The following is a 60,948-nucleotide window of genomic DNA, read 5'->3' on the forward strand; positions in this document are numbered from 1 at the left end:
CTTGTCTTTGCACTAGGATGATGTCGGAGTAAATGTGCAGTCATATTGGTTGTGTTCCCACTAGTGCTGTCAGCGTTAATCTGAAATGACGTTAACGTCACAACACGGCAAATCTCCGTTAACGAGCTACCGCGGATCGCCTCATGAGTGGGGCTGGAAGACGTCAACACATTAACGAGCTAACTGCGCTAACACACTAGTTCCCACCAATTGAGCATTGCTGGCACATCCAACATACTGTTTTACTTTTGTCCATGACACGCTTACCTTCAGGGTCATAAGTCACATGAAAACCAAAATAGTTCCAAACGCCAGATCTGAATGAGGGTGGGGGAGGTTCAATTTGCCATGTTGCAACTAGCCTAGCTTCTGTCTCGCTAGCTTGCCCTGTGCTCAGTGAATCTGTGTTCGACTACTCCGCCTAGGCTGCACTGTCGAACGCAGATCCACTGAGCGCTCAACACAGACAGCATCGTCAGAAGGAAAGTTGATAAAATAAATTAAAAATGTTGTATTGTTCAATACATATGCGTACCGAACCGAAAGCACTGTATCGAACGGTTCGATATCGATACGAGTATCGTTGCACCCCTAATATATATATATATATATATATATACATATATATACACACACATACATATACACACACACAGCCCAAACAGCTGTGTCGGGCTGACTATATAGGAAAGTCAGCCCGACACAGCTGTTCACCTATCTCTGGTGCTTAAAGATATTCAGATGCAGACTCTTTCATTTGAATCCAATGTAAGCCTATATATGGTAAAAAATAAATTTTAAAAAAGTGGCTATAGCATTGCTATCAATAATTAAGATTTTCACTTTCAGAACAGTGTATCTTCACATTAAAAACAACAGATTGTAAACTATGTCTTGAGTTATAAAATTTTGGGGGATTAAGAAATTTAAGTTTCAATTCCTCCGTGATGTATTTCATAGGCATCGCTCTGGGTTAATTTAGTATTATTTTCCTGAGTGGGTGTCCATTATGAGGCCAATGACTGGTGGATTGGCACCAATCATCCATGTGGCAATCTATTCATTCGTTGCCATAGAAACGGCCTGGGTGAATAGGGGATAAGAGGGAGAGCATGGAGAGATTGCTGACACCTGCTCTCCTTCATTTCCTATCATTGCGTTCACATATACTGTATAATCCCTCACAAACATTTGTGTATTATATAACGACACACATGCACACACAGTCAGGAAGTATATTGAAAGCCTTATCAATAGCACTTTATACTTCAAAGCAACATGAAACAGCAGATTTTTCTCAGATTCTGCAAATCTTGTTCCTATTAATTCTTTGCAGTTTATCAACCAATAAAATCCCATCTTCTCTGTGCATTGCAGAGTCATTTGTTCAGGTACGTTTTAACAAGATAAGATAAAATATCTCATCAAATGTGAGAGATAACATGTTACAGGTAATTAATAGACTGATTGTTTTTTAGATTTGTTTTTTGCATCTTTATACAATGTTTGTATTAACATCAAATCTACATTTCTTTAAAATATAATGAATTACATTTACCATTTATTAGAGCTAAGAACATGCACTGAATGTTATAATCCATGCCTTTAACTTGGGTGCCTTGGTGGTTTTGTCACCTCTGCTCCCTCTAATTCCATATTTCCCTTTTTGTTGTTTCTATTCTAACACAAGTTGACATCCACTATTTATTTTAAATAGAAGTTAAAACCTAAAATAATTTGGTCAAAGTTCAAGAAACATTACGTTGGTGAATACATGATAATTAACAGTGCACACAATTTGATTATAACCAGGTTTCTTCTGTATTGGTTATATTCATAAATGCTACTATCACTGGTGAAGGCCTTTCCAGGCTTTGCTAAACCTGCTTTAGAGACAGAATGTCACCTCTGGTGTGAAAGGAGCTTAAACTTGTGCTGGAGGTTTACATGTACTAGCTGAACATACCTTTACCCAAAACATATGCTCTGGAAAAAAATTCTCCTGGAAGGGCGCTAGGCTTTTTTCTATATCTTTGGAGTTGAATGGGTTAGAAGTAGATTTGCTGACAGTAGGTTAAGGGTTCTCTAAAGTTAAGAAGAGGGTGGTTTTCCCATGTCTTCTGGTCAGGAAATAGCTCTGACATATGTTTCCACAAACTGTGAAACATCAGTACAAATAGCCTAACCTCCTCACCGAGCTTTCCTGGGGAACTGAAAGGGTGTGATGGGGAGGAATGACCTAATGTGATTTTTTTTTTCTGGACATTTGTTCTTATTACAGTTTGTCCATTAAAAAAAAGCACACCATGTTTGAGCATGTTTAAGGCTGTGGGTAGATGACTGATTTTATTGATGTATCATTATATCTGTGGATAAAATATCTTGAAAAGAGGAGTAAAGAGCACTGATCATTTTGTGGTGATGCATTGGGCCAACTTAGTGTATGTTACTGACAAGCTGTGACTTGTTCACAGACGCAACATTACCTGGAGGCTGGGAGTATTCAGGTGTTGAACTGAGATTCAAGAAGTGGGTGTAATAATTTCTTTCCATTGTACTAATCTTGAATACATAACTTTGCTCTATAGAAATCTAGCATCAGTAAACTGTACAACAATACTGCAGTTTAAGCTGGACTTAATGTTAACTTGCACTTACTTCGCTCTGTTCACATACTCCTCTGCAACCTTTACACACCAGTAAATTGTTTTTTTAAGAAATTCCACAACATCAAATAACTATTTAACTTCAGCAACACATGGGGCACAAATTCTCTGTCTGATTAAAAAAACATCTAACAAGAATTATAACATCACATGTAAATTTTAAGTTTAAAGTTTGTCATTCACTGATATTCTCTAATTTTTCTCTAATGTCCTCTTTCTTACATTTTTCTCCATCTATGAGAGTAAAATGATTACAAATATAATAATAATATTTCTTTGGTTTGTGTGTTTGGTCATATCTTAGGACCTGGACGTTACTGAAAGACAGCATTTCCATATAGAAGAAGTAGAAATTAGTCTCCGCTGACTGTGCCAGGACTTGCTGTTAGTTATAGTGACATAGTATTCATTAAATGATTTCCTGTGCTATTACTGTAGTAGAGGTAACTGAAGAGGTAGAACTGAGAGTCAATAAGTAGAGTAGAGGAGTAGTGCAGTGCAGTCTCCTGGGACACGATCATGCTACTGTTTAGCTCCATGTCCAGCACACTGCTTGAAAAGCAATCTCATTATTCTAGACAGTAGATCTAAGCATATTCTTAGCTGGAGTAACTACGATGAAGTGAAGAACAACAGCCACACAGCTGAACCCTAAGGTAGTGATTGAGATTGTTATTTGACCAATACATGAATATATTCAGCAGGCAGCAACGTGTGCATAACATCAAAACAACAACAAAAATGTTTAAACTCAACATGACCTTAACATGCATGTAAGCCTTTTACCATGTTTAATGAAGCAAAGTCTAAGAAAACGCAGGCCTCCGTGGAGGAGTAAGTGAGTGTACAAGGTGTGTGATCGGATCATTAAATAGCCAATTATGCTGAACTAACCTCGAGCAGACATCTCAGCGGTAAACTGTCCTCCAGTACAAGGCCCGTTTGCGCAGACCGCAGGGCAAGGACGTCCAGGTCAGCACGCTGGTCAGCGGCCATAGCGTCAAAGTCTATGCCAACATAAACGGGAGAAACAAGCGCGCGGGACAGACAGTCAACCACGCAGCTGGACTTACCAGCCACGTGCTGAATGTTTGTTGTAAACTCGGAAATGGCTGCCAACTGGCGCTGCTGGCACGCACTCCATGGGTCAGAGACCTTGGACATCGCAAACGTCAAAGGTTTATGATCGACGTATGCGGTAAAGCTACGACCCTCGAGAAAAAACCGAAAATGCCACGTTGCGAGGTGCAGGGCCAGCAACTCCCTGTCAAAACACTATATTTGCGCTCACTGTCCCCGAGCTTGTGACTGAAAAAGGCAAGCGGTTGCCAGATACCGGAGACCCGCTGTTCTAACACTGCGCCCACCGCCACGTCCGACGTGTCGGTGGTCAATGCAATCTCCGCCGACGGAGACGGGTGGGCCAGTAGGGCGGAGTTAGCCAGTGCGGCCTTGGCCCCAGAACTCCTGCAGCGCTTTAACCGATGTGGGACGTGGAAAAGCCGAAACGGCCTGGACCTTGTCTGGCAACGGAACCACACCATTAGCGGAAATGCGGTGGCCCAAGAAATCCAGAGCTGGCAACCCAAACTTGCACTTGGAAGGGTTGACGATCAGTGCTGCCAAGCACTGAAAAACCTGACGCAGATGAAAATCCACACACAGCCGCCACCGACTGTCTGATTTGGGCACCATGTGTAGCGGCGCTCCATAACTGCAAACTCTTCCCGAGCGTTTTTCTCTGTATCTATGAAGCGCCTAGAGGCGATCTTTGTTGTGATTTGGCGCTATATAAATACAATTGAATTGAATTGAGCGACGGAGAGTTTCGCGGGGTCGAGGCAGCCCGAGCGTGCGAACACCGGGGGACCGTCCGTCGGGATATAATGCTCAACCCCGTGCTTCGTTGCCGTGTTTGAGAAAGTAGGAACAGTCAGTCAAGGGAAATGCTGAAAAACATTCCCTGAAGTCACTAAATTAGCCCAATTCAGGGGCTCGATGGCCCGAGTGAAACAGGGTATCGAAGAAAAGGACAGGGCATCGATTGAGCGTCTGTTAGCGACATCGACCAGCAGTCCTTGGACACAAAGAAAATTGGCGCCCAAAATAGGCACAGAGCTAGCAGCAACAACAAAGTTCCACTGGAAATCCTGACCATGAAAACAAACAGTCACCAACCTTTCCCCAAATGTCACAATGGCAGAGCCATTATCTGCAATAAGCTGCCCGCTGCTAAACTGTCGGTGCAGGTCGGGGGAAGGAGGCTCTTCTGGGAGCTGGAGTCGACCAGGAAACATCTCCTGTCTAGTCTTCTATGAAGAGCAGTTTTTCTTCGTCGGCAGTGGTCGCGGCCGCTACTCCACGCTGGTGGGGCCCGTGTTCCGGCGCGCTCCGATGCCAAAACGCTGATGGTAGAAACAGAGGTCCTGTCCGCTGTGCCACTGTGCCGCGATCTTTGCCGTCATCGAAGGATGGGATACTTCGGGGCAGGTCGGCGGGAAGTGGAAGGTGCCGCCGGCGAGGCTAGAACTAGGTCGTGATCGTGGAAAGTGCGGGTAGCCAAGAGAATACGATCCGCTTCCTCAGCCAGGGAGCGATAATCCTTCGCACCCAGAAGCGGAGAGTTGGCGAGACCGGGTCTCACGGCCGCCGGCAGCTGTTGGAGGAAGATGTGGGCGAAGACGAATCCCCCGTTGTCCGGTCCAAGGAAGGATAGCATGTGTTCCATCAGTTCGAGAGCTGTACCGCTACCTAGGCCTGAGAGGGAAAGGAGCTTTTTGGCTCGCTCTGCGTCGGAGAGGGAATAGCGCCGAATAGGCAGCTCCTTAAGGGCGGCATATTTCCCTTGGGCGGGTGGGTCCCGGAGGAGAGTCAACGCACGACGGGTGGCTAGCGGGTCGAGAGAGGCCACCACATAGTGATATTTTGTGTCGTCAGCCGAGATGCGGCGAAGGGCGAACTGATCCTCCACGTGTATGAACCACGACGGGTGAAGCCAAAAGTCCGGCAGCTCCAGCACCACAGCAAACACAGCTGCAGCAGGAGGCAGAGGGCTGGCGTCCGGTGATGCATCCAGAGCAGAGCCGGTGCCACCATCGGACTGCAGCATGTTCAAGTCAGGGGTCACCAATGTGGAGGTAAACACAGACGACACGAGAGCTCTCGATTAACACTCCTCGTTTATTACTCATCACCACACAACTGAATACTTTTCCCTCCAAAACACAGCAATAACACTTCCTGAGAACTGGGTGTGAGTGGAGCCCTCCAGTGGTCCACCACACTATTATATTTACCAACAAATGTATACATATATTTATGTTTATGAGTATATATTCACTGCATTAACATTATATCTAAGGGGACAAGGGTGACACACGTATTTGGTATCACACATTTCCAAGTTCCCTTATGGTTATACTAACAAATGTGAAATATTTATTGTAAGAGTTTGGTTTCCATTTACATTCCGTAGTAAAGGGAAAAAATTATTTAATCTAGTTTTTTCCAATTAATAAAATGAAATAACTACGTTAGAAAAGTGAATGATGAAACTGAGGCTATCGCTGGGATGTTAGGTAGGTTTTAATCTTATCTGATGCCTGATGGCTATTGTATGTGGTGATAAAAATCACACACAGATAAAAGATAATTGGCATGACACTTGTTTCTTTGAACTTCATCTTTCTGCCCTATTTTATAATTCAGTGTTTAAGATATCGATACATTAAACAATTTTATGCCCTGCCAAACTGGGGCAGTCACTACACATTCTTATGCAGCATGCTATTGATTTTACAGAGAAATTTAAATGACAAACTAATGCATTTTTTAAAAAGTCAAAGAATCTTCATGATGGATGAGCTTTCATAAGCTTAGCACTAATGTTTAATGAATACTATGATCAGTTTCACTAACTGTTAGGCTTCAAATTACCAAATGTAAGAGCTTAAAACAAATAAAGATGCAATAATACCCATATCATCTAGAATTGGGGAAAAAAAACAAGGCTCTTCTAGGATGACAGTTTGCATTAAGACTCATCGTAGCCTACAGCAAACAGATGTATGCCTCTTTCTTACCATCAGTTCTAAGAGACAATCACACGACCTCCCTCAGTGCCTGTGCAATCTGCTTCCTTTTGCCATAGTATCTTTTGACTGTCTTCAAGAAAAGGCAGGCATTTCTTCATATCAAAACTTCTAACTAGAAATGTAGTTTGAGGAGCAGATGTGTTATGACATCGCTCTCAGGATGGTTGTCTGTTTGGCTAGCTTGTGATGTAGAGTGACAGTGACAAGTGAAAAGGTTCCAACGGGTGTTTTTGTGGATGAGCCACCCGTTGAAGCAGAACACAAAGGGGGACCGATCTAACCTTGCCTGAAGAATCTACAGGCTTTTGAATGGGTGCAGTTACATAAAGTCTAATATATTGTGACATATTATAACACAACTCCTTGAATTAACAGAAAGTTGAAACAAAGAAAGTTAAGAAAAATAACAACCATGATTTGAAGAAGTCCAAAAAGTCGAAATAACAGGAAGAACCAGAAGATAAACCTGGGAAGCCTGAGGGAGGAAACAACATGAGACAACTTCACCAGGACAAAAGATGAAACTATGCACATACACAGAGGGATAGGGGATTAGGCACACGAGAGGACTAAGACAGATGCATGTAAACAACACAGGTGATGACCATTAGACAGCCAACCAATGCAAAATCCAAAACAAAACATACTATCAAAATAAAACAGGAAATGAACAAACTACTCATAATAAGGCAAGAAGACCTTGAAAAATGCATCAGCTATTTCAGCTGATTGTACTATGAAGTGAGTTATCCATTCATGGCATATCCCTAGTATCAGCAAATAAGCTAAGCTGTTGCATGAAGGTGATTATCAACTATGTAAGGTGGCACAGGGTTTTCCAGTCAAGCTACAAGCACGTTAATGTGAAAGGGGTGGTGGTTGCAGCATCTGACCAATCACAAACATGGATAAATCTACTGCCAGCAGAGAAAGTGATCTTACACAAAAATATAAAACAAAAATTAAAAACATACAGAGAGGTCAGACAACACAGCTACTGCAACAGGAGAGGAGATCACAAAAATAAAATTCATTGTTATTTATTAGAATAACAGAGGGATTAAAAAGAAATTCAACCAGCACAAAAATATGAAAAACAAGAAACATGGTAACATTGAAACTCAAACACAGAAGTCGAAACTAATGCTTAAAATTAATAAAACGATAATGAAATCAAAGAATTTAAAAAACAGCAGAAAAACTAAACGGAAATTAACACTGAAAGATAAACAAGAATCCAACAACTCTAGAGTCCAAGAGTCACTTTCAAAAATGAATGGCCAGAATCAAAGCAAAGACTCAAAGTCAAAGACTGAGATATATTTATTCAGACTTTGTATTTAAAGGTCAAACTTTTTAAATGATTGCACTGATGGAACTCGTGGTCTCCTTTATTACGTGTCCGATGCCTTTTAAAAGCCCCAGTCCTTCAAACTATATTAACCCGGCTTGTGACTCAAGGTCACCATCCAAAACAGCAGTCTTGAGCCTAAACATCACTGAGATGATAACTGTTTGACATTGTGCAGTAAAGACAATTACAAGGCTGTCCTTGGCTGGCTCATTTTCCACTCCATCTGCAACTTTTCTGCAAACAAATTAGTAGAACTATAAATGCATCTAGTCACATACATATGAGGTAAAACTCCAAATGCTGATGAAATCAATGAAGAGAATGCAGCTGCAGCACACAATTGAAGCTGGCCCACTGGGGCTGGCTAACTAATTCCCCCAGCTTTCATACCCAGTGCTGATTGCTGAGTGGAATCAGTTGCGATCTAGCTCCACAGGAGAAAAGCTGTGGCACCTGCAGGGGAGAGCAACAGCATAAGCTCATTCTACACAGATGAGAGGGCAGTTAATACCTAGAGAAAATGCTGATGGGCTAATACCTGTTGCATGAAAATGAGATTGTATTGCACATGTTTGAACATAAATACAACACGTTTCTTACTGCTCAAGTGAGAAAATAGATATGATTGAGGATAACAGTCACCATCCATCATTTTCTTCTGTAGTGGAGGTTTTTTGCTCAGCGGTGTGTTCTCAAAAGTATTTCTCGCCCCTACAATTTTTCTGATTTATCTAACAGTGAAAATGTGAATCTTTGGGGAAACCACTGACTGTATCCAAAGAGAGGTATCTTATACTCAGTTAGTGACCCGCAGGTTTTATAGACAGATAATTTAAGATAGTCAGAAGAAATTGAAATAAAGGGAGGGTATTTACAGACTAGAATTTAAAAGAAAAAAAGAATGACAGGTAAATGTAGTAGCTTAAAATGAATCAGAGATAAAAGAAGCAGTATAGAGAAATAGGTTTGCAGTAAAACTGAACAGTGTAGAAATAGAAAAAACGACAACTTACAAAGCAGATTTTAAATCGATGCAGGAAGAACGATAAACAAAGGAAAACAGAGAACACAAGGAAGGGCTGGAAGGGGGCAAGCCATTTTAAAATAATCAACAGCTAGGCACTGCTGCTGGCTTAACTATTGTATGTCTACATCACTGAAAGTTTAGCGTGAACAGTGCTGACAGTTCTGGCTGCCAGGCTCCGACTGACGTACTTTACTCATAGTGTAGGGTGGGGGCAGAGGGAATAAAGAATGAGACAGGGAAACGAGAAAGGGAGAAGAGACTAAAGAAGGTAAAATAATGGAACAAAAAATAATAGAGGAGGTGGGAAAAAATGAAGGGAGAGTAAAGATGAAAGCAAAAGGGCGAGAAAAGCTATAGTATTGTACACGTAAAATAAGAGAATGACAGCATAGAGACCTTAAATGAATGAAATGTTTACATGAAGCTGAATCAGTGGTTTCTGGACAATCACACTGCTTGTAGTAATGATCAGAGGACGACGGCTGGTCCAGATGACGCTGTAGACAGGGATGGAAAAGTTTTTGTTGTCATACATTAAACCAGGTGTTGAATTTACCCATCAGGGATGTCACCTGAGGATAAATACTGTCTGTTAGGACTATCTAATCAACTCTATATTAGCTTAATTATCTACAGCCTGATTTCCATTTCTCTGCAATGCCCTAAAAGTATCTCATTGCATGCGACTCGAATGAGATGCTTCCATTCGCAAGCACGATTGTCCCCAAATCTGCAACAGACTAATTAACTTTTGGAGGAGTGTGAGTAAATGTACATCGGCTATACAAGTTACAATGTGAAAGTTGAGCAGCAGAGTGTAAGTTTGCAAAGCTAAAGGTACAGTTCCAACAGACTTCAATATGCTATGCTATGTTCCCTGTTAAAAGAGCCTTTAACCAAGTTTACAATCCCAAACATGAACAGGTTAATGTTCATTTATTAGCCTTTTTAAAATGAGCTTTCACTTTTTAGGGACATCATTTGTTGCTGAATTGTCTGCCACTGCCACCTGCTGTATCATGCCAACAGGCTCTACAGTCCATCACAGAACATGCACATCACAACATCTATTTACTGTTTATCAAGCAATGTTCACGTTACATTCTTTAGCATTAAATTCTGTTTTCTCATTGACTGTCCACTGAAAACACATGAGGCTTTTTTTTTTTAGCATGTAATTGTGTGAATGGTATGAAAAAAGCTGTGTGCAGATGAGAGCACCTGCAAGAAAGTGTCCCCATTTTCCTGACACTCAACCATATAAATAGCCAAGATGGCACAGATGCTGTGTGGGACAAAGCTTGCTTCAAGCCCACTACTCTTGCCATTCTTACCTCTGCCAAGAAGGGCGTGTTTTTGTGGCTGTTTGTTTGGATCTTTGTCTGTCAGCGGGGAAATCAAATGAAAGTGACAAAGGGAGAAAATTTTGGAATATAAATGGGCTTCTTTTAGAGAAGCTATACTTCTCTAAAAGAACAATAGGCAAACAGAAAAAAGTCAATATTTCAAACTTAAAAGCCACAAAATTCAGAATCAGAATGCATTTTATTAGCCAAATAATTAAATGGTGTTTATCTTTCCACTTTTTTAAAGCTTTTTTACTTACAGTACATTTGTTTTCCAAATTGCTTTGATGAAATTAAACATTCATTAATACGCATCACTAAAAAGCAAACCTGGTGCAGGGTCACTGTTAGCCTCCATGAAGCTATTCCTTTGCTTGGCTGCATCCGGTTTAGCACCCATTGTGCTACAGTCATTTCATACTGTCTTCAGTTTGAAGTTCAGTTTTTTTCAATACTTTGTTTATGTTGACTGAAAGTAAATTGTTGCTCAAAATTGTTAATAATTTCTCGTCTCTTTAACCATAAATGGATTTTATTCTAATTAGAAAATGTAAATCAATGAAAATCAATTTCCATGCGTCAGTAAGTTGCCTGATGTGCATTGTGACTGGAAATGAATATTGATGAAGAGACATAGTTTGCTAATGGATATTGAAAAAAATCTTACTCTCCACCACGGGTGAGCAGTCGGGTTCAGAATTCTACCCCCCACACAAACACCTTTTTTTAAGCACTGTTCATACTAGACATACAGGCCTAAAAGATCCCACATATCCTGCCTTTTGCTGTGATGTGGGATAATATTTTTCAGCTCAACATCAAGCTTAGAGGTCCAAATGACAAATTTTAATATTTTGTATTTACTAAAATTGAGAAAAAACCTAATATGTGACTGTATGCCTATTGTTACAATAAAGTTGGTTTTCCCTGAACATACAGTAGCACAGCGATGTCGTCAGCAGTATCCATATTTTTGTCAAATAAAAGTAAAAGTAAAGTAAACTTAAAATAACCTCGAAGGGTAAGTCAGTCAGTCCAGAACTACGCTAATAATTTTACAGCATCCTTAAATTGTCACACAACAGTATATCTGTGTACCATGCTGTTATATTTAATTGACGTTATATCAGTCTCTGGGAACATGTATCCTATAAAAACAACAGGAGCACAAGCAAGACAGGGACAAATGAATGAATGCGCAAGAAACATTCATCAACTCACAACAGCACAAAAGAATAAAAAAAGGCGACTTGCTGACAGTGCAAACAAAAATTAAACATAATGACTATTCTTTCAGCAAGCTAATGAAAAGATACGCTCACACCACATCCACAAGTCTTTAGCTTCTCACCATATTGCACTCTCAGCAGAGGAGAGGCACTTCATACATACAGGAAAAACAGATAAAATCGCTTCAGGCACTGAGTTAGGACCAAATTAGCCTCCTCTCCAACTATGTTATTTCCGTGCAGCCACTCATGTAATAGTAAACCAAGTAATCCACTCGTTATCGCAAAGCACATCATTATATGTTAATAGCCTATCCCTGTTGACACCCCATTAGGCATAGGAAATTTGGTTAATGTGCTATACTGCTGTTTGTAGATTCATAGAAGTCTTTACCGTCTCTGGGGATGCACGTAAAATCCAGTGAGAGCTACAGAAGTGAGGTATACATCTAACTCTTTTTTTTTCTTTGTTTTGTTTGTATCATTTATGCTAAAACTATATCGTGGATGCAATGTTAAAATAAGTGGTAACATTCATTATTCCGATTTGATGATGATGGATGAGTTCTGATATGACAATACTCCACTAATGGAGCACAACTGCACTATGTAATTCACCTTCTCTCTCGCACACACAAACACACGCACAAAGTGAATGAGAAAAAAGAGAAAAACACAGAATTCTGGAAAAAGGAAAGGAAAGTGGATGATGAAGTCAATGGAGAGAGAGAAGAAGAAAATGAGAAAAGACAAGTGGGAGAGAGGCAGCAAAAGAAAGGGAAATTTATAAAGTATAAAATTAACCTCAACAGATTTAGAGGAGAAGGTGCTCCTTTAGCTTTGAAGCTCCCATCCATGTCTTCTTCATCCGACCTGGCAGACAGACATTTCAGACACACTTCAGCTCACTCTGCCAACACCGGAGGCACCTTTGGCTCGCTTCTTTCTGAGTTGCATAACTGAAGTTAAGCTGATTTTCACATAGGTGGAAAAATAATTCCGAATTGAAATTTGACTCCAGTAAAAAGTTTGATGAGAAAACTGAGATGGTTTTAAACGGCATTTCGATTTAGCGTGCCTTCCTTTGACGTGCGCCCTGTCTTTTTGATGCAGCCAGTCACCAAAATTAACTTTTTTGCTGGTAGATAAAAAATCAGGTGAATTTCCCAACAGTTGACTGCTCTTTAGAGTGATAAATACAGCAATGCTCTAGTGTAGTTTTCCTGTACTCTCTATAGTAATGGATGATGAATATAAATGTATGCTGCTCCATCTTCAGGCTATTGGATCTCTTACTCTCTCACGCAAACTCTATTTTGCTCTCCTTCTTCTGATAATATTTGGAGTCTGTGCACTGGAAGGATTCTTTTTTAATGTTGCCTCATGTTAAACCCATATAGGGGAAGCTTAATACACGTTTTTCATATGTGAATATATATGTGGAGTCTCTGATTGATTTTTTTTTATATAATTGGCATGAAAGTTCATTCACTACGTCTGTTTTCATTCGAATTCAGAAATCGTTCTTCGAACAAGTATTTCAGCCAAACGTATCAGAGAAATTAAAAATGGTCTATACTGTAGAAGAGCACATTAACATATTATAACATATCAGACAATATTTTTCCCCAAACCCTAAAATTAGACCAGTTTCTTATCAGATTACCAAATGCTTCAGGGACCTCTTCTCCTTGATATTAATTTTATTTCACAGTTCATTCAGACAGAGGGACAGAGGGATATGAATAGAGGGCGAGAAAAGAGAGCGAAATAGGATGACAGAGAGAAAGAGAGAGTGAAAGAAAGATATATTGAGGGGGAGAAAAGGTAGAGGAAAATAGGAGAGATGGATAATAGAAGAGAGACTGCTGGGGTAGAAGTCAGAAGCACAGGGCAGAAAACAGTTTATTCACTAGTATACAGTAGGCCCTTATGAATCTGAGCAAAGCAGAGACACTTTTTATGTTTGAGTTTGCATCATCCATCCAGCCGATCAACACATACCCTTGGTGAACACCTTTAAAGAGATTTAGTAAAATTTGGCACAAAATATAAGAATGACCTTCCTGTGTGATGGTGATCAAAAGTCACCCTGACCTCACGTTCATCTCATTTCCGTGATCGCACTTGCATCTCTTAAATGGCTGGAGGGAATTTCATTACATTTGGAGCAAATATTTAGTTCAGTTCATTTCAATTCAAATTTATTCATATAGTTTCAAATCACAACAGTCACCTCAAGGCAATTTATATTGCAGGGTAAACCCCCTGTGCTATAAGATGGAAAACCCCAACAATTAGGTGACAGTGGGAAGAAAAGACTCCTTTTTAACAACCTTTTGCAGAAACAGGCTCATGAAGGTGCAGCCATGTGTCCAGACTGGTTGGGCAATGAGGGGAAAGAGCAATTTAAAAATAGAGGAAAGCACAGGAAGACAGGGCAAAACACAAACTATGAGAGGATGAAGACAAGTGTTGTATATGCCCATGGGGAGTGGGAGAAAAATGTTCAGTTCATCATTGGAAGAGCTTCAGCAGCCTGAACCAAGTGTGGTATGACTAAGAGATGCTTCAAGGTCACCTGATCGAGCCCTAACTGTAAACTTATCAAAATGAAAAGTTGTAAGTCTAATTACAGAAGGTGCCTGCCACATGAATCCTAACTGCAACTTAAGATTAATAATGATTTACTCCTTTGCAATTTGCCCATTAACCATCAAGGTTACTAGAATCTAAGCACATTATTGGCAATAACTTAGGAAATTAAATATGTCTCACACATGTATTATAGGAAAACATGAAATGTGGGAATTATGGTTACTCAACCCATCTTGACTGGGTTGAGTAAGGCCTATAGTCATTAGGTTAGTCATTATTAAGAATTCTGATTTTGGAGGTTTTCTGTGGGTATTAACACTTACATACAAATCAAAAATGGACATTCAAAATAAACATTAAGCACCATTTTATGTGAGAACATGGTCAAAACACTTAGTGGTACTATATCACATTTTATGGTTTATTGTGTTTTTCCTGTAACATTTTGTCTATCCTCCCTGTGATGTTCCCTCTCTCTCTGTGGTATGAACTTAATACTCAACGTCTCATTAAAATCTATCTATAGCAACAGATAAGAGTCAGAATAAGAATTGGCCATAAGAGTTCCAACAGAAGCCTTAACAATCTAATTTTATGGCTTCTGGTACAGCAGGGACTAGAGGTCACAACCATGATAGGGAGTCTCATTTTAGTATAGCCAGCAGTGTTTTTGGACAGACATCTTTATGACATATCTCTCGCTCCATCTTTCTCATCATCTGTCTAGCTCTCTAGTTCTCTTCTTCTTCTTCTCCTTCTCCTTCTTCTCCTCCTCCTCCTCCTCCTTAACCATCATCATCACCTGGCCAAATACAGAGTCAATCCTTTTGATGATAGCTGTGTCCTCTACAAAGGCCCCAGAGCTTAAATGATTCTAAGAGACAAGAAATGACAAACCCAACACGTTTTCTTTGTGTGTGCGTGTATATGTGTGTGTGTGTTGCTACCAGCATCAGTGTGACTTAATTAAAGTTTATTAAACAGAACAACAAAAAGTGTTTAGGGCACTGGACATGTGCTGGTGAATATCCTGTTCAGTACTCAGCATATTCAAACAATTAAGGTGCGATTGGAGTGCAGACTTTTAGATGTAATTAGATGTGTTTTACAAAAGCTTTGTGCTAAATTCCTTTATTATTTGTGACATATGAAGCAGACATAATATCTGAAATAGATATAAAGTGCAGAATTTATGAGTCACAGCTTTTTCATTAGGTTGATAAATCTAAATAAACAGCTCAGCAACAACTAAAGGCCTGCAAGTCCACAGAAGACAAGGTGCAAACCACTGGTTATACTCAAGCACACGAACAAGAAGGTCAAAAAGCATCTAAAAGATATCTGGAAAAAAATATTTGGACAGATGAAACCAAGATTAACTTGTACCAGAGTTATAGTAAGAGAAAAGTGTGAAAAAGGAGAGCAAAAGCTCTTGGTCTCAAGCATACCATGCACTGCCGCGGTTAAACAAATATAGTGCAGATGCAAATAATGAAACTGCGCATTTGCTGTCTGTTGGTGTTTAATATAACAAGCTGTGGATGTGTTTTTCTATTATAGCTGTCAAGGTGCAGTTAGATAAAACACAAAATAAGCTTGAGAGGTGGCTATTAGTCAGTGGCTCATACAATTTCAAAAAGATAAGAATTCACCTCGGGGCTGAGCTTTACACTGCCCTAATCCTGCTGATGCTGGCTTCCATAGATCTAAGCTTCTGGTTATCTGACCACAAGGTTCAAAATAGGAACTTTCTGGTTCTCAGGTGAAGAAACTGGTCAAGTTGCACTACTTCTTTGCATATGCTGCACCTGGGAAGAAAATCACAACTTCACTGTCATGAAGATGATGTACAAATTAATTTTATGGTGCTGTAATAATAATATTATTATGATAAATGACGGATATAGATAACTGATTGTGCTGATATTGTTTTTACATGTGATTTACTGCTTGCTTGGTATGTTTAAACATTTCACTTGGTGGTATAGACTAACATAACCAAGTAGAAACCATTAAAATTTGGGGGTGAAGACTTTATGCATTACACTTGAGCTTCTTTGTGTTCCTCGTGGGGATTGGAGGGAGGAGCATCACAATAAAAAAGCAATTCAGGAGTAAGGAGTTGACTGAAGAGGATTCACCATATTTAAAATGTTATTGAGAAATGTTACAGTTGTAAAGAAAGGTATGCATGTAGGCATATATAAAGTTATTATTTTATCTCAATGCAATTCAGAATAGCAAAGTAAATAAATTCAAACAGTCTCTCAGTGTGCCCGATATTACTGATATTATTCAAATATTATTCAGGACTAAATCACAAGCTTGATGTTTTTCAACCATCTAAGAGGTTTCAGAGCTCTTAAGAAGATAAGAGACAGAAGATAAGAGGCCATTGGCTGGATCGTACTTCTATCAGGCTCGTGATTTAAATGTTATATGCCTGCCTTAAATTCAGTCCACGTCCTTCATCTGCAAACTTGTCTTTTAAAATGTATATTATTGTGATATGTTGCAGCTGTAAATCTTTTTAGACTCATTAAAGAGCAATGTTTGTGCAGAATGCAGTTCAGCTTTATTAGACTGCATTTTCTGAAAATGGCTTTTGCAACATTCATTTGTTCAGATAGGTAGGAAACAATAAACATAAAAATAATAAAACAAATATGCAGCAGTCAACACAAACATCATAAAAGACCCAACTATATCTTTATCTGTTTTTTATTAGTATAAATGCATGATCTGTGTAATAATTGTTGTTTAAATATTAACTAATGATGTAATAATAATTATGTGCTATGCTTAATTTCTAATTGGTACCATATGCACCTTGATGTAAAAATAACAAATGGTCATAGAATACAAAACTTCTGATTTTAATCCGTTTCCTGTTAAGACATTATTGCATACAGAGAATCAGTGCAGGGAAAGCCTAGGACTCGCTCACCTTAGCTTATAATAGAAGTTAGTCAGAATAGTGAATGTGGTGCATGGATTGTGTAGATATGCATGTTGTGTGCACCAAGTAAAACATATACATTTGATACACATACAGGTGTGACACTGTGAATGTATAAGTGCAATTGTGTTTACGGTACATCAACACAGATGTACCTTTTTTATTTTTGGGAACGTAATAGCTTTCTTTTGTCACCATTGATCACATCTGACACCCACATAGATGCCATTTAAACACTGACAGGTGGTAAAACAAGCAAGACAGAATTGATTGTTTTGATCTGTGACAAAAAAGTCTCATGAGGGAAATGAAGGAGAAGCAGAACTAGACAGTTCTCTACAGTGGTGTAAGAATTATATACATTCTTTACTTAAAACAGTTATTAGTATCAAAGTATGTCACACAGTGAATCATTACTAGAATGATTGTAACATATGAATGTATATATACAGTCCTGATCAAATGTTTAAGACCACTTGAAAAATCATATTTTGCATGTTTGGATCTTAACAAGGTTCCAAGTAGATCTTCAACATGCAACAAGAAGAAATCGGAGTGAGACAAAACATTTTTTGAGCATGCAATTGATCAAAAGTTTAGGACCACATGCCTTTAAAAGGCCAAATATGTGCAAAAATGTGGATTCATTGACATTTTCTGTCAGGTAGTCACACTGTCGTGACGTTCTGATGGCAAAGGCAAAAAAAGTTCCCTTTTTGAACGTGGTCAGGTTGTTGAACTACATAAGCAGGGTCTCTCGTACTGAGGAGAGATGCTGTAAGGCAGCCATTTGGAATTTCTTAAATGATCTCCAGGGTTGTTGAAAAAAAAAAGTCAAGTGGAAGACCCCAAAAAATTTCACCAGCACTGCACCAGAGGATCCAATTGGCTGTCCATCCAGACATTGGACCACCCTCAAGCCAAATTAAGGCCGTTACTGGTGCCGACTGCTGCCCCATAACCATCAGATGGCATCTGAGACTGAATGGCTTCAAAAACAAAACAAAATTTTATTCTCGGATGAGAAAAAAACGTAACCTTGATGGTCCTGATGGTTTCCAACGTTACTGGCATGACATGTTTTTTCAGCTATAAAACACCTGTTTCAGTTTAAGCGCTGTTTTCAATAAATTGGATTTTTCTAAAAATGTTTTGTCTCACTCCCATTTCTTCATCATATATATTACAGTTATTTAATAATTTCCCTGTGAATGTGATGTTACATTCTTGTTACATCATTTGCATATTGTTTCATGTGTTATATATATTGCTAGTTATATTTTTTCATCCATTATGTGTATGCTACTTAAATGCTACAGATACATCTACATTTTATTATTTGCATAATGCTTAATAATGGAATCTAAAAAGACAACGTAATACATGGACATCATTAAATACATCTGCATGGATTATCAAAATGCTGAAATGTCAGCCTATATTTGGAAATTGACAACACCAGCATTAAAAGGCCCGCTTCTTTAAAATGAATACAATAAAGGTTATTGAAAGGCAATTTCACTTAATTTTGGGCACGTAATTTAACCACTGACTAAGTAACAAATGCCAATTAAAGTATTATTAATTTTGGTTCATGATTACTCAGAAACTACTCTCGGACATGTGGCCATTTACTCTGTTTCACTCACTTTCCTTAGGAAGTCATCATTATCTAATATTTCAATATAACGCAGAGCTGCTGCCCCCACCTAACTAGTGAGACAACCAGACAACCACATTATACTTGAAGTGAAATTGGAAACCATGTCAAAGGATGGACGTTCGTGGCTCAAGAGTTGGGAGTTCGCCTTGTAATCAGAAGGTTGCCGGTTCGAGCCCTGGCTTGGACAGTCTCGGTCGTTGTGTCCTTGGGCAAGACACTTCACCCGTTGCCTACTGGTGATGGTCAGAGGGCCCGGTGGCGCCAGTGTCCGGCAGCCTCGCCTCTGTCAGTGCGCCCCAGGGTGGCTGTGGCTACAATGTACCTTGCCATCACGAGTGTGTGAATGTGTGTGTGAATGGGTGGATGACTGGTTGTGTAAGGCGCTTTGGGGTCCTTAGGGACTAGTAAAGCGCTATATAAATACAGGCCATTTACCATTTTGAAGTGAAATTGGAAACAATGTCAAAGGATGGTTCCTGAATGATGAGTTACCATCACATTGTACACGTATGTGTAACCTGTGTACTGGGGAATATGCATGTGTGGATTATATGTTTGGTGTGTGAAATGGTGTAGCTGTGTACAAACAGCACTTATTTAACATTGTTTTCTCTGTGTGTATGTGTGGATTTTACCAATGACACCTGCACTGCAAAAAAATAATTTTCCAAGGTCAGAGACAAATAAACAGAAATTACACAGCTGCCAAAAGCTATTACTGCATAAACCAGTGCTTACCCAATGGGCATACACCACTCATTGAGTCTACTAAGCAGACACAAATGATTTAGTTCATATTCACATGTGCATTTGCACTTATGCCACATAATACTGCTTTTATATGGTATTTTTTAGTGGCTTACAAAGTAAAACATGAAAAACAAAAACAACACATAGCAAGGAGATCCCCCTCACATGAAACTAATTTGTAGATGGACTATGAAAAGCTTTCAGTGGCAAATAAAATTTAATTTACTGTATGTAGATGTCAAGCAGGCGTGAAAAAACAACACTTTGCCCCAAGCTTTAGACCAGTCTCTGATCCTTCCTTTTATTCACACATCACAGAGTTTGACCTTTTACAGCAGCCACTTGCTCATTTCACGGTTGTTCATCCTTGTTAGCTGCACACAGGTAGGATTACAGCTCAGCTTTTGTAAAAGTCATTCATATCAGAGTGTAAAATAATGATTGTGACAAAACAGCTGATTAGAGATTATTGCCGGGTGTTTTCCACATTTTAGCTAATAGCGTGAAAATCTATCTAAAATAAATGAATAATAGCAAAAAATGGGGTACTGCCAATCCTTGTTAATGGATCACCCCCTTGGATAATAAACACTATTGCATCAAAGATGATAATGCTGAGAATTTTAGGCTACACTCTGTTTGCTGCTTACTGAAGAGGAAAGGGATGGTGGGACCGAGAAAGAAAGATGCTTGGAGCATCTTCAGACATCTTCTCCTTTGACCCATGACAACTCAAAGAAGGTGCCAAGGCAGATCTCATTGACATCCTTACCCATGTAATTTATTTCTCCACGTCTCTCTCTTTCTCAGTCCCCTCATCCTCTTAACTACACAGTACACACTTAACTCCTGACACAAATAATGGTATACAGAATAAATGTTGGCATATGGGTCAAACTCCCCATCCGGTGCAATAGCCTTTCCCTGACTCTGAGTAGAAATTAATAGATCACCCAGAGAAGGAATAAATGCACTACAGTAGAAATCAATGCACAATTTAACTTAAATTCATTTCATTATTTCAGAGCACTTCAAAGTTCACATGTAGGTTTAGTGTATTTCTGTGTATTTGAACATGTAGTAGTGTTTATGGTTTTCTGGCACAGAAATGGACATAGTTCTAATTCTTTAGTGACCTGGTCCAAATGTATAGTGATATATTGACTGACTGACTATTTGAATGATTTGATCATCACCCATGAAATCGATGGCATCGACTGTCTAGCAAGTGCTGGAAACCTGACACACAATGAGATAAAACAAACAAATACATATAAAGAAATGCTTTCTTTGATTTATTAACAACTTATTATCGGGCATTCGTGGCTTAAGAGTTTGCAGTTCGTCTTGTAATCGGAAGGTTGCCGGTTCGAGCCCAGCTCGGTCGTTGTGTCCTTGGGCAAGACACTTCACCTACCGCCTACTGGTGATGGCCAGAGGGGCCGATGGCGCGATATGGCAGCCTCGCCTCTGTCAGTCTGCCCCAGGGCAGCTGTGGCTACAACTGTAGCTGCCTCCACCAGTGTGTGAATATGAGAGTGAATGAATAGTGGAATTGTAAAGCGCTTTGAGGGTCTCGAAAAGCACTATATAAATGCAATCCATTATTCTTTTCAGTATGTCGTTTGTTTTAATACAGAATAAAAGACATAAGTCAGTGTTTATTAGCTTATTTACAGAATACATTCTTCAGAAATGGTCAGCTCCTTTGCTTTGTGTGTGAAACCCACAACAATGGAAACAGATATTGTCATCAGTTGGTATATGGAGCAGTGTATGGCTCTTTAATACAGAGGAAGATGAACAATGTAACCTTTTCTGACCTCAGAGTTTTCTGTCCAGCCTCTCTATCCTCACCCCTCACCAAGTACAGAAACCATATTTACCGTGTCACATTTTTTCATTACGCAGTAGATTACTCTCTTTCGTGATCTCGTCCCATCTCTATTTCCCTACGTGATCCATCTCTCCATCTCTCGCTTTTTGACTTTTTCAGCATGTTCATCCCTCTGCTGGTTACCCACTTTCCATCTAGCACACTCAGGCTCGCTTGCTTTATGTGTATGGGAAACCCCAAGAAGTCATGATTCTAACTCTCAGGTGCATGCAGAAAATGTCTCACATGCATACACACATTTAAAATACAGATGTGTTGTTGAGCTACAAAGTATTTTATCTGCTTTTTTGGGAGAGAGAAGGTGCAAGAATGAAATATGCCTGTTATTACATGATGCCATATAAGGCATGGTGAGGATATAAAGCGCAACATTGGCTATAATGGCAAAGAGATGCACACATGCATGTATTTCTGAGAAGACAATATATTGCGCATGTTTAGAAGCACGCACACAAAGTCAATCATAACATGTAGTCGGCTGCAGAAGCATTAGCACAAAAACACACATTTTCACTTTCATTTTCATGGGGCACAACCTTCTTCAGTCATGGTATTTTGGAATTTGCTGCCCCCTGCTGAAAGTAAAGGAAGGACTCCAGCCTCATGTCACAACAGGATGGACTCAAGAGCGAACAAAAACAGATTAAATTTAGTGTAAAATGTAAGGTGACTGCATGACCTGTGGGTGACCTAAGGTTGCAAAAAGTAAAGGGGGTGTTTTATAAACTGTCATATGTCTTAGGCTATTCTTTAATGATGTTTTCTAGGAAAAAAAATCTCTTCCTTCCAGGTGGCTGAGCTATCAACCACTGCACGTGGGCTTTAATTACTGACTTATGGTATCTGGTTTTGGGCTCTTTTTGGCCTTTTGCCTGCCCTATTATTACTTTTTATCCATTATTTGCCTGTCCGTATGCTTCTGCCTCTCTCCATTTTTCCCTGCCTTTGTCATCATCCACATCACAGTCATTTGGATGCTTCTGCGTCTTGCCTCGAGGTGCTTATCAGCAGAGAAAGATATTTACATCAAAGCCACGAACAAAATGCAGAGAAACACTGAAAACATTAATTCAGAATGTTGTCAGACTTGGTGGAAATGGCACCGTATGATAGACTTATGTGACATTCAGTAGTTTCAATACTGCAAATAAGCATGACATATTTTAGTAAATGTACATAAAAGGATCATTGTTTCCCAACAGACAATGATCAGGTCTTATAAATAATATGACTACTAGGAGAGCAATGAATGAAAGGATAATTGGTTACTTGTGTGTGTGTTTACACAAAATGCTCTTGCCCACTTATTTTCCCATCCTGCTCACTATCAAAAGATCTGGATAAAAATGTAGGTTGCTGTGATCTTTGTGCACGGCTGACTTTTGGCCTCCGTGTGTTGTGTTTCTATCTCGGCTTTGTCCTGAAGCACTGCCCCAGAAAACTGTGTGAGTCAACTAATCTGCTATTCCTTCACCACGAGAATGAAGAACGCTGCTTTACTCTCCTTTCTCCTACTGACTCTACCATGCACTGGCTTATGCTTCCTCATTTCTCATCGTCCTATTTCTATAAATATTTCTATAAATATGTATCTCAGTTTTGTTTAATGGGATGCATTTGCTTGTCGCTCATGTCCTTTACCTTTGCATGTTTTTTTATAATGTACTCACAGCCACATTGCTCTTAATGATTACTGTTACAGACTAAGTAGCTATGGCCATCAGTGTATGGCTCTTTATAACCAATTATATGTTAAATCTGTGGCTATTATTTTTTAACAGTGAATGAACTTGTGGATGTTATTGTCCATTGTCAAAGGCAGACACATAGACACGCCTGGCAAACTTAGTAAAGTTACAGCTGTGAATTTTAAAGAAAACATATTGATTTACTAACTATTCTGAACTATTGCAAATGCAATAGTAACATATAACTTATAAAAAAAAGACAAAATGTCCATCCTGTACATGGTATGGCTCATATTTATGTCTACTGTTATATAGATCTTTAAAAATTATCTTCCTATAAACACATATATACACTTTAAATACACTTAAATAGCTTAATGACTTCTAAATAAATACTAAATATTATTTTGCACAGTGTTAAAAATCCAACTTTACAGGGTAAACCAGCCATAATCCCACAGTTTCTAAAAGCAAATAAAGTAGAAAAGAAAAGGCACTTTTTTATTTAAAGTAAATATTTTCCTAAATCACAGTAGATGTTATGAATCTAGATCCATTAAATAGTTTATAGGCTTCATTTTCATCAAGATTGAACCAGCCATCTAGGAGAAATTCAGGAACAAACATTTAGACGTACATGTGCTACAGTCATTATGACCTTGCAGTCATTGACCTGACCATGCACTGCTCTCAGTACTATGGTATTCGAGTCTATTGTGAGACCGTCTGTCTAACAGCTAAAGTTTAGCCCCAGTTGTGTCATGCAGCCGGAGAATAATCCCAGCATCTGCAATTGCATTATACAATGAATAACAGAATTGCAAAGCCGTTACACATTCAGATGCAAATGAAAAAGCAGCACACGCTCATTTACACAGTAAATATTAAAAAGTACTATATTAAACACGCTAAACATATAAGCTTTATGCAAGGTATAGTGATGAGGTACTTTTTGTTAACAAGAAGCAGTCATGCTGTGGAGTAGTATGATGGTGCAAGTATTGAATTCACAATTGTTTTCCACAAATGTGTGTGTTTTGATAACACACTGGAATTATGGCTGGTGTGATCTCATCAGTAGTCGGTCTCTGCTGGGTTCATCCGCAGTACTCATTTTTCCTCTCTTCAAACACTGGTCAGAAAACGATTCACTTTGAGCCACGTTCTGAGTTTTTTCTTGTTAAAAGGGAAGGAATTAACGATTATATGATTAGATCTCAGTAAGACGAAGCTATACTGGGGATTTTATGAAACGACACATAGAAGTAATCACAGTACCAAGTGGAGCAAAGCTACTGGAGAGTGAGGGGCACGCAGTGATCCTGTCACTTTTTTGGATTTAGGAAAATGTCATCTTATCAGATCCTATCATTTCATTTATAAACTATTCATCACAGACAGAGGCAGTGAAATCCATTTGAATGACTTTAAGAAAATGTCAGAAGGAAGTTCTTTGTTCAGTGAGATGATATTACATAAAGACCAAACTCTGTGTTTCGCTTTCCGTCATAATATTTATTCTTAAAAATGAGTAAGCAGACAGTTTGTGTGTCCTGTGAATACCAAAATGTTTGTAGAACAGTACAGAACAGTAAAACATCTTTCATTATATTTCTCTAACAAGACCTTTTGAACATTTCAAAAGTCAAAACAAAGGACACATTCTTTAATATTACATCAATTCTTTCATCTCAGGAAATAGACAATTTTTTTAGAAATAGATGTAAAAATATACAATTAAAGTGATCAGTGTTAAACAGCAGGCTATCTTTTCTGATGCACATAACTATTAATTTGCACAATATCAGTGAGGAGGTGGACATTTTAGAACGCAACCACACCGGAGGGACCAATCACATCTTTAAAAGGACTTCACAGCTTAGACAGGAGGAGCTTCAGTCGCTACACACTTCCCCAATTTCCCTCGTAACGTACTCTGTCTCACACTTCCTCAGCTCATCAAATTCTTATTTCTTCCCCTGCTTTCTTTGCCTCCTCCTGAAACAACTATAAGAGAATTTTTCATTCCCTCAGATGCTCTCCTCTGATTGCATTTTCATCAGGAAACAAGGACACAGGAAAGAAAAAAGGGAAGTGAAAGAGTTGGACAAAGTAAGGAAGGGTAGAAAGATTACTTGTAGTCATTTGAGTGCTGACAGGATGAGCTTGTACTGGACAGAAATTGGTCTGAATAATGAGACCAGCTCATTGACCCCGAACGCATTTGCATCGATGACAGGGGTCAGATTGTGCTTTCACACCTGCAGTGGCTCAGACAGCGAAATTAAAAAGCTGTATATTGCTTAATGAGGTTTGTGTCAGAAGAAGTGTTTCCAAAAAATACAGCGATAGGAAGAGCATTGCCAAAGCATGAAAGTGTGATGACATAAAAAGCATCACAGTTTCAAGAACGTCATGCGATGAAGAGCTAAAGAAGTTTAAAAAAAAATGGGAAAGAAGTGGACAAGCAGAAAAAGAGTCAGAAGAGGTGAAAGCAACAAAACACAAGAAAACTGACAAGAGGGAAGAATAAAAAGAATCAGAATAGAAGACAGATGCGGTTTGAAATGCTCATCTGATGGGCCTCTACAGGCAGAGCGGGAAATAAAAATGCAGGGTTGGAAGCACATCTATCTGTCATTCTGTGTTAGGCTCAGTATAATTACTGTGAAATGACAGATATCCGTGACTTATAGGAGGGCGGCTAGAGGAGAGAGAGAGAGGTGTGTTTTTAGACTCAGCCTGCGAGTCACATAAACACACATCTATTTGTGGCCTGGTGCAGATCTGTAGCTCACGCTAGAAAATGAAACTGTAACCAATGGTGATTTTAATGTTTAAACCCAGGCATATTTTATATTGGCTTATTGTTTTTGAATCTAATCAGGGATATTTAGTTTTATCACAGAAATCTGCAAAACCCCAAATGACTTGATATGTGCTAACATGATAATCAATAACCTAATAATTCCTTCACATTATTCCAATAATAGTCTTTTTTTGCAACAACAATAAATTCAAGTAAATAAGAACAGCTCGACGATCAGAAATGGTGTGCAGGCCTCAAAGTCACAGCTGTCACCGATAACATGTGAGATTTCTGTGGCAAAACTCTTGATGTGTAGTTTTACAAGGAAGGGTAACTGATGCCCCCCTACAGCCTCAGTACATAGAAATCACTGAAATATTCTTTCTTAACAAGCAAAACTACTTAATATGGTCCCCAAACTGCTACATCTTAAAAAGTCACATTTGGGTACCTAGTACCTAATAGGGTGTCACAGCACTTTGCCAATAAATGTACAGTGAAAGCCTTGTACAACACAACACACTGGTATTGTTCTAAAGGCACAGACACTAGCGTGATCATTATTGACAAGGTACCAGGACAGGTTGTATCCATATAATGTCATTAAACTGATTTTAAAATATTATTGGTTAAGAAAAAAGCTGCTTTCATCACAATGTTAATTAAGAACATCAAACGTGTTATTTAAAGTTTGTGCAAAACAGACTACATAATGACACGATAGCTTTTCCTTTTTTCTTACATTTTTTTTTTACAAAACAAAATAACACTCTGAGTCATTTGTTTCATTTCCTGTTTTGAGTAGTGGCTGATAATGCTGTTTTTGTTTCATGGACATTTTATATAGACAACAGGCAGCTTGGTTGGTCAGTCAAGCGGTCAGTTAAAAATGTGTTTCCTTCTCTGAGATGGTGGATATTTTCCCATCGGCCTTAAGTTTTGCATCGTTGGCAGCGTAAGGACTTGTGGCAGCAAGTTTCCCTCTCATTTTCAGGTCTGGGCTGGGGGTGGTTAGCTTCTTTATTCTCTGCACAGAGCCAAAGACACAAAGAGGAAAGATAAGAGAATATATTTCAATCTCTGGAAGGTGACACAGTAACACAGCATCAGCACCACTTGGCCCTTAATGCAATACTGAATACTGTATGTTTAAAACTGTGCATGTACTGCATTTAAAATCATTTTATATATTCAAATGAGTGTAATATTTGTAAGCTATTTGTAAGAGATTTGGGGAGACGATCCTTCAGTTTGGTGAGGTTTCACTATTCTAATAGGAAACAACCTAACTGTCTTATGTTTGTCTCTCTTTATTTTGCCTCCATGAGACCTCAAGTAAAGAATCAGGACTTGTTGAAGAAGCATAAACCTTCGAACAGGATCATCGTACATGCTCTAACCTGTGTATAGCTTTCTTATCTTTGATACACATATTTGTATGATTTCTATAATAATTATATATAGAAATCAGTATTATTATTATTATTATTATTATCAGTAAGTATTATATATACTGTATCTTATGACTTTCATATCTCTCTGCTGCAAGATTAGCTCCATATGAGGCTGGTAAATTTGATTTCGGTATTTCCATTTGCATGTGTACCATATGCATGTTTTACCTCAGAGAAGGTGCCAGGAGTCTTCCAAATCATCCAGATAATACCCAGAGGGATGCAGACCATTGAGGACATGGCCATGAACCAGCCAATACCATAGCCCCAGTCAGGGTAGACGTAAACATTGTTGTACTTCAGTGGTTTGTATTTAATCAAGAAAAACAAGAAAATTCCCTGTGGCAAAAATAAAATTCAGTTTGCAAATGTTTCAATTTAGAATATGACATAAAGAAACGGCTTTAATAAATAAATTAAAGTTGCAGTACTGAAATCTTTGTGGATTGCTGTGCAAATGTATTATTCAAAGTTATGAGTTTAAGAATATGAAAAACTTCAATATTGTGATCAACATTTCCGGGTGACACAGCACGGCAGCTACACAATACGAACTCATTATTTGCACACATGATAAAAATATATGATGATCCATGTTGATTCAGTATAAAACTCCAGATCCATCCATATGCATCTTCAGAATTTTGTTTTTAATTTTTTTTAATTTATAATTTTTTTAACATGATATGTTGTTTGTGCTACTACAGCTCTTGAAATTATGCCATTGCACTCACAGCACAGATGCCCGGGGTCAGGATCATCCAGCACCATTTGATGAAGAAGACAGGTTTGTACCCAATCATGTCTTCAATATTAAGGTAGAATCTGTCACTACCTGGAAAAAAAAGTATGATTCAGTGACAGTTTCTGTGTGTTTCATAAAAATAATGATGTGGTTAATCTTTAAAGACAGTTTATGACTCTCTTAACAAGGTGGACGAAATCTAGTCTGAAACTTTCTATCAAGAAAGCTGAGATCAATTTGTTTTACTTCATATCTGATTTATTGTGCTTATAATAGATCTGTCTTTGTAAGCTGTTGTCAATTTGTCAGTTTAAATTAGACTTACAGTAACATAATTGTATTGACATCTAAACGCAGGGGGGGAAACATGTATATTGCTTATGTATATTTTATCAAATATACATGTATGCATAATATTTGAGTCAAGTAGACAGAAAACAACCTTATGTTTTATTTAAAAAAGCACAGAAAGCCACTGCTTTAGGGTTACTTTTATTATTATGCATCAGTAAAACGATTGGTGCAAAATTAAGAGAATGCTGCATGTGTTTGAGACCAATCTCCAGCAGAGGGCAGAGAAGAAATATTATTGCAGAGTGTTAAAAACATGATGGTTTTTGCAGTGCTGCAATCTGTGGCAGTTGCCCAGCTGACAAAAGACAAATGACTGTAATCTCAAGCGACAAGAGGGGGAAGTGAAGTGAAAAAGTGAAAACACTGTTTTGATATTTTAAGGTGTATAGGTCAAAACTCTTATCTTACCATACACCCAGCCGATGCATATGGACTCAAATATGGCTACGAAGAGCAGACACATCCCGCTGGCAGCATACGCATCAAACAGCTGGAAGACGTACATCCCTCCCTGACAAGACAAGACAAGTGTCAGTTTCCTGTCAAAGCCCCTACATGTCAGAGTCAGTTGAACAAAATCAAGTATAAAGTTAATGATGAGTGCATGATTATGGTTAATGGCAAGACCTCAGTAGCAAACAAAATAAACTTGCAAACATCCCACACTGGTATTTTCATAAGGATTTGTCCCAAAATTAAATAATTCTACACAACAATAAATATTTTATATTTTAATCTTGCCCTAAAAAATACTCCAGTTTGTAGTAGGAATATTTGGGGAATATTTTAAAAGAGCCACTGACGGACACCAGCTATAATGCTTTTTTCAAATCTGGTTTGAGTCTGACTGAAGGATGCATTTACAGTATATTTGGTGCATTGTAGTGTAGTGTGTCAGGGATGACTGCATGGAGCCTCCCGTTCATGCTCTGATGGCCAAACTTGCACTGAGTCAATTGTTTGTGAATTTGTGCTAAAAAAGCTTTAAAGATGACCACTGGGCTTCATTGGTCACCACAGTTGTGTTCAGGTTAATTTCAGTTTCCAAAATGTGTTTGTTGGTTTCAATTTAGCCGTAACTGCTTAAACATGTTTAATTGCTGTTAAGATCATATTCGTTTCATTCTTTTGTTCTTTTTGTTTTAGGTTGGGGTTTTTTTTTACATTACAATGTATTGGAGTATTTGTCAGGGGTAAGATATAATAAGAGCAGAAAAGGTAATACACCACCGACCTTTATGTAACACTAAAAATAAAACACTAAAACTAAAGATTTAATATTTCCTGCCTGGTTTTATGTTATTTCTTTTAGTAAACAAAATCTTTTATATTATATTTGCCACTGATACGTTAAGTTTTTGGCCAATAAAAATAAGGACATAAATTTGATAGTTATGTTTTTAAACAATGACACATTTTTTGTAATTATGCCTCTGTAGACTAGCACAGTGGATGTAAATTAAATGATTTAGATGTGATTGGGGTCTAGACTTTCACCTTGAACATTTTATATGTATCAACAATTCTTCACTACATCCATTTATCTTTTTCTTTTCATCCTGCCTTACAGCTCTTCTTAGTTTGTATTTCTCTCACATCTTCACATTTCATCTCGAAAGGTAGTCTTGCATTTTACCTTCCCCTCCACTCAAGACAAGTTATCAGCTCTTCCACTAAAAGCGTCATAAATAAAATTTCACATGAATCTTACAGAAGGTTACATCACAGCTTTTCTGTGCTAGTAAAGCTAAGCTAAGAATTGTCTCAAAATATCTTAGTATTGCACCACACTCCCAGAAGAGCATTTAAACTGTGTTTAATCCTACTCTGAGACATTTTATTCAACATACTGTTTTGTCAGCTTTTGAATAAAGCTTCTTGAGTTCCATTATAGGTGGAAGTTGATTAAAAAGTGATAAAACGTATCACTTAGTGGTAATAGGAAGGAATAGGCAGTAAAAACAGAGGTCAATCAACGGAAAGCTCAAAGACAAAAGACTGAGAGAGAAAGTGCTATACTTCCATATTTTATCAAGTTTCATCCCCTGTGCCATCTCCATTATGGAGCACTAAAGAATGGTACTGTGCATTCATAGTGGAGATGGATGGAGTTCAGTGCAGACAGAAATGTGAAATGCTTTTAGTGGCTGAAAGAGGTTTTTGAAACAAATCTTCAGGTCTAAAAAGTACAGAAGGGCTGAAATGTAAGAACCTATCACAGGACACAACCTTCATTTTTCCATACCTTCATAGTAGACATGAAAACATAACAGCCATAATTATTTAAATACATTTAATTGAAAGGGAAGGTGACGTGTAAATTTTAACATGTTGGGATTCATTATAAAACCTTGCATAACCATTACAAACATTCAACGCTGTCTTCACTTCTGTATCATAAAAACTATCCGCAGAATTACCATGTATAATTATCAGCATTATTTCAACATTTATTAATACATAGAGCACGAAACTTGCTTAATGCAAAGGAGTCTGACCATTCAAAGCAGTGGTAGGAAACCTTGCATCTATGTGCACATGTTGCACTTGCACATGTTTCCCACATTCACTGAAATGGCAGAAGAGGTGGAGAAAACCTCTTCCATGTGCTCTTGAATGGGTCAGAGATCCAAACTCCTTATAGAAAGGCCCCAGCCAGGATTTGAAGCAGTGCTAACCACTCCATCGCTCTGCCACCATATCACTGTATCTGTATCAGATCTCATGTCTATGTCAAGGCATCATCTCTCAAAGCATCCTCTGACCTCTGTATGACCTATTTTCCTAATGTGTACCATATATAATCAGTCCTTGAGCTGTTTTTCTATTACACTCTTTGGTGGTTCCCTCCATGATCCTTCAAACAATAGCAGTAATCCATCTCTGCACAATCTGCACAAATGTGGTGGGAACACAGACAGCTCTCACGACTGAATTAAGGTCTCCCTTGAGCTCTAACATGGCCGTCCCATGAAAAACACATAGACACAGCATGTACATTTTCCCAGTCTCAAGAGCCCCTCAGCATTTTCTTTGACTTGACTGGTGGCTCTGAAATTGATCTCAATAGATACAGGTCAAATGTGACCCGTAACAGCAGTAGATTACTGCTGTCAAATGTCCATATGTATAGGTTTGTAATGGTTATCTAATGGTGTGTAAGGGTTATCAATAAAAGAGATCAGGGCACAATTAAAAACAATTAAAATAACAGGAAAAAGGTTTCTATTATCTACAGTGTATCTGATTGGATTTCATGTAAGGGATGGATGGATGGATGGATGGATGGATGGGCAGGTGGGGGTAAATATTATACAGGCATTTAACATATGGGACATTTAACTGACAAGCTATAGCTATCTTACCTCCATACACATGATGAGTCCTATGAAAAACGAAACTATAGACATGCCTAGGATCAGTAGTTCTCTGCGATAGCCTCTCCGGAAGGTCTCTGGGTACATGTCCACCACAGCTGTCACCAAGCTCTCCACACATACAAACTTAGATACAAAAAATAAAACTGAAATTTACAGGATAGACACTTTGATGAAAAAAAGACCATAAGGTCATTATATCATCATTATCATCATTATATCAACATCAACATAAACTGTAAAATCTTTGAGCAGGATGTGCCTCTCAGTATATGCATCTGTGGTGGTAAACCAGAAATGTTTATACCTGGAAGTAACACTGGAACCAAAAAGTTGCACAGAGGGGGGAAAAATTGCCAGATCTCGTTTTTGCTCAAAATTAAGATTAAGATTTTGAGCAAAAACGAGAAGAAGTTTCATTGACATATTGTGCAAGTGCTAACATTTTACCTTCGTTTATTCAACTTTAGAAATACATGTTTCCTGCCAGAAACCTTCTGTGACCCAAATGTAACCAAACACTTTAAAACAAAAATTTAAACAACAATATAAAACTGAAATCAATAGAGCATGTAATCCATGTCATGCATATATGATTTCTTCACAAACATTAAAAATTTGTAGAGGCACATAGATCTCTAATTGTATGTGGCAAGGATACAAATTGTGACTGTTGAATTGAACGCGTTCCCTCATTTTCTCGATTTTCACTATGTCTAATGTGTACAAGCAGCTTGTACTCATTAGATACAGTGTTGCATGACCACATATTGGCATTCTCACAGGATTAGCAGGGTTGTTCACCCTCTTACTATACAGCAGTACTCACCTGACTGTCCAGGCCAAGGAAGATTAGCATCATAAAGAACAGACAAGCCCAGAGTGGAGACAGAGGCATCATAGTAACAGCTTTGGGATATGCAATGAATGCAAGACCAGGACCTGAATGAAAATATAAGAATACAGATTCTCAATTACAGGACTGCTGGCAGTGTATCTGTGTATCTGATAGAAGTATAAAATTATAACAGCAAAACAAAGACTGCTTGGTCTACAAAGAATAAATTAAACTTCACTTTTTAGGATTCTGCAAAATTATATTGTTCCCAAAAATCCTCAAAAATGAGACGTAATCATAGCATGCATTATGTGAACTGGGCTGATTCTTGTTGTTATTGTTGTTACAAATCAGACACTGCTTTGATTTTAGTCTTGTATCTAGCTGAAGCAGAGCAGCCATTGTAGAAAGGTGATCCTGCTTGTAGCGGTTATTTAAAGCTTTGGTCTTTTTCTTATCCTCAGCCAGTATTTTTTGTCATTGGGAAAATATTATAGAGGTCACAGAAATTACTCAGCAAACCACATATAAGTTTGGAACTGGCCAAGTCTTGTTTGGGTTCAAGGAAGTGACTTAAACTCAGCCGTCAGAAGCCTTCTGCAGAGAACATTTCAGGACGCCAGACAGTCTAGTCAAAATTAAAGTGAATTTAGGACAAGCATCCGACTTTCCTTAAGTATCCTCAAGAGGTCTCCTGCAGATGGCACTTCACAAGTTCATAGAGACTTCCTTTCCAATCAGATGAGGAGAACCCAACAGTGCCAAACGTTGCCAAAATTTAAAGACAACAGAACTGAGAATCTAAATGCTTTAGCAAATGAAATTTTTGAATATGCATAAATAAATGAAATTTAAAATGTGTTTCATATTTTCTCCCAATGGATTATTTGAAGTGCTTTGTGTAAAATGTCACATTATCTATTTTAAATTCAATCTACAACACAAAGTTTGCAGGTGACTAATCTTGGGATTATCTGATCCACTGTGAGGCTAACTGCTTGAACAGAAGAGCTGGCATGCTATTGCTTTATTTAGCACCCACATTTGGTGACTGTCCCAGAGAAATACATTATCTGAAGCATTAAGCTCTGTCCTTACTGTGCTCTAACAAACATTTTAAATTTCTCGCTCTGTCTCTTTCACTAAATCTTTCATACTGACTTGAATAAATCATAATGCGGTGGTCTAAGAGCCTAGGTAAAGAGTGTGCAGTTATATAACTGCGAGTGTTTATTCATTTTAGCACAATATGATGGATGAGAGCACAAATGCTGAGGTTTTGTTTTTGTTTTTCTAATCTGCAGTAGCTGCTTTAGATCGAGCACATGATTTCATTACGGTTTTGAAAGTTGGTACTTTTCAGAAACATGTCATTATATTGTGTGTTGTTCTCTCACCAGATTCTGCAACAGCTTCGATGGGAACATTTTGTTCGTAGGCCATAAATCCCAGCACAGAGAAGATGGCAAAACCTGCCACAAAGCTGGTGCCGCTGTTCAGACAACACAGCATGATGCAATCCCTGAGTACCAAGACAGAAAGAGAGTTAGAGATCACACTTATTGGAAGAGTTGTTATTGCAGCTAACACTAGAAGCAGCACAGACAGAACAGAAACATGTTGCGTAATAAAGACATACTAAGATGATACATTATTTACGAATGCATAAATTCTTAACATTTGCCGTTTACCCATGGGGCTTTCTTCTTATATATTAACCATTTTGGAAAATCAAGATGGAGGTACATTTCAGTGCTGTTTGTGTGTGTTTTTCCTGCCAGCATCTCCAATATGAAATCAAGAGACTTGCTAGAAAAGTGTAGAATAGCTAAAGACTGCATGAAACTCCCAATATTTGGGATGACCACCTTTACTCTTCAACACAGATACCTCTGTTAGTCAAGCCTTCTTGTAATTTATTTAAGTAGTCTTCAGGAAACAGTTCTTCAGGCTTCTTGAAGGACATTTGGTGTTGGCTGCCTTGAGTAATGTTGAGGTCTGGGCTCAGCGGAGGCCAATCCATGACTGGTGATATAATTCTATCTATGTATGCTTTTCCTGTGTTGTATTTTCCAGATGGTATTGCATAATTTATTAAAATCTGAGCTAGTTTGCTGCATTCATGCCATCAGTTCTGTGTCAGGTCTCTGCTGGATTATCTCCTATTTCTGACGGGCATGACTGAAAAAGCAGCCAATGTCAAAAGAAAACAACTACCAGACCCTCAGAAAGACTGCAAAATGATGGCTCAAAACCATTTAAAAAAATTACAAAAATGTCTGGCTCCATTTAAACAAAATATAAAGAAATGAGGGGTGGGATTTATCTGCCACACTGACCTGTTGGCTTCAGCTGTACTAGGAACTATCTTAAAGGAAATTAAGCACTCTGGCATTTCTGAGTGTCTTTGAACAGAGTTTGGTCATGTAATAGAGCTGCCACTGATTTTCAGACCAGTTTGTACGGATCACAGTTAAGACAAAGTGATGTAACTTAACACGTGTGCAGTTGGAAGTTTGAAGATGGCTGTGTCTGGAAAGTAAACAGTACCAAAGGCCAAAGGGATATTGTCCACTTTATCCCTGTGTCTCACATCCTTCTTAATTTGTAATGTGTTTATAATCCTACTGCATGATAGTGGCTAATTGTTTTCTACTGTTAGTTTTATTTATAGACAGACATCCATCAACTGGAATTTACATTCTTACCTGTAGCAGTTATTGTTGTAGGCATTATAACTTCCCAGCGCAGTAAGACAGCCCAAACAGATGGCATAGGAGAAGAAGATTTGTGTTCCTGCATCCACCCATACCTAAGTACCAACATATACAGTATGTGTAGAAACAAACAAGATCAAAGAACAAAACAACATGAAGTGTTTGTTTGACAAAAATTATCCAAGTCAATAAACTCTGCTTTTCTAAGGACGCTCATTTGCCACTAAATATCCACAAACCAAACATCATCATCATCATCATCCTTTGTGATCCTTTCCATTCTTTGTGATTTGTAAAACTTAATTAAAAAAAACAAATTAAATTGAATTGTGTATGCTTTCCCATTTAAATGAGATCACCATGATATACCTAGGGGTCATTTATCTCCTCTAATGAAACTTTGCATCTCTTTTGTTGCCCTTCATCCACCTTTTTTTAATCCTTTGTAATGAAATTATGGCTCAGCTCAAATGGAGTCTTTCCCTTCAGACAGACAGGGAAGCAGCATGAATTATGAATTAAAATCCTAAAAGTAGCTCTAAACTTTTTTTCAGAGGCTCATTATTTAAATTAAGTTCACTACTTTATACAGTTTGGAGGGATTTGAGGTAGGGAGGGTAATAGACGCTTAAATTAAGCAATGAATATTATTTAATCTCTCTAATTGAAACAGATCTTGACAGAATTAAAAACCTAAAAAAGACAAAGTGGCTAAAAAAATCCACCAGACCACTCATTTGGCATTAGAGCCAGATAACTACCGGTAAGTACCAGTTATATGGTGGTGGGGTGGTTAGTCAGTCACTTTGGTTCAAGTAGGCAACATGTCAGCAACTATCTAACACAAAACAATCGGGACAATTTTGCAGACGTCCCAAAAGAGTGAACTCAATTAACCTTTGTGATCTGCTTAGATTTCCTCCAGCACCTGAAGCAATAACCAGCCTAAAAAATCTCATAGAGGACAATGGATTCAGTAGCTTGTGCATGTTGTGGATTTTAATGAAATGCCTAGATGATTAATTTCCTAATAATGTGCTGTGGCACAATGCTGTGCAATGGGGCAATCATGTGTCTTTTTGTCTGTATCTGTACATGTTGTGCGAGAAATTGGCTAATGACATATGGACAAAAGGGTCCTTGGAAGAAACATAACTTAATAGCTCAAACAATTATTGGATCTGAACCAGAGGACGCAAGGCCATTTGTTCAGCTGTGGTATGTCCTAGTGAAGAGGTCAGACTCTTAAAAAACACAAGCTGTCATGCTACATCTGGATGCAACAAATGGGCTGTCAACAATGGTTGCCAATATGTTTAAAAGAGTTCTTTGTGTACTTTGAGGGACTTGTCTGAAGACACAGAGTTCATATATATATTCTGTATATATATATGAATGCAAATGAACTTTTAAATTTTGGCTTGCCCTTTAATGTGCCTCGGGCAAAAGTTCTTATTTATCAAATATCAGCATGATAGGATGAAAATAGGGTGAAAACATCATTGACAGTTTAGTTTTTTTGTGCACAAGCTGAAATGATCACTTAGTTCAAAGTTGACAGCTACTCTTACTTGATTCTGGATGAACCCACTCTTAATTAAACTTCCATGTTGTCCAACGCTGTTGTTTTTATAAGCACTAATACAAAGGCTCATTTATGTTACCTGGCAAGCTTAGTAGAAACTGAGAGCTTGATCATTTACCATCATCACCTCAGAAAGTCTAGGAAATTTGCATACAGTACCCAAAGTATGTTTCTTGCAAAGTAGCCAGTATTTCTCTTAACTATAGTTTTAGTTTCCCAAACTTACTGTAATGATAAAGGTAAAACAACAATCTTTTTCTGTCACCGACGTTTTTTGTCATTTAGGTAGGAGGGAGTTTTGGTCTTTAATCAAGTAAAAATCTGAATAAATTCCAATGTGGAGAGCTTACTCTATTATTGACTTTGTATTCTGTGACAAAAGAAAGTTTCCCTACTCTCAGTTATTTTAATAAGTTTAAGTCTTTCCATATTTGGGCTGAAAGGCAACTTTCTTGAGGCAATTTTAATGCAAAACAATAAAGTTTGACAATGTTAGTATATATCTGATGGGAAATTCATCCAAAATAGTATTTGGTCATTGACTAAAGGGGATATTTACATATGTACAATTCATCAGTGAGAAAGCTTTAATATGTGCATTATGAAACTAGTTTGTAGTGGAACACAGGACCCCAGAAACCCAAGGATAGCATGGGGTGCTAGCGAATTCAAACTTAATGCAGCATGGCTCTTTGAAAACTCTCTCACATCACCATTCAGCCACTAATCTCATTTCCCCACTGAGAAACAATTAACAAACGCAAGGTCTTCGCTCCCTCCTGGGAGTAACCACGGTAACTTCTGTGACCTCACAAACACAGGACTGTTCCTGTGGAAGAACAGGCCTTTCTCTCCTAATGTTCATTAATGTTCCCTTTAGTTCAACCTCGGCTGATGGCCGCACAGTGCAGGAAAACCTTGAAAGCCCAGGCTCAGAGAGAATCACTTGTTGATGTTGTGCCTAATTTGGCCGGCTCGTGTTTGGTTATGTTGAGACTGTGGCTCCAGGAAACTTGTCTACTGTGTGAAAGCTGGATGACATTGGCTGTTAGATAGTGCTCTTGTAATGTAAATGTACCACTCTTGGTGTGCTTTACATCTCCCTCTGCTTATGAATGATCTATAGATTTGAACTGAGGCATTAAGACATGAAATTGTGCCCCTCTACATCTGAGCCAGGCATTATTAAATGGAATTTTGTACCAGAGTATTATCACAATCTATCACAACTGCATAAAGAATACAGACCTTTAACAATTAGTTATTAGTAGTTATTAGTTATCACTTATTTCAGTCCTTTATTTTACCAACATGCATATTGCTGCTGTTGTGCAATAACCTTTTTTACCTTTAAATATAAACTAATTTGAACTATTAAATGATTAAAAAATGTTTCTCCAAAGCTAATATATAGTAAAAAAAAAAAATAATAATAATTAAAACAAAACAAAATCCTGTGGACTTTGGAGTGCAAACAAAGTACACCCTGATAACTTCCACAGGAATTAAGAGTATGTGTAGCAGCCAGATGCTCCTAGTCAATTCCATTTGATTAACTGATCATCAGGAAGTGTAACCACCATTATAAAAGCAAAAATGTGGTCAGTCCTATTAACACAAAGCCACAATTTTCCCAGGAGTGGACACCCTGAGATCAAACCGTGCTCAGAGAAACTGTAAAATCTAAATCTGAGACTCTGGAGGAATTAGTGTGGTAATTGTGTAAGGTCATGACAGTGCAATTACAAAAAATAGGTATTAAAATAGGTATGACTTATTTGGAAGGTTCGCCAGGAGAAAGCGTTTTCTCTTTAAAAAGATCATGGCAACACAGCTTAGGTCATCAGTCATTAGGTCGACTATGAATTCATGTATTCCTCTCTATACCAAAGTATTCTACAGTCAAATATAAGGTCAACTGTTCAACAGCAACAGGAAAATGATCCTAAGCATTCCAGCAAAATCTACCTTAGAGTAGCTTTGAAAGTAAAGAATCAAGGTAGCTCAGCCAAAGCCCAGACTTCAGCTTGACTGCAATGCTGTGGTTGGACCTTAAGCGAGAACCTGTACAAATGGCCACAAAGCGAATTGAAGCAACACTTTTGCAAGCTACTGAATCATTGGGTGTAGTTCGTTTTTCACAAAACTGCTTAGAATTTTGTGAAAACTTTCATTTTCACAGCTATATGCCTGACTAGTGAATAGCAGTCTTAGTGTATTCTTTACCTGTTTCTAACAACCATTTGTCTCTTGGATAGCTCAGGATCCAAGAATGTGCAATGTGAAAATTATCTGTCATATTTTGGCTAAAGGTTTTTTACTTTTACGTCATCATTTTGTTTTTGCTACTGAAGGTCATCATTGAGTCAACAAGTTTGGTGATTGTTCACTTGCTAGACCTAGTAGATCCTGTCATAAATCTCTACTTGCAACCTCACCCTAAATCCTGTGAGAGGAGCTAGGAAAAAACAGGGCAACAGATGTACTGCCCCAAAAGTGCAAAAAGGAGGGGTGATGCACAGTGCAGAGTGGAGGGTGATTGGGGGAGACAATCATTAAAAGAAAGGAAAGAAGAGAAATGTGGAAGGCACAACAAAGTTCAGGGGTATAAAAAGAGAGGGCAACACCCAGCCACACACACTTCACAAAGCTGGTTGAACAGAACAGAGCCCTCATTGTTCCCGAGGAAGCCAGTTTAACATTGGTGTCAGAAGTAATGTCCTCTGGCAAAAACCAAAAGCTTTCTTTATTACTCTTATTGCGCTCCCTGTGCTGTTGTATGTGTCTTTATTTATCTGTCCTCATCCCCTTAATCTGTCACAATTTATCTGTTTCACTGTTTCCTTTCTCTTATTTTAATCAGTTTACAAATGTAACTATCTTACTGTACCTTACTGTACAGCAGTTGGAGAGTATATCAAATAAATAAAAGAATCAAATCAGATAGTTTGCTTTTAGTACTATATAGTGAGCTTAATTGATCATGGGATACATCGGTACCCTCAAGAAAGTAATTATATGGAAAAACAACTTGTTAATTAATAAAAATAGGGATTATACACTACATTACATCATCCAGTCCATCATTATGGCATTATACTGTATGTTCTTAACACCTTTTCTCGCCAACATGTTGTGTGAAACAGGCTGGTTTGTTGGTGTATAGTTACAGATTGAGGGAAACTTTAGTTTAATTACCAAGAAACAAATTTTCTTTGTTATCACATTCAAGACATCGCACCCGGTGTCGCTATAAAGAGTGTAAAAAAGGTGTTTTGTCAGGATGGGAGTCTGACAAGAAGGAAAACATCATATTGACACATTTTGTTTCCTGAAATGCTGTAATGTGTTTCCAAATTTGGAAGTTGGAATAGCTCTGTTTACCTATAAGCATGAAGACATTATGTTTACATATCACAATCACACTGAAGCCGTGTTCTATCTATCTATCTATCTATCTATCTATTAGGGGTGCAACGATACTCGTATCGATATCGAACCGTTCGATACAGTGCTTTCGGTTCGGTACGCATATGTATCGAACGATACAACATTTTTAATTTATTTTATCAACTTTCCTTCTGATGATGCTGTCTGTGTTGAGCGCTCAGTGGATCTGCGCTCGACAGTGCAGCCTAGGCGGAGTAGTCGAACACAGATTCACTGAGCGCAGGGCAAGCTAGCGAGACAGAAGCTAGGCTAGTTGCAACATGGCAAATTGAACCTCCCCCACCCTCATTCAGATCTGGCGTTTGGAACTATTTTGGTTTTCATGTGATGTATGACCCTGAAGGTAAGCCTGTCATGGACAAAAGTAAAACAGTATGTTGGATGTGCCAGCAATGCTCAATTGGTGGGAACTAGTGTGTTAGCGCAGTTAGCTCGTTAATGTGTTGACGTCTTCCAGCCCCACTCATGAGGTGATCCGCGGTAGCTCGTTAACGGAGATTTGCCGTGTTGTGACGTTAATGTCATTTCAGATTTACGCTGACAGCACTAGTGGGAACACAACCAATATGACTGCACATTTACTCCGACATCATCCTAGTGCAAAGACAAGTGGAAGCAGAGAAAAACAACAAGCAGCATGCTACAAACTTTACCCGAGTCATTTAGACAGCCGTTAGCACACGATTCTCCTTATGGGGACCTGATATGTTTAATATGCTGCTGAGAATATAGCCCAGAAGAAGCGTATAGTATAGCTTTTATTTTGGAAAGAGACATTTCTCCATAATAAACTCTCTTTTCCAAAGATGAGTGATTCCTCAATCAGATACAGGGCTCGCAAAATCGCTAGCCCGACGGGGCTTTTTTCCAGTCGGGCTACCAAAATCTATCTCTGCCCTGCCCGTCGGCCTATCCTAGGAAGGAAAAATATATGTCAATGCTTTTGCATTCTTTTGGAAATGTAGCTGGGTAATTATGTCATTGGCATCGGCCACTGTCAATATGTGACATACTGAAATCGCGTTTGAATTTGCGCTTGTTTTTTGCTTTCACTTTGCAATCGCGTGAACTGTGTATAGAGAGCGACAGTACTGATTGGTGAGTGATGATAATTTGCGCACCAATTCCTCTGACATCGTCTTATCAATCGTTAGCTTACTATGCAAACATGACAAGTGAAATCTCCCGCAGCTTAAACATGTGAGAGGTTGATCGCGCAGAGAATCGCTGAGCGTTATGTTAGTGCGTGTGTAAAAGCAGCAGGATATATATTTTAGTTCTGCTGAGCCAAATAAGACAGGTCAGCGTGAAGAAGTGACAGCCAAAGAAAAGCTTACCACAAAACGGAAAGGTTATGACAAATCAGACTATAAGGAAAAAAGAAAGTGCAGCTTTATGGTTTCATGGACAAAAGAATTTCTGTGGCTGCAATATGACGAGCTAAATAACCAGGGCTGCACATAAGTGGTCCGCAGGTGCGCATTCGCTGTCAAAATAAAAACCCGCACAAGATAAGAAGTTGCAACGCGTGTTTGCGTACATAAGATTTTCAGGAGGACAGACATTTGTTTAGAACTCTTAAAGATGTCGAAGAAGCTCCTTTAAGCAGTTACTGTGATGTTCCTCCACCTCCAAAGAAATGTCAGAAGGAGTCCGAACCACAAAAGAAGCGCGTATTCTCTGAAAAGTGGTTGCAGGAGGTGAGCTGGCTTCAAACAAATGATGAACGCACAGAGATGTGGTGCAGAATGTGCCGTGAAAATTTAATAAATGACAAATTAATAAAAAGGCATGAACATTTTTTTTGTATCGAAAAAATATCGAACCGTGACACCAAAGTATCGAACCGAACCGAACCGTGAATTTTGTGTATCGTTGCACCCCTACTATCTATCTATCTATCTATCTATCTATCTATCTAAGAAACTCTATCACAATTTCTGCTGTCATGACCACCATCCAGTGACATTTTCTATCCCTCTGTTGCCAAGCGACTTGAACCATCTGCCTTTTCCAGACAAGGTCAAGGAGTCTCCATTTATGTGTGCTTGTTCGTGTGTTTGTGTCAGTATCTCTGTGAATTCATTGTATGTTAAAGCAACTCCCTCTATTAGCACCAAATACTGATCTTTTGACCATAGCCAAGTCTTTCGATCAGGTTTTCTGACCTGACCTTCAGTTAACCCGTCACCAGAGGAAGTGTCAGTTCAAATTATGCCACTGTCACTAAACCACTAGATTTTAATGCATATTTTTGCAATATTTAATCTAAACAGTTTTTGCTGCAGTTGTTTTGTGCAGAGTAAACAGAGTTTTTGAGGTAATATTGAGAACAACTAGTAATAGGTGTAAAACAAACTGCAAACACTCCTTATGTTTGCAGTAAAAACACTTCATATCCTTAGTCTGCATAGCCCTTTTTGCCGTCATTAATTTAGTGTCCTCAGGCTGTTATAACTAACCTGACTAAAACGACTCAGTGCAATCAGACTGCCAAGGACACAAGTATAGAATAAACTTGGGACAGTGATAAAATGATGCCACTCTGTCACTGGATTGGATCCAGAAAAGCAAGCAAAGATTACAAAAGAACCAGTATAAAACTTAAGCAGTAACACCTCTAGATGGCACAGTTGTTAAAAACAACAACAGCTTCTGCTTTCTATATTTAGATTTTTGCAGAGTTGCTAGTGAAAGACAGCCTACCTGAGGGTCAGAGAGTCGTGAAATGTCTGGGTAGAGGTAGAACTTGATACCATCGAATGCTCCGGGCAGCGTCACTCCCCTGATCAGCAGGATCAACAGCATGAAATAAGGAAAGGTAGCTGTCACATACACAACCTGTGGGTATAAACATAGGCATATGCAAGCATATGAGTACAGTGTTACTGTCCAAACATAATAAATTTGATTATTACATAACATGAAATGATGTCTACAAATGACAGTTAAAACAAAAAGCCTGCGAATGACATTCTGAATAATGCTGGCCTGTGACAAACATGGCTACTACTCAACAACTCATTGTTTTAGAAGTGCATCAGAAACTGAGATTTGGACACAGTATTCTATGCAACAATAACACATCACTGCTCAGACCTAAAGGTGAGAGGACATGACAGCAATCTAAACAACAATACCTATACAGGAAAAATTGTGGAAAAGTAAGTGAGGAAAATAATCTTTGGGATAAAAGAGCAATTTATTTTTTCTTGGTGCACACAAACATAAAGCAACAATGTGCTGCAAAGTGAGCGCTACAACCAATTTTTAGCGCTCACAAATTTGACTTTAAAAAGCCGTAAAATCTCATATCATAAGGCTCAATGAACATATATGGAGTGAAGCCACAGAGCTGGTTCAGACACTGCGTCATACACACGAACACGTCCCACTTTCCTCAAGTTATATGCCAAACACCCTCTCTAGATTTGGCACTGTATTTAACCTGCAAATTTCCCATCTCTCCCTCTAAAAGGATTCATGGTTGTATATCAAGGTGAAGACAACAGAATATAGGACAATGTGTCCTAAACACAAAGGACTTGTGTGGAAAATATTAGGCCGCTGTTTAATTACATAATAGCGCACTCAGTGTGAGGTCAATGAGAATCTGTGGCCACAAGTACACGTTTAACAGGACAACCAGTGAGCCGTCATGCTGCTATGTTTCTATAATATAGTATTTTGTATAAAATGCACGTTTTGTTTTCTTTCTTTCCAACACCACTTCATATTTAAAGAAGAAAGGGATGGGCGAAATCTGACCGTGCAATGCAAACTCTGTTTGCCAGCAACCAAGCTGCTCTCAGTATCAAAAGACTCCAACCTATAGAAACATCTGGAAGTAATTTCTTTTAAAAAAAACTAACGTTAGCCTACTGCAACCAACTTGTTTCAGTTGTGGTAGCTACCTGGGTTATGTGCCACTTCAGTATCTTTGATGTACTATTGCTGTGTGATTTATTACTATTACTAAAGGCTACTCGCCACCAAGCTAACATTGTTAGCTGGCGTCAGCACCTGAAGAGTGCTAACTTTCAGGTCAGTTCTTTTTATTATATAAAATAATTATCTAATGCGGTAAATCAATATTATTGAATTATGCAGGGCAAGACAAGTTCATCGTAACTGTGACAAAGTGTCTACACATTTGAAACAACTTGTCATACAAATTCGCCATTTAGATAGTGATTAATTGGGCAACCTTTACAAAACAAAACAAAAAAATCATCGTGACACATAAATTGAAGGTTTTTGGGAACGTTAAAGCTTCTAAGGTGTTTTTTAGGGGGGAGGGGTTCTACAAGAAACTGCAGTTTCATTTAGTGCAAGAATACATTCATCTGGTAGCATCTTGCATACAGTAGCTAGCTAGCTTCTGCTAATGCTCAAACCTACACTCTTATATTATTGAACTATTCGGGTTTTGCAGAACTGTGCTAGACATCTCAAGACTCTTAGAAACTCACTGAACAAAGACTTTGGCCTCTTGGAAGGCAGAGGCGGGCAACATACATCCCCTGGCTTTTTGGCACTCAGTCAAAGTCCAATTGAGGAGAGAACAGGACAGAAGAGAGGCAGGCCAGGAGAGTGAAAAGAAAAGAAGGCTCCTCTGGCCCCATCTCTTAAACAGGAGAAGCCCACAGGAGTGATGCTGGCAGTGTGGGAAAATGTGCTTCTCTTGGACGCACGCGCAGAAGTGCATGAGTACGTGCACCAACGGACACACACTCGCAACTTTATTCACAGCCCATAAGTGGGTGCGCACATACTACAGAGGCAAAATGTACCGGCCTAAAAACCAACTTGTGTGTGTGTGTGTGTGGTTCTGGTACAGCAAACTTCTTAATCAAACTTCAAAGAAGTTCATTTCATTTCTGTGTGGCCGAATGCAACTGTGACTCAGTCACTGTGAAACTGAAACCAGAATCAAAGCTTAAATACATGAAATCCTAACCAAGTGTCTGTTCGAACAGCAGCAGCATCCATGAAGCTTAATGAGGCTGACCACTTTAAGCTCTGCTAATCCTAGCGTGGCCCACAAGGAAAGTGTGGGAAAATGTGCCTCCTTCCCAGCGGATCACTCCTTTAATTTGTAAAATAAAACGATTACACATCCTGAACCTTCTCTCCCTCTTTCTCTCCATCTCTCTGGAGATGAAAAGGACAATATTCAATCTCTCCATGAACTTTTGATGCTCCGCATGCTCCTTCCCGCTCACCACGGGTAAACATTTAAGCCACCACAAATTTACTGGTCAAACTTGTCCCTGCCTTGCCGTAAATCTAACAGGAGGGCTTAAATGTGAGAATGGCCGGCAAACAGGGCCAACAAAAGCAAACAGCTTAGCAGAGTCGGAACTGAATGGTCTGTGGAAAAGAAAGCGCCCCTCTCTTGCGACGAGTGAGCTGTGGTTTATTTTGCATAGCAGAAGGGAGAGAGAGGCAGCGGAGGCGGAGGCTGAGGATATACTCTGCATGCTCCTCATGAATGCTCTCCTTTCCTCCAGTGAATGCAGGAATCAATCTTGGACGGGCTGCTAAAGCCCAGCCATGAAGAAGCATTCTCCCCTCTTACTTCACAGCCAAACAAAAGACACTTCATGGAGATATAGGCATCGTGCCCCTAGTTGTTTTTTCCCCAGTCATGTAGAATGTGAACCCATTAATTTTTCCTCACACACCTCTCCTCTTTTCTCTTGACTCTCTTTTTCCCTCTCTATTTCTCACTTTATCTCTCTACTCATTCTGGCTCACTGAATCTATGAGAAGGTTTTCAAGGGCTGCTGAGCACCCATAGCCAAGTCCTTACTGTCCTCCCCATGGCTGCCAGAGAAAACTCAAGGCAAGTGTGATTGGAGGAAAGGTAGAAGTAGGTGGTGTAGACACCTCTTTGTCTCGCATTTAATGGAGGGAATTAATGTGTCTTCCTGTGGGAGAGCTTTCTCTTAGGACCAGAAGGGAAAGTGTTTTATCTTGTGGCTGCTTCAGTGGGGCTGTTTAACCCTGGAGATCCCTAGTAAACCAATGGGGTCGGATCTGACCCCATGGGTTCTCCAGGGTTAAAATTAAAACTGCCCCAACTTACAAACACTAGAGGTAGTATAAAAGCAGAGTAGCATCCAAACGCATTACTACACACAGTACTATAAAGCCTTCACATTTACAGTTTCAAATAGTGAGACACACTATCAAATACAGACATTCACACTCCAACACATTAAGGCACACATAGAAAACTAAACATGTATCACTTGTTCTCACCTTGCCAGTTGACTTGGGTCCCTTCCAGATGCAGAAGTAGCAGATGAACCAGGCCAGAGCCAGACACATGGCCAGCTCCCAGCGCATCCCTCCCATGTGCTCGATACCATCTGATATCTTGAGTACTCTGCGTCTGATTTGACCAAGAAAACACACAGTTACAGACTTGGAATTTGACTGAGCTCAAATTCTTGGGTGATACGAGCAGGAGTCTAAAAACTTTGCAGGGAAGACGGAGCAGCATCGGAGAAAAAAAACAACGCCTCTGCAACCTCCCTGAGACCAATTCTGCCTTTAAAACTAAGCGAGCAAAAATAGCAGTGATTGCTGCTGTTGCTATGCCAAATTTCAGCTAATGCATCTCCAAACTCAACTACATGTAGCAAGCCTACACTTTACCTTCACTGTCATGCTCAGTTTCAGATTGCTTGGGTGAATTTTGAATAGTTGCAACAATGCAGTGGATTTTTCTCTACTTAATCCACATTTCTGCTAAGAAAATAAAAATAAAATAAATATTTACAGTGGACTCTTGAAAGTGTTAGGACAACACGGGAAATACTGCTTTACAAACTGCTGTCCTTTTTTTTTGAATATCACAGGCCTTGTATGTACAGATGCCCCTCTGATGGATCTGCTGGAAAACTTACATAACAAACCAGTATAAAAGCTGTGAGCATTGGGGGAAATACATCATAAATCAGCAAAGTGGGTGGCACTGTGTTGGCCTAACACTGTATGTACCAGCAACCCCGAAGAAGAAGTTTTCATGAAGAAATTTTAAAGCAAGGCTAGAATTATATTGACTTAAATGTCAGTATAATTCTAGCCTTGCTGCTAGTCTGCCCTCAACTGCCTGAACATTGTGGGTACTCAGTTTGACACCACAGGTACACTACAGCTACTGTAACTGGTAAATTCTATACAAGCATCACCATTTTCTCGTAGATCAGTGTTAGCAGTACATATTGCATGGCCCTTATAATGTTTATGCTAAAACCTATTGCGATATGCTAAACGGTGTGGGTGCAAGATGCAGAGCATGTTATCAGCAGTAATGATGGGGTGTAGTGGTGGGGAATCAACAGTGTGTTTCCTGTTTGTTAAAACACAGCCAGGCAACAGCATTGATAAAGGATGAGAAGCGGGAGCCGAAACCACAGAACTACATGGTGCTGCCAAATCTTTGCCACCGAGTTCAACCCTGGGGCTCTGACCAGCCATTGATCATGGTGACATGTTCTTGGTGGCCGGCCACAGGCTAGGTCCAACACAGCCCCACTTTCCCTCCCTGGTCACCCGAAAGGGCATGATGTGGACACTAATGTGTGTAAATAAAGTTGTGTGGGGTCTCAGATTTGTTGAAATTGTTTAAATTGGTCAAGGGTGATTCATACTGACGTGCTTTTGTTAGTGTGACACTGAGTATTTTTGAAGGCTAGTCGTTTTGAAAGGTTCGGTACGGTTCAAACCAAAGCCAAGTACTCCAGGTATCCTTAAATAATACTGTATCGCTATGCATTTTTTTCTATTCAAAATTATTAGGAAGTACTAAAAACGTGTCAGTTTAGGAGTCCTTTCAAACTCTTCTTCTGTAATCTCAGCTTTGCATTTTAAACTATATGGACCAATAACAGCATTTTTTTATCAGAACATTTTTTTACATTTTTTTATTCTGTACATACAGTACAAAGCAGTCCATCTTGGCATACGCTGAACAAAGCCTGGTGAGATTCTATTTTTGCCAACAACATGGTGGTTGGCTATTTGGCCATGTCTTACTCCTGGGTTCGGTTTATGTTCCTGGCTCAGATCCGACATTTTCTATGACAGTTAAGCTGGTCGTCTCTCTCAATTTGAACCTAACCACAATCTAAATCTAACAGTTTTGATCAAAATATGCTGTTTTAAAAATATTCTTAAGTAGGTTGCCCATTTGATTTGACCCAGCAGTGTAAACACAGCTACTGGCAGTGAGACAGGAAGTGTGGTCAGCATTACACACTGACAAGGCCTGATCTGTTGCCACACACATGGCTCTAGCTGGGAGACAGCTGGCCAACCAGGGCCTGCTGACACACAAATATGAAAAGGGCTGACTAATTTTTGGGCGTAAGGTTAGTGGGGGCAGCAAAAGAGTCTGGAGCTGTCAGTGGCTCGGCGTTTGAAGCATATGGCAACATTAAGAATGGAGGGAAAGAGCGTTGCGTTGAAGATTGCCTGAACTGACAAAGGATGGTGTTAGAAGGCAAATGGTGATTCAGTTAAAATAATGAGGTTTTGCACTTGCAAGCAGATGTGAAAATATAGAAATAGAAGTGTACTCACTCCCAGAACTCAATGACTGGAGAAGATGCATTAGGGTTTGTGATGTTGGTGGCATTTTCTCCATAATAGTCAACACAGTATTCTGTAAATACACAATAGGTTATCATGTTGAAACCACCATGCAGGTGTATGTGTAGAGTTGGCTTTGCACATCAAACCTAGAAGGTAATTTCTGTTTTCTTTCCTCCGCACAGGTTCGCAGGCGTATTTGTTTTTCTAAGAATTTGCTCCACTGTTATTTCCTCCTACCTGTATTCCAGTAGTGCCCACAGCCAGCCCACGGCAGCTCAGTGGTGAAGCAGTTGAAGAGGTAGAAAATGGCCCAGGCGAGGATCACTACGTAGTATATGTTTAGATGAGCTTCAATCACCTGTGTTGCATAGCCAATGCCTGAAAAGGAAACGTGAGGCTGATAAAAGAAGGAAATTGGGGAAAAAATGCAGGTAATAGCAAGATTTATAAATGACTGCAACCTTCACTGCTCCAGTGGTTGTAAGGCACTCATAAAACAGGCAACATTTATCAGCCAAACTAATGTGTCTTCCATCGGCTTTCTCATCAGTTGTTAAAGTCAAGCGCATACTAGAAGAAACATATCAAGAGTGTGTTTTCTCACCCTCAAACAGTGGGCAGACTTTCCTCCAGCAGGTGATGCCTCCCTCACTGGTAAACTGACCCAAAGCGGTCTCCAAGAAAAACACGGGGATACCACAGCAGATGAAGAAGATGACATATGGAACAAAGAATGCACCTTGTAGACAAATAAAAACACACACAGTACATCAATATATGCGATCTATACAAGAAAGTAACACGTCTGGAAGAAAAACAGATCAAAATACCTGCATCAAATGCATCTATGAAAAAAAAGAGTAAAGGGCAAAACAACCAAATTCACATGAAAGCACTCATTACCGTGTCACACTCACACTGCAGGATGACATTTTTAGATCATGAGGAAAAACCATGCCTCATGATACCTCATGCCTAATGAGGTAACCTGCCTGTTTAATGACAATATTCTGCATAATAGATGATATAATAAATTACTCAAACTACTTGCCTGTTTAATTTTCATAAAGTGAAAGTTCTAACTTTTCCTATAATGCAACAAAATAAATAGAATTCAAAAAATAACTTGTAGGTCTTTTATGCAGGAATTGGTTATGTAACTTGAAAAAAATTAAAACATAGTCTCAATCTTTTTTTCTTTTAGTCTGCCTTCATGCAAGGCAGTTGCTTTTATCTCTATTTTTCAATATATAAAATGTTATATTATATTTTTAAAGAGCAACTTTATTTCCATCCCACTACCCCTAAATAAAGGAAACGTTCTTGCCTCCTCCATTCTTGTAGCAGAGGTAAGGAAACCTCCAGACGTTGCCCAACCCAATGATTTCTCCAGCCACAGACAGGACGAATTCAATCTTGTTGTTCCACTGGCCCCTCTCATTGTATCCCCCACTGTCTAGGCTGGAGCTTGACCCTTCCGGGTCTCTGCCATCCTCTGGTTTTCCGTTTATAACAGGCCCGCTCTTCTCAGCTGTCATGACGCTCCAGCAGCCTGCTGAGACAGAAAAAAACACAAGCAGAAAGAAATGAAAAAAAAAAAAAAACCCAAAACAAAAACGACAAGAAAAGAAAGGTGACAACATAACCGGGACTTTAAACGAATTCAGCTCTCTTTTTTCCTCCATCTGAATGAGTGTCCAGTTTGTGCAAAACCACGCCCATCTCCCAGCGCAGACTTAAATAATACGCGAAGGTTCAAACCAAGTGCAAGCTGTCCAGTTAATGATTGCGTCTCAAAGGCACTTTGACCACCTGCAAATCTAGAATAAACCAATAAATAAACATAAAAAAATGCTGAGTGTTAAAGCTATCGTCCTCTTCAGCAAAGAAAAACTAACGCATATAAACGTCACCATGACTCAAAATGAAGTTACTGGATAGTTAGCAGCACAGTAAGTTTAAAAAAAATGTTGAGCAAGAAGACAACAAACGTGGTAGTTAAAACATTCTGGCTCAAGTATGAAACTTTCTGAAAATAAAGTCAGAGTGGCTCTACTTACCAGTCTCCTATGGAACAATGTCTAACCTCCTTTTTGGCTCCCGCGATGATGCGCACTAACAATTGCCTTTACAGAGCGCGGGATGGTTAAGCCTGATCAGGGGGGTGAAAAGAGGCGAGAGGGGGCAAAAGAGGAAAAAGAAAAACAAATCTGGGTCCGCGTTGAGTGATGTGATTTTGTTAAGTCTCGCGTCTATATAAAGGAAGATCGCAGACGTGGCAGAGCAACGGCTGATCTTGCACCAGGCGATGGGTAACCTGCGACTGCGCTCCCACTCTCCGAGCGGTCTACTCTCAAGCGCCTTTACTTGGATAAAAGCCATTTGGTAACCAGTCTAGCTCTCACATCAGCGTTACCACGGCACAGGGAGCAGGGTGGCCATAAGGGGAGACTGGACAAGCACGAGAAAAAAGTTGGGGAGATGCAAGTTTAGGGATGCGGTTTATAGTTGAAAAATAACCGCACTTCCAATACTGTTTGTCGTGTGACTACTTTAACAAACAGAGAACACACGCATGTAAATCCATAAATGGGATCAGGGACGATCTGGGGCACGAACTGTGTGGATAATTGGTGGTCTACCTTCATGAATAAGTAAAAAAAAAAGCTTCCCTCAAAGATTAACAAGTGTTCGAGTTCTGCCAAATATCAGCAGATTTTTAATATTCTGGGTTGTGAGCCACTGCACGACAGAAAGTTTCTATTTAAACTTGGTTTTAAGGGAATGGTTAATAACAGTTAGTTAATAATACCCTATAATAATTAAGCAATAAGACAAACATACATTGCCAATCACTTTCAGAGAGCATCTACACACCTTTAAATAATTAAAATATAGTTAAAGTTTTTTTGTTTTGTTTTTTAATTAAAGAACGTTTGATTGTCACCCTGTCTTGGTCATATATTTTTGATTGTCACGTAATACATAATTATTATTGCCCTCTGTCACAAATTTTTGATAAAATTGTGTGTGTGTGTGTGTGTTTGTGTGTGTGTGTGTGTGTAACAACAGGTTAAACAGTTCTTTTACTTAAGGATTTTGTTGGTTGAACAGTTGTGGGAAGTCAAGTCCTAATCTTCAGTGAGGCAGTGACCCTGTCTGATGTATGAATTGATGTCAACAGTCTGGTCTTCTATGTCAATGCAGTTGAAGCTTTGCTTTTAGCATACCAACTCGCACATCTTTGTCTCTCCTAGAAGTCACTCTGCACCTGATAACACAACACAGGATTTCTTTAGTGAGAAACACTGGATTGTTGTCAGCAGCTAATGATGAATGACCAGCCTGTCATAAAGTCTCTAATAACCCATGCTGCTTGCAAAACGATTATCGCCTTATGTGCTTAAAAAGGGAGTTTATAGGGTTTGTTCATACACAAGTCGATTGCCTGGTTTCCAGGCGTGATGATCGGTGCACTAGGAACTCCCCTGACTCTAAAAGCCTGACCTAGTCTCTAAGAATCCCTTCATGCAAGGGTCAGTCGTCATTAGAAGCTTAAAGGAAGTGCCCTGCATAAAAAGTATGGCCACCCAAAGAGGCTGGCAAAGAGTCACTGTGCTTTTCAGGCAGAGTCAACTTCTTTATTTATGTTGCCCTGCACAACATTATCAGAAGGTGAATTCTTAATAAGGAAACTGCCTCAGCCTGCTTGTTTTCCCTCTGTGTTTGTTCCATATATTCCTACTAAGAAGAATTCTGGAAAGTGTTTAGTGTAGCTGCAGTGCAAGAAGTGGTGATAAAAGTTTTTCAAATAAATCCCAATGCTTTCTAATACACTGGCAAATTTTTAAAAATTGGAAAAAAAATACTTTTGATTCAATACTGTTAACAAGCTGTCAGGAGGTCATTCCACTTAACCATTGTCCTTGTGGCCTACTGACACCAAAACAACAAAGATGCTGCAAAATAATTGGCTGCCTGAGTCCTGAAGGACCACAAAGTGGTTGTTTCATTGGCTGTTTGAGTTGCATCTCTTTGCTGTCCAGTTAGAACAGTGAGGGGGAAAAAAGCACTTGTTGCCAGGATACCAAAGATCAGTGTTTGTTCAAGGCGCTGGAAGTGAAAATAGTTGAAGAAAACAGACAAGTTAAAGTATGTTAGAGGCAGAGATAGGAGGCATATAAAGAATGAGCAGCAAAAAATAGAAGAAAGAACTAGACAGAAAGGAAAAAAGCACAATGAAAAATGAAAGACAGCGAGGGGAGAGTTGATAAAGCTGTCACTCCGAATGTATCTCACCCGTTTCTCATATGATGTTATGTAACTTCCCCCCTTACTTGTGAATGATATCCCATTTTTTCTGAATTTCTGAGAAGATGCTGTATTGTTTTTCCCTGAAAAACTTATTCTGTCATTCCTTTAATTATGAAATCTTAGTAACACTGGATATTGGAGAGGTTAGCACGATTGCCTCACATCAAGATCAGATTCGGTGGACCTTTCTGTGTGGAGTTTATATGTTCTCCATTCTCTCCAGGTAATGAGGCTTTCTCTCACAGTTCAAATGTATGCATGTAAGCTGACTGCAGGCGTGAATATGAGCATAAAAAGTCGACACTCTCTCTGTTTTAGGCAAGCCATAGACCAAGGCCAACTGATGTTGGTGAGGCACCAGACAAAGAGTGATTCAAACCATCCCTAAGCAGAGTAACAAAATAAAGGGTCCAGCAGACCCTGGGACAGGGTTACTGGGTTCCTATCCTGGCGCCAATCCTAGGGTCAAGGGTGAGTGTCTGGTGGCCAGGCTATAGCCCTAAGAAGCTACATTAGGGGCCGTAGGAGTTTAGTGCTTTGTGAATTAGATGGTATTAAGAGGTGGCGGTCTGTTCTCAAACTCCTGCCCCTGCAACCCAAACCTGGCTAAGTGGTAGAAAATGGATGGATGGATACATGAATGGGTGGCTGGATGGCATAATACAGTGTTTAGGACTCTGCTGGGATTGTTTGAAAAAGGTGTACAAATTAAAGTGCCTTGATTGAAAGAATGTGGCAGTTTAACAATGAAGCATGTGAACAAGTCAAACAATGATGAATCAAAAGTTTTAAAAAAAAGCAGCTGATGTCAGTTGTTGGGTGTGTTTTTTAGGTATTTTACTGTCTGTGTATCATCATCTTTTTTTTTTGGACATATTCCACAGCCTTTCCCTGACTTTGTATTTTAGGATTTAAAACAAAATCCTCACCCAATCTTATTTATGTTTTAAATATTGTTTTCAGTTAACTCGACATGTTTGTAGATTTTAAAAAAAAAAAACGCATAATGTGTGAAATTTGCAAATGTTTCTTTGCTGCAAACTTGTTGCTTGGGTAACAGATTGTTGTGTGCGTGTGTGAGCCAGGCACTGATAAGGGCACTGCTTGTTCATGACACCTTGGTCTCATGGCGTATTATTATTATTATTATTATTATTACTATTATTATTATTATTATTCTCCTCCGTGAATCGCAACCTTATCGTGGTGGAGGGGTTTGTGTGTCCCAGGGATCTCAGGGGCTATGTTGTCTGGGGGCTTTTGCCCCCTGGTAGGGTCTCCCATGGCAAATTGGTCCTGGGTGAGGGACCAGACAAAGAGCGATTCAGAAGACCCTTATGAAAAAAACACAGAGGGAACAGTTTACCCTGCCCGGGATAGGGTTACCGGGGCCCCGCCCTGGAGCCAGGCCCGGGGAGGGTGCCCGAGGGCGAGCGTCTGGTGGCCGGGCCTTAGTCCATGGGGCCCGGCCGGGCACAGCCCGAAGAGGAGACATGGGCCCATCCTCCCGTAGGCCCACCACCTGCAGGAGGCGCCATAGGGGTCGGGTGCATTGTGTGCCGGGTGGCGGCCAGGAGCGGAGGCCCTGGCGGACTGACCCCCGGCTGCCAAGACTGGCAATAGGGACATGGAATGTCACCTCTCTGGTGGGGAAGGAGCCTGAGTTAGTGCGTGAGGTTGAGAGGTACCGGCTAGATATAGTCGGGCTCACCTCTACGCATGGCTTGGGCTCTGGAACCAGTCTCCTGGAGAGGGGCTGGACTCTGTCTCAGTCTGGAGTTTCCCCTGGTGAGAGGCGGCGGGCTGGGGTGGGTATTCTAATATCCCCTCGGCTTGCTGCCAGTACGTTGGGGTTTTTCCCGGTGGACGAGAGGGTCGGGGTCGCCTTAGGGTCGGGGAACGGGTCCTGACTGTCATCTGCGCTTATGCGCCGAGTGGCAGTTCGGAGTACCCAGCCTTCTTAGAGTCCCTGGGGGGGGGGGGGGGGGGGGGGGGGGGGGGGGGGGGGGGGGGGGGGGGGGGTGCTGGAAGGTGCTCCACCTGGAGACTCTGTTGTCCTGCTGGGAGACTTCAATGCTCACGTGTGTAACGACAGCGAGACCTGGAGGGGCGTGATTGGGAGGATCTGAACCCGAGCGGTGCTTTGTTATTGGACTGTGCTAATCACAGTTTGGCCATAACGAACACCTTGTTCGAACATAAGAGTGTCCATAAGTGCAAGTGGCACCAGGACGCTCTAGGCCGTAGGTCGATGATCGATTTTGTAATCGTATCACCAGACCTGCGACCATATGTTCTGGACACTCGGGTAAAGAGAGGGGCTGAGCTGTCAACTGATCACCACCTGGTGGTGAGTTGGATCAGGTGGCGGGGGAGGACGCTGGACAGACCTGGTGCACCTAAACGCGTAGTGAGGGTGTGCTGGGAACGACTAGCAGAGGCCCCAGTCCGCGAGATCTTCAACGCACACCTCCGGCAGAGCTTCAACAGCATTCCGAGGGAGGCGGGGGACATTGAGTCCGAATGGACCATGTTCAGCGCCTCCATTGCCGAAGCTGCTGCATTGAGCTGCGGCCGCAAGGTGGTTGGTGCCTGCCGTGGTGGTAATCCCCGAACCAAATGGTGGACACCAGAGGTGAAGGGAGCCACCAGGCTGAAGAAGGAGTCCTATCGGGCTTGGTTAGCCTGTGGGACTCCGGAGGCAGCCGACAGTTATCGACAGGCCAAGCGGAAGGCGGCTCGGGCAGTGGCTGAAGCAAAAACTCGGGTGTGGGAGGAGTTCGGAGAGGCCATGGAAAAAGACTTCCGGACTGCCTCGAAGAGGTTCTGGCAAACCGTCAGGCGTCTCAGGAGGGGAAAGCAGTGCTCTACCTGCACTGTGTATAGTGCTGGCGGAGCGCTGCTGACGTCGACTGAGAAAATTGTCAGGCGGTGGAAGGAATACTTCGAGGACCTCCTTAATCCCACTGACGCATCTTCCAAGGAGGAAGCAGAGTCTGGGGATGAGGGGAATGACCCGCCAATTTCCGGGGGCGAGGTCACTGAGGCAGTTAAACAACTCCTTGGTGGCAGAGCCCCTGGTGTTGATGAGGTCCGCCCAGAGTTCCTGAAGGCTCTGGACGTTGTAGGGCTGTCCTGGTTGACACGCCTCTGCAATGTTGCGTGGAGATCAGGGGCAGTACCCGTGGATTGGCAGACCGGGGTGGTGGTCCCCATCTTCAAGAAGGGGGACCGGAGGGTGTGTTCCAACTACAGGGGGATCACACTCCTCAGCCTCCCCGGGAAAGTCTATGCCAGGGTGCTGGAAAGGAGAGTTCGTCCGCTAGTCGAACCTCGGATGCAGGAGGAACAATGCGGTTTTCGTCCTGGTCGCGGAACACTGGACCAGCTCTTCATCCTCTCGAGGATACTTGAGGGTGCATGGGAGTTTGCCCAACCAGTCTACATGTGTTTTGTGGACTTGGAGAAGGCATTCGACCGTGTCCCTCGGGGTGTCCTGTGGGAGGTGTTGCGGGAGTATGGGGTGTCTGGCCCATTGCTACGGGCCATTCGATCCCTATACAACCGTTGCAAGAGCTTGGTTCACATTGCCGGCAATAAGTCGGACTCGTTCCCGGTGGGTGATGGGCTCCGCCAGGGCTGCCCTTTGTCACCGGTTCTGTTCATAATTTTTATGGACAGGATTTCTAGGCGCAGCCAAGTGGCGGAGGGCTTTCGCTTTGGTGGCCTCAGAATCTCATCTCTGATCTTTGCGGATGATGTGGTTCTGTTGGCTTCATCGGGTGAGGGCCTCCAGCTCGCACTGGAGCGTTTCGCAGCCGAGTGTGAAGCAGCGGGAATGAGGATCAGCACCTCCAAATCTGAGGCCATGGTTCTCAGCCGGAAAAGGGTGGAGTGCCCACTCCGGGTCGGGGATGAGTTCCTGCCCCAAGTGGAGGAGTTCAAGTATCTCGGGGTCTTGTTCGCGAGTGATGGGAGAAGGGAGCCGGAGATCGACAGACGGATTGGGGCTGCAGCTGCAGTAATGCAGACGCTGCACCGGTCCGTCGTGGTGAAGAGGGAGCTGAGTGTAAAAGCGAAGCTCTCAATTTACCAGTCGATCTACGTCCCTACCCTCACCTATGGCCACGAGTTGTGGGTAGTGACCGAAAGGACGAGATCGCGGATACAAGCGGCGGAAATGAGCTTCCTCCGAAGGGTGGCTGGCCTCTCCCTTAGAGATAGGGTGAGAAGTTCGGCCATCCGGGAGGGGCTCAGAGTAGAGCCGCTGCTGCTCCACATCGAAAGGAGCCAGCTGAGGTGGTTTGGGCATCTGACAAGGATGCCCCCTGGGCGCCTCCTGGGTGAGGTGTTCCAGGCATGTCCCACTGGGAGGAGGCCCCGGGGCAGACCCAGGACACGCTGGAGAGATTATATCTCTCGGCTGGCCTGGGAACGCCTTGGTGTTCCCCCGGACAAGCTGGAGGAGGTGGCTGGGGAGAGGGAGGTCTGGGCCTCTTTGCTTAGGCTGCTGCCCCCGCGACCCGGCCCCGGATAAAGCGGATGAGGAAGAATGGATTATTATTATTATTATTATTATTATTATTATTATTATTTCCCTAGGTAATATAGGACAATATAATGATGTGAGCTGTGAAAAAAAAAGAAAAAAGTATTTCCCACCCCACCCTGATTCTATTGGGTTCCCCCAGCTGGACTATGCCTCCCAACACACTACAGATTGTGCACAGCAGCAGTTCATAGAGACTGCTGTTCCATCTTTCAAACTCCCCAGATGATCATCCAGTAGAGCATTCACAGAACACACCAGAATGAGCAGATCCATAGCGGCTCCAACACACATCCCACTAACTACAGTATCACTGCCAGACACCACAGGACATCCCAAGAGGTCCTGTATCCATGCCCCTGAAACTTTTCTGGCAGCACAAGGGGGGACCTACACAATAAGTCAGATGGTTTAATGTTATGCCTGACAAATAGTCTTTCTGATTAAACATTATTCTGTAGCAGAAATTTGAATGGAATTCTTTTGAAAGTTTTCATTTGGCATATTTAAGATACAACTGAGCTTACTCAAAGAATGAAGCCATAACTTCAGCCACATCAACCGTTCAGTGTCGTGCAATGCTAAAATTGTGCCAAGGGTATAAGCCTTCATCTCATTGGAAGCACAACCCCACATCTTCATATCAACAGCAATTTGTTTGAGCAATTCACCAAGATGCTCCAAGAACATTTAAACACGGGTCACTTCACTGAGAAAGCTTTAGACTGCATTCATGCACAATTTTCACCAGCACAAAAAGAAACTGTGAGGTAAGGTGAAAAGAAAAGAAGCCAGGGGAAATGCAAGACAAAGAGCCCAATGCAACAGATCCCAAACTAATGTTCAACAAACTGGCTGCAGCCAATCCACAGCAATTATTCAGCCCACATTTCTTTCATCCCTTTGCAACACTTAGCCCGCCGTCCAACAAAAGATATTATTTACCCTCATCAGTAGTGCGACATTATTAGACTAGCACTATCAGTGACAGTGTAAAACAATAAGAATGTGATTATTTATCTTAAGTCATAAACATACACGTGGGCACAGACACACACACACACACACACCAGTGCACACGCTGACCCCACCTTACAGCTTTCTTAGGAGAGTCCAATAGCTTTCTATGCTTGGCATGAAAGGAGCGTTGAGTAGCTACCAACCAGGCCACCCAGTAGTGAGTGAGACCTGCCAGCAAAACCCCCGGGCACATGCCAGTAGAGCTGAGAAAAGCTGATATTGGTATGATGAATATTAATTCATAGTGACTGCTGCATAATACTAAAGCAACAACACGTACAAATGCAATACAAGTCTGAGGCTTCAGATCTTTCTGGTGCTGGCTAGCTAGCATATGCGCAAAAAAAATGAGAACATTGTTTTAAAGCAGCATAAAAGTGACAAAAAACAATACTGGAAAAAAGTCTTACTTTACTGAATACACTCAATAAAGACTAAAGTCACTGACAAATGCAAAGGCCTGATCAATAAATGTGATAATAAATAATAATAATACATTTCTGCAGAGACAAGTCTTCATTTGTTCATAAGGTGTGACCAAATCAAATGGTCAACTTCACCTGTATGTTCAGCTGCGATGAAAATATCGGCCTTACCGCTATAGCAGCTCTCTCTCTGCCACCATTTGCTTCTCAGGGGATGGTTTTCATTTACATTTTATTTTCTTTGTCTTTTTAAACGTACTGAGACAAGTCTGTAGTGGAGTAAAAATCAGATAAGGATAGCATGACAGATGTTAACTTTGATGAAGAATAGGTGTAATTAACTGGACATGAATAACTTGAGCTTATTATATAATATTATACTACAGTATATTTCTAACTAACTAGGCAGCTCATTCTCTTTCTCTTGACAGCACCTACTTTACAGATATAACACAGTTTGGAGTCAAATTTAAAGACATTAAAGTTTGAACTTATTTGACCTTGAAGAAGAGGTCAGAGGTCCAAAGTAATGTTAATTTATAATCCCGATATATCATTCCCTATAAGCCTACAGTATATGTTGTCAATACAAATAATGGGTAAGTAACATAGTTTTAAATATCTCTGTACAGCATTATTATTACTTTGACTTTGAGGACAATCTGTTTACCTTGAGGGAAAGGTGGAGTGCATTCTAAGAATAAAGATAAAAGACAGCAGTACTATTTCAGCACTGAGGACAGCGCCATGGATTGGAGTCAATACAGGGCAATGACTTAAAAAACCCAACTATATCTTAGCCCTTTAGCAGAGAGGTGGCTGATTTAGGTTACTTTATAAAGCAGATTACTGGACAGCCACCAGTGGAACTAGGCCACTAGTGTTTATTGATGATGTTAATATTGCTGGTAGAGGTAGCTGGCTGAACAGTGAGGTATGTACAGAGCTATACTCTCCATACTCTCTACACTCAAGGGCCTCTTTAAATCCCTGTGGACATGGATAAGATCTTAAATGTTTGGCGTGGATGACTTTGGTCAACATAAGATAACCCAAATCCTCAGGTGAGCACTCTTAAATGGGTGAAGGTTGTTATAGCAGCAGAGTGATTTATATATTTTGGTACTGTTTGGACACTAATGCAAAAAATATACAAAAGTTAATGTGAGATTTTAGATACTGTAAAGGCCCATAACTGGCTACTTATTAAAACCTTTATATTTGTGTATGTTTATTTAAAAGAGACGTGCATATAAATTAATATGAGCGCTTAAATTCATCATGAAAATATGCCAGATTTAGCTACACAGGGTAAATCTAATCTTTTAATAAAACAATATCAAAAGCAGGAAACAAACAAGAAGACAGTCATTCCACATCTGCAGGAATCCAGCTACCCACTGCTGGGGTACTGAAAATATTCCATGTTTGAG

At 40.1% G+C, this 60,948-nt stretch overlaps 1 protein-coding gene across 2 annotated transcripts; it reads right to left on the minus strand.

Annotated features, from left to right (window-relative positions):
• Positions 1–24,765: 24,765 nt before the first annotated feature.
• slc6a11b (solute carrier family 6 member 11b) lies at positions 24,766–51,563 on the minus strand. 2 transcript variants are annotated; one of them, XM_085159375.1, is made up of 15 exons: positions 51,268–51,563; positions 50,535–50,759; positions 49,812–49,946; positions 49,445–49,585; positions 49,196–49,277; positions 46,868–47,000; positions 43,307–43,441; positions 35,557–35,660; positions 34,246–34,370; positions 32,840–32,952; positions 31,999–32,136; positions 29,042–29,144; positions 28,269–28,369; positions 27,703–27,873; positions 24,766–27,107 (listed from the first exon to the last, which is right to left on the minus strand). In XM_085159375.1, the coding sequence occupies exons 2-15, from the start codon at positions 50,743–50,745 to the stop codon at positions 26,964–26,966; spliced, it is 1,836 nt and encodes a 611-aa protein (XP_085015501.1). In that variant the 5' UTR covers positions 50,746–50,759; positions 51,268–51,563; the 3' UTR covers positions 24,766–26,963. The 2 variants fall into 2 exon arrangements, with proteins under 2 accessions (XP_085015501.1, XP_085015500.1); XM_085159374.1 differs by having other exon boundaries at positions 50,535–50,762.
• Between the last annotated feature and the right edge of the window lie 9,385 nt (positions 51,564–60,948).

The sequence above is a fragment of the Neolamprologus multifasciatus genome, chromosome 5 (genome assembly GCF_963576455.1).
Source record: "Neolamprologus multifasciatus chromosome 5, fNeoMul1.2, whole genome shotgun sequence".
Lineage (NCBI taxonomy): Eukaryota > Metazoa > Chordata > Actinopteri > Cichliformes > Cichlidae > Neolamprologus > Neolamprologus multifasciatus.

Excerpts from the sequence above, each read along its gene's own strand:
- slc6a11b (XM_085159375.1), bottom strand. The coding sequence starts at position 50,745 with ATGACAGCTGAGAAGAGCGGGCCTGTTATAAACGGAAAACCAGAGGAT. Across the intron at positions 49,947-50,534 it reads CTGCTACAAGAATGGAGGAG|GTGCATTCTTTGTTCCATAT; the intron begins GCAAGAACGTTT and ends TTTGTCTACAAG. Across the intron at positions 27,874-28,268 it reads TGACCCCGGGCATCTGTGCT|GGAATTTTCTTGTTTTTCTT; the intron begins GTGAGTGCAATG and ends TTTTTGCCACAG.